The sequence below is a fragment of the Dryobates pubescens genome, chromosome 11 (assembly GCF_014839835.1).
Source record: "Dryobates pubescens isolate bDryPub1 chromosome 11, bDryPub1.pri, whole genome shotgun sequence".
Classification (NCBI taxonomy): Eukaryota; Metazoa; Chordata; class Aves; order Piciformes; family Picidae; genus Dryobates; species Dryobates pubescens.
In genome coordinates this window covers 1791146-1854730 of record NC_071622.1, presented here as the reverse complement: position 1 = coordinate 1854730, position 63585 = coordinate 1791146, and the positions used below count along the sequence as shown (strand labels likewise).

The following is a 63585-nucleotide window of genomic DNA, read 5'->3' as shown; positions in this document are numbered from 1 at the left end:
AGGTGTCCCAGCCCACGGCAGGGGGGTGGAACTGGATGATCTTGAAGGCCCCTTCCAACCCAAACCCTTCTATGGATCATACACAGGTGGAGCTGAGATCACTCCCAGAACTGCACAGCTCTTGGGGAGCTGTGGAGCACACAGGAAAACTTCACTTTTAGCATGGAAAAAAAATGCATGCTGCATCCCTGGAGGTGTGCAAGAAAGGCCTGGGCATGGTCCCTCAGGACATGGTTGGATGGCATTGGTGGTCTTAGGTGGAAGGGTGGACTCTATGATCTTAAAGGTCCCCTCCAACCAAAACCACTCTGTGGCTCTAAGCACCTCTATTTCTGTGAGCACTTCTAGGTTTCAAGGATTCCCAGCTTGGGACACATCACAGCTCACAGATTCATAGAATGGTTTGGGTTGGTCTCTTCTGCCTCATATCAGGTGATAGAGTGAGAAGCCATGGCCTGAAATTGTGCCAGGGGAGCCTAAGGTGGGACGTGAGGAACAGTTTGTTCACTGCAAGAGTGGTCAGGGACTGGCAGAGGCTGCCCAGGGAGCTGCTGGAGTCCACATCCCTGCAGGTGTCCAAGAAACCTGTGGCCATGGCACCTGGGGAGGTGGTTTGATGGCCACGGTGGGGTTGGGTGGGTGGGTGGCCTGCACCACCTTGGAGGTCTTTTCCAACCCAAATAATGTTATGATCCTGTGATTTTTGTCCAAGTTACCCAGGGTTTAGTTGAGATGTATGAGAGGTCAGATCAGGGCACACTCCTTCAGGAAGGGCCATTCCCACCTGGAAGCTGCATGCTTACAGCAAACTCCTCTCTGGCTGGAAGCTCCAGCAGCCACTTTCCACAAATGAAAGGACTGGAGGCACGAGCTTAGTCCATCCATGAGGAGCTGGGAGAAGTGAGGCTGCTTAGCCTAGAGCAAAGAAGGCTCAGGGAAGACCTTCTGGCTCTACACAGCTCCATGAAAGGAGGTTGGAGCCAGGTGGGGGTTGGCCTTTTCTCTCTAGTAACAAGTGATAAGAGCAAACAGCCTCCAATTGCACCAGGGGAGGGTTAGGTTGGAGATTAGAAGAAACTTCTTCCCTGAAAGGCTTCTCAGCCACTGGATTCTCAAGGAGGTGTTTGAATTCCCACCCCTGGAGGTGTTTCAAAGAGGCAGAGATGTGGTGCTGAGGGACATGGTTTAGCAGGAGCCTTGGAAGAGTTAGAGATTGGTTGGACTGGATGATCTTAAAGGTGTTTTCCAACCAAAGCAATTCTGTGATTCTCTTGTCTCCTTCCTCCTGCTCTGGGGTTCTTTTACCTCTTGTTAAGGAGACAACCATGATAAGCCTCACAGCATAGCCCTGAAGAAAAGGACCTGGGGGTGCTGGGGGAGGAGAAGCTCAACAGGAGCCAGCAGGGAGCACTTGCAGCCCAGAGAGCCAAGCAGAGCCTGGGCTGCAGCAGGAGAAGTGTGGCCAGCAGGGCCAGGGAGGGGATTCTGCCCCTCTGCTCCACTCTGCTGAGACCACAGCTGGAGCTCTGGGGTCAGTTCTGGAGCCTCTGTGCCAGGAAGGATCTGGAGGGGCTGGAAGGTGTCCAGAGAAGGGCCAGGAGGAGGAGCAGAGGGCTGGAGCTGCTCTGCTGTGAGCACAGACTGAGGGAGTTGGGGTTGTGCAGGCTGGAGAGGAGAAGGCTCCCAGGAGACCTCATTGTGGCCTTCCAGGATCTGAAGAGAGCTCCAAGAAAGCTGGGGAGGGACTTTTGAGGGTGTCAGGGAGGGATAGGACTGGGGGGGATGGAGCAAAACTAGAAATGGGGAGATGGAGATTGGCTGTGAGGAAGAAGTTGTTCCCCAGGAGGGTGGTGAGAGCCTGGCACAGGCTGCCCAGGGAGGTGGTGGCAGCCTCCTGCCTGGAGGTGTTTGCAGCCAGGCTGGAGGTGGCTGTGAGCAACCTGCTGCGGTGTGAGGTGTCCCTGGCCATGGCAGGGGGCTGGAGCTGGTTGATCCTTGAGGTCCCTTCCAACCCTGACAGTTCTGTGATTCTCTGATTCTCTGATCCCAAGTCAGTCAGCACAGGTAGCTGCTCCCAGGCCATGCTCCTGCAGTGCATCCAGTTTACTCCCAGCAGCAGGCTGTACTAGCAGCAACACGTGAGTGTGGCACTGCTGATGTTTTGCAGGAGAGAGAGGAGCTGCTGCTTTTTATAGCACTTCTCTGCTGAGATGGTTTTATTCATGAAGATGGACAAAGTATGGAAGAGGAGCTGCTGGAAGGAACATTCCCTTTCTTAGCCTGAAAGCATTAGCAGCTATTAATAACTGTTGGCTTGCTGCTTAAGCTGCTTGAGAAGGACCTTTCCTCTCAGCCATTATTTGTTCTTCTGCTGAAGACTAATAATAGACAAAGCCATGAGGTTTTCTGTCCATGTTAATATCTCACATATTTGAAAGACTCAGCTCCTCACTCCAAGAAGGACATTCAGGAGCTGGAGTGGGCCCAAAGGAGGGCAGTGAGGTTGCTGAAGGGTCTGGAGAGGAGCAGCTGAAGAGTGAGGAAGTGTCACTTGTTCAACCAAGGAGCAAGTGATAGGACAAGAGGAAATGGCCTCAGGTTGCACCAAGGGAAGTTTAGGTTGGATATTGGGAAGCAATCCCTCACTCACTGGGTTCTCAGGCATTGGAATGGCTTCCCTAGGCAGGTGGTGGTGTCCCCATCCCTGGAGGTATTTAGCAGTTGTGTAGATGTGGTGCCACAGTTTAGCCTGGAGAAGAGCAGCCCCAGAAGGGGAGCTGAGCAATGCTCAGCAAGAGCTAAAGGACCTGAGGGGGGCAAGAGGATGGAGGGAAGCACACTCTTGTCAGTGGTGCCCAGGGACACAACAAGGGGCGATGGGGACAAGCTGGAACCCAGGAGGTTCCATCTGAACAGGAGGAGAAAGTGGTGTGAGGGTGCTGGGGGCCTGGAGCAGGCTGCCCAGAGAGGTTGTGGAGTCTCCTTGTGTGGAGAGCTTCCAAAGGCAGCTGGGCATTGTGCTGCTGGGCAAGCTGCTGGGGGTGCCCTGCTGGAGCAGGGGGTTGGCCTGGATGATCTCCAGAGGTCCCCCTTTGAACCCCACCACGCTGGGGTCCTGGAATTGTGTGGCTATTGTTTGTCTGCAGTAAAGAAGCAGCTCTGCTGCCTCTCTTGTGTGAGCCCTCTCTTGTGTGAGGTTCCAGCCTTTGTCCTGCACCACTGCTTGCCAACAGCACGAGGCCATGAGAGCGTGGGGGTTTATGGAGCTATTTATGCATCCTGCAAGCTCTTCAGCTTGGAGTCCTGCCTTGACACACTGCTCATCTCTGGTGAGCAGCAGGAGCACTCACTGCTTCTCAAGTTGGTTGTTTTGCTGTTCTTTCCTTTACCCTCCCCCCCACCTTCCCCTCATTCAATCACTCTGTATCCTCATTCTGTGTCCAGTTCTGGGCTCCTCAGGTGAGGAAAGCTGTTGAGATGCTGGAAGGTGTCCAGAGAAGGGCAAGAAAGCTGGGGAGGGGTCTGGAGCACAGCCCTGGGAGGAGAGGCTGAGGGAGCTGGGGTTGCTTAGCCTGCAGAAGAGGAGGCTCAGGGGAGACCTTCTTGCTCTCTACAACTCCCTGAAGAGAGGCTGGAGCCAGGTGGGGGTTGGTCTCTTCTCCCAGGCAGGCAGCACCAGAACAAGAGGACACAGTCTCAAGCTGTGCCAGGGGAGGTGTAGGCTGGAGGTGAGGAAGAAATTCTTCCCAGCAAGAGAGATTGGCCATTGGAATGTGCTGCCCAGGGAGGTGGTGGAGTCCCCATCCCTGGAGGTGTTTAGGAAGAGCCTGGCTGAGGCACTTGGTGCCATGGTTGAGTTGCTTAGGTGGTGTTGGGTGAGAGGCTGGACTCAGAGGTCTTTTCCAACCTGGTCAGTTCTGTGTTCTGTATTCAATGCAAGCTTCAGGCACTGCCAGAACTCGCTGGGTTTTTCCCTTGCAGTGCTCTTCAGGAGTTGGAGGTCGTGGCAGATGCGGAGACAACTTCTCGAGCTGCTATCAATGCCTCCACAACAGCTCTCTGGGAACATGGTGTGAGCACAGTTGTCTGTGTGTTGTCCTGATGGATTCATGAGATCTGTTGGTAGCACAGATGGTTGGGTGAAGGCTGAGACACTTCAGGCAAAGTCACTTGCTGTGTTTCCTCACTACCCTCTGTCTCAGCACCATCAGTCCCTGGGCTTGCCCAGCTAGGCTTGTCTCTAAAGCAGCATGGACTGAGCAGAGCAGTGCTTTCCTCAGATCTCAGCATCTTAAGGTTGCTTTAAAACATGGCTCAAATCTTGCTTTCAAAAATCACTTCCTTGGCTCCTACCCCTGCAGAGCTCTGAAAGGATTTTCAGAAGCAGCATTCCAGAGCAGGTCCAGAGAAAGGCAACCAGCTGGGGAAGGGTCTGGAGAGCAGGGCTGAGGAGAGAACTGGGGGTGTCCAGCCTGGAGAAAGGGAGGCTGAGGGGAGACCTTCTGGCTCTCCACATCTCCCTGAAAGGAGGTTGGAGCAAGGTGGGGGTTGGTCTCTTCTCCCATGGAACAAGAGGTAGGACAAGAGGAAATGGCCTCAAGAGTCACCAGGAGAAGTTTAGGTTGGACATGAGGAACAATTTCTTCCCCTTGAAGGTTGCCAAAGCCTGGCCCAGGCTGCTCAGGGCAGTGGTGGAGTCCTCATCCCTGGAGGGGTTCAAAGCTGTGGAGATGTGGTGCTGAGGGTTAGTGGTGAGCTGGCAGTGCTGGGGCAAGGGCTGGAGTGGGTGATCTGAAAGGTTGCTTCCAACCTTAGTGATTCTCTAACTGTGGTTCATTCCTACAGACTTCATCAATACTCAGACCAGAAGGTGTCAGATCAGAAGAGGCTGAATCATGGAAAGGTTTGAGTTGGAAGGGTCCTAAAAGATCCTCCAGCTTGTTTCTCTGCTGGAGGACAAATCACTGTGGCCTCACTGTGCACTTCCACTTTAGAGCTGTTCCAAGGCTTCCCCTCTGGCATGCAGAAGCTCAACCATGTCTCAGTTAATGACACAAATTATTTCCCTGCAGAGCTTGTCAAGAGAAGAGGCTGTCGAGAGAACCTGGGGAGCCTCCAACCCGGTGAGACACTGGAACAGGCTGCCCAGGGTGGTGGTGGATGTCCTCTCCCTGGAGGTGTTCAAGGCCAGGCTGGATGAAGCCTTGAGCAACCTGGGCTGGTGGAAGGTGTCCCTGCCCATGGCAGGGGGGTGGAATGAGATGGAGAAGAGGAGGCTCAGGGGAGACCTCATTTCTGTCTACAGCTGCCTGAAGGGAGGTTGTAGCCAGGTGGGGGTTGGTCTCTTCTGCCAGGCAAGCAGCACCAGAACAAGAGGACACAGTCTCAAGCTGTGCCATGGGAGGTTCAGGCTGGATGTGCTGCCCAGGGAGGTGGTGGAGTCACCACCCTTGGAGATCTTCAAGGAAAGCCTGGCTGAGGCACTTGGTGCCATGGTCTGGTTGATTGGATAGGGCTGGGTGATAGGTTGGACTGGCTGATCTTGAAGGTCCCTTCCAAGCCAAAGCATTCTGTGATCCTATGAGTGGTTGGAGGCTGCTTCCTCCCTGAGCCTGACCAACAAATTCAGTATCAGGAGAAAACAGTAGGGAGGAGACTCACAAACAGCTCTTCTGCTGCTTGCAGGAGGGAAGTGTGAGCAGCTAGAGTGTCCACCCAGGCCTGCTGTACAAACAAGCAGGCAGAGCATTGCTGGGGTCCAGCTCCTTCTCCCAGGGCAGAGCAGGCTCATGATTAATGCATCAAAGAGCTCTGAAGATGAAGCAAGATCTCTTGATTTGCATGGGCCCTAGGGGCCAGCTCCTCAGGGCCTCTCCTGGAGAGGCAAAGTGCATCTTGATCGTCATCTGGCGTCTTCTAGAGCTTCTGTGGTGTCACTCCAGAACTTCAAAAGCATCCAAGGGCTAAGGAGAATGCTAAAGATCACAAAGACCCAGTAGCAGCCTCCTAGATAAAGGCTATTGCTGTATGGCAAGGCCTGAAGCAACCTGGGCTGGTGGGAAGTGTCCTTGTCCACAGCAGGGGGTTGGAACTGGATGATCTTTAAGGTCTCTCTCAACCCAAACCATTCTAGGACTCTGCTGCCCCAAATTCTTTCCTTTTTGTGCCCTCTGTTGAAGATACATCTGATGATGGGACAGGACAGGAGGAGTGCAGAAAGGAGGGAGGGACTCCAGTGGAGGCTAGAGAGATGCTGAGGGTCCAGGAGCATCTCTGTGGGGAGGAAAGGCTGAGAGCCCTGGGGCTGAGAGCCTGCAGAAGAGCAGCCCCAGAGGGCAGCTGAGCAATGCTCAGCAAGAGCTAAAGGAGCTGTGGGGGGCAAGAGGCTGGGGCCAGGCTCTGCTCAGTGGTGCCCAGGGACAGGACAAGGGGCAATGGGAACCTGAGCTCTGGTTTCTTCTCTGGTGACACTGCTGCTGCATCTTATCCCTGCCAGAAGGGACTGGGGGACCTCTCTGACTCTTCCCTGAGCATCACAGGCACTGGTGCCCTCTCCCCTCGCTGGCCCTCTCTGGATGTCTCATAGAATCACAGAATCATTTGGGTTGGAAGAGGCTTTGAAGACCATGGAGTCCAACCATCAGCCCAGCACTGCCAGGTCACCACTAAGCCATGGCCCTCAGCACCACATCTCCATGGCTTTGAAACCCCTCTGGGGATCAGGCCCCAGCCACTGCCCTGGGCAGCCTGGGCCAGGGACTGACAACCCTCAAGGGGAAGAAATTGTTCCTCATGTCCCACCTAAGCCTTGAATCCAGCTTCATTCTCCCTGTGGGCTGACCCTCCTGGCCTTTGCTGGGAGAGGTGAGCAGTAACATTTCTCTTGGTCTTTCTCCTCTAGCAGAGTGCCTTCAATGAAGCAACCAGGATGCTGACCATTTCTTTGGTTATGGCTCACTAATTCAGGCTTGGCTATGGAACTGCAAGGAAAAGCAGTGCTGGGGTGGCTGGGATGGAGCCAGCAGTTCAGCCAGGGATCATGGTCACAAGATCTTGTCCCTGCATGGAGGAGTGATGAGGAATGGCTGCTCTGTGAATCACATCTCTGTCTCCTCTGCCTCCAGTTCTGCTTCCCCCCATCTCTACGTGGAATTCAATTACTCTTCTGCTCCAGAGAAGACCTTTCCTGGCTGCTGGCTGTGCACATCTGTCTGCTTTATTTACCAGCTAAATAAAGTCACTCTGTAAGTGACTGGAGCCCTGGACTCTGTGCCCACAGTGTAGCTGGGGCCACCTCATTCCCCAAAGGCACATCAACCCTCTCCATCCCATGCCAGTACCTAAGTGGCAGCAAGCTCCAGCCTCTTCTCAGCTGTTCACAGACTGCATCAGGTTGGAAGGGACCCTCAGAGGTCATCTTGGCCAACCCCCCTGCAGGCAGCAGGGACAGCTCCAACCAGATCAGGCTGCCCAGGGGCACATCGAGTCTGATCTTGAATGTCTTCAGAGACCCAACCACCACAGGCACTGGGGCCCCCTGCCCTGGCTGGCCCTTCCTGGAGATCACCAAGTCCAAGCCTTCCCCCAGCACTGCCAGGTCACCATGAAGCTGTGTCCTTCAGCACCACATCTCCACAGCTTTGAACCCCCCCAGGGATGGGGACCCCTCCACCGCCCTGGGCAGCCTGGGCCAGGCCTTGACAACCCTTTTGGGAAAGAAATGCTTCCTCATGTCCATCCTAAACCGCCCCTGGGGTAACCTGAGGCCATTTCCTCTTGTCCTCCTGCTTGTTGCTTGGGAGAAGACACCCACCCTCACCTTGCTAAAAGCTGCACTTCTCCTGGGGAAGACTCCTCAGTTCATTTAGTGGACCCCACCTCACAAGCAGTGGGGAGGGCAGGCCGCTGGTGATGCCTGGCTGGTGCTGAGCTGGAGCTTCTCAGCCACCCCTTGGCATGGTGGCTCCAAGGCAGAAAGGAGCAGCAGCATCAAACACGTGGCAGACATCTGGCTTTGCTTTCTCATGGCCAAAGCGCAGGCTGAGCCCAGACCTCCTGTCCTTCAGGTTGCTGCTCTTGCAGCCTGGCCCTTGGCTGAGCTCCAGGCCTTGTTACACAGGAAATGAGGGGAGCTGAGTGGAGAGAAATGATGGTGGTGGACAGGATGACAGCCTGGCAGTGAATCAATCCCTAGGCACGGGCTGCTGTTGCCTCATGCTGCAAATTATGCTCTCACACTTCTCTCTGTGCTAAAGGCAACGAAATCCTGGCCTCAGGTTGCCCTAGGGGAGGTTTAGGTTGGGCATGAGGAACAATTTCTTCCCCCAAAGGGTGGTCAGTGCCTGGCCCAGGCTGCTCAGGGCAGTGGTGGAGTCCCCATCCCCGGAGGGGTCTCAGAGCCGTGCAGATGTGGTGCTGAGGGTTTAGTGGTGACCTGGCAGAGGTGGGCTCGTGGCTGGCCTGCTCTGAAAGGTCTCTTCCAGCCACCACCACTTCTGTGATTCAATCCCCTGACTGCACAGCTCCTGCATGTCTCTGGGGACAGTTTGGAGCTGTGTGGCTGGGCTGGATGCCCCTGGGCAAAACGGCTCCCCCGGCCCCCAACTCCCAAGACAATGTCCAAAGACAACGAACTCCTCAGCAATTCCCAGCTGAAGGAGAAGAGAATCCACTTTTCCCGGAGCCCCACCGGCAGCCAGGGAAGCGCTGCCCTCTCCCGGGCTACGGCAGCAGCTACACACCGCGTTCCGACCGCGGGCTTCGTTAATCACTGTTAATTAACTGCCTGCTGCCTTGCAGCGCAGCCTGCCTGGGGGAGCAGTCCCCGAGTGCCACGGCAGCACTGGAGCTTGCAAGGCGCTGCACTGGCTGGGGCATCCCCGTGCCAGCCCAGATGCTGGACCAGCTGGGGCATCCCTGTGCCAACCCAGATGTTGGACCAGCTGTGGGGCATCCCTGTGCCAGCCCAGATGTTGGACCAGCTGTGGGGCATCCCTGTGCCAGCCCAGATGTTGGACCAGCTGGGGCATCTCTGTGCCAGCCCAGATGCTGGACCAGCTGGGGCATCCCTGTGCCAGCCCAGATGTTGGACCAGCTGGGGCATCCCTGTGCCAGCCCAGATGCTGGACCAGCTGGGGCATCCCTGTGCCAGCCCAGATGCTGGACCAGCTGGGGCATCCCTGTGCCAGCCCAGATGTTGGACCAGCTGGGGCATCCCTGTGCCAGCCCAGATGCTGGAGCAGCTGGGGCATCCCTGTGCCAGCCCAGATGTTGGACCAGCTGGGGCATCCCTGTGCCAGCCCAGATGCTGGACCAGCTGGGGCATCCCTGTGCCAGCCCAGATGTTGGACCAGCTGTGGGGCATCCCTGTGCCAGCCCAGATGCTGGACCAGCTGGGGCATCCCTGTGCCAGCCCAGATGTTGGACCAGCTGTGGGGCATCCCTGTGCCAGCCCAGATGCTGGACCAGCTGGGGCATCCCCGTGCCAGCCCAGATGTTGGACCAGCTGTGGGGCATCCCTGTGCCAGCCCAGATGTTGGACCAGCTGGGGCATCCCTGTGCCAGCCCAGATGCTGGACCAGCTGGGGCATCCCTGTGCCAGCCCAGATGTTGGACCAGCTGGGGCATCCCTGTGCCAGCCCAGATGTTGGACCAGCTGGGGCATCCCTGTGCCAGCCCAGATGCTGGACCAGCTGGGGCATCCCTGTGCCAGCCCAGATGTTGGACCAGCTGTGGGGCATCCCTGTGCCAGCCCAGATGCTGGACCAGCTGGGGCATCCCTGTGCCAGCCCAGATGTTGGACCAGCTGTGGGGCATCCCTGTGCCAGCCCAGATGCTGGACCAGCTGTGGGGCATCCCTGTGCCAGCCCAGATGCTGGACCAGCTGGGGCATCCCTGTGCCAGCCCAGATGTTGGACCAGCTGGGGCATCCCTGTGCCAGCCCAGATGCTGGACCAGCTGGGGCATCCCTGTGCCAGCCCAGATGTTGGACCAGCTGGGGCATCCCTGTGCCAGCCCAGATGTTGGACCAGCTGGGGCATCCCTGTGCCAGCCCAGATGCTGGACCAGCTGGGGCATCCCTGTGCCAGCCCAGATGTTGGACCAGCTGTGGGGCATCCCTGTGCCAGCCCAGATGCTGGACCAGCTGGGGCATCCCTGTGCCAGCCCAGATGTTGGACCAGCTGTGGGGCATCCCTGTGCCAGCCCAGATGCTGGACCAGCTGTGGGGCATCCCTGTGCCAGCCCAGATGCTGGACCAGCTGGGGCATCCCTGTGCCAGCCCAGATGCTGGACCAGCTGAGGGGCATCCCCGTGCCAGCCCAGATGCTGGACCAGCTGGGGCATCCCTGTGCCAGCCCAGATGTTGGACCAGGTGGGGCATCCCTGTGCCAGCCCAGATGCTGGACCAGCTGGGGCATCCCTGTGCCAGCCCAGATGTTGGACCAGCTGTGGGGCATCCCTGTGCCAGCCCAGATGCTGGACCAGCTGTGGGGCATCCCTGTGCCAGCCCAGATGCTGGACCAGCTGTGGGGCATCCCTGTGCCAGCCCAGATGCTGGACCAGCTGGGGCATCCCTGTGCCAGCCCAGATGCTGGACCAGCTGTGGGGCATCCCTGTGCCAGCCCAGATGCTGGACCAGCTGTGGGGCATCCCTGTGCCAGCCCAGATGCTGGACCAGCTGGGGCATCCCTGTGCCAGCCCAGATGCTGGACCAGCTGAGGGGCATCCCCGTGCCAGCCCAGATGCTGGACCAGCTGGGGCATCCCTGTGCCAGCCCAGATGTTGGACCAGGTGGGGCATCCCTGTGCCAGCCCAGATGTTGGACCAGCTGGGGCATCCCTGTGCCAGCCCAGATGTTGGACCAGCTGTGGGGCATCCCTGTGCCAGCCCAGATGCTGGACCAGCTGTGGGGCATCCCTGTGCCAGCCCAGATGCTGGACCAGCTGTGGGGCATCCCTGTGCCAGCCCAGATGCTGGACCAGCTGTGGGGCATCCCCGTGCCAGCCCAGATGCTGGACCAGCTGGGGCATCCCTGTGCCAGCCCAGATGCTGGACCAGCTGGGGCATCCCTGTGCCAGCCCAGATGCTGGACCAGCTGGGGCATCCCTGTGCCAGCCCAGATGTTGGACCAGCTGGGGCATCCCCGTGCCAGCCCAGATGCTGGACCAGCTGGGGCATCCCCCTGCCAGCCCAGATGCTGGAGCAGCTGGGGCATCCCTGTGCCAGCCCAGATGCTGGAGCAGCTGGACCACCCCTCTGCCCCCCCAAATGCTGACCCGTGTGGACCATCTCTGTGCCACCCCACACGCGGGAGCCAGCTGGTCCCATCCACGTCCCCAGGGACAAGCTGGGCATGCCAGGGGATTTGCAGGATCACAGGGCAGTGCCAGCCCCGGGGAGGAGCAGGCCTGGCACCTGCTGAGTCTTGTCTGGTGCCCAAAGGGGCCCGGCATGCCTCTGCTTGTGGGGCTGGGCTGCTTTGATGCTCCAAACTGCTGCAGAATTCGTTTGTCCTTGGTGGCAGAGGAGGGTGTTAATGAGGGCTTACAGACAGGCTGCTGCTGGGAGCCCTCAGCAGCTCCTTACATCAGATTAACCTTTGTCTTGGTCGTCTTTCACATCAGACTCACACTGCTGTACCCCAGGAGGACACAGGAACGTGGGGAGCTTGATGCTCCTCCTGTATCTCCCCAGTGATGCTGGGTTTGTACATGGGGCTCTCTTCTCCAAAGGGTGGTCAAGGAAAGCAGCTTCTGCTGTTGCCTCTCACCCCTCACATTCTCTGTGGACACCAAGGCTGGGAGAAAGGAGATGGGAGGACAGAGAGGCAGCCAGGCAGGAGAAAACACCAGCCCCACTGTGGGGAGAGATCATAGAATTGTTCTGTTTGGAAATGCCCTCCAGGGTCATGGAGTCCAACCATCATCAGATGGGGAAGCTGCACCCTGAGGATGACACTCAGGGACACAGCTGAACTGAAGCTGATACTGGCTGGTGATGAGCACAGCCAGGTTCTGACTGACACCAGCACAGCCCAGTTGCTGCTCTTTCTGGCACAGCCAGGTTCTGACTGACACCAGCACAGCCCAGTTGCTGCTCTTTCTGGCACAGCCAGCTCTTCATGGGTGACCCGAGCCCATCAGCCAAGGTTTGGAGATGCTATGGCCTCTCTGCTGGGCCTTCCATGGAATCAGGCCAAACAGGCCCAGTGTATGCTCCCCTGTGCCTCTTGCACATGCCACTGTGCCCAGTGCCTGCCCCACAGCGCTCCTTGTGCCCAGTGAGTGCTCCAGTGCACCCAATGTGCCCAGTGAATGCTGCGGTGTGCTCAGCATGACCACTGTGTGCTCCAGGGCACGCTCCAGTGCACCCAGTATGAGTTCTGGTGTGGCCAGTGCACGCTCCAGTGCACCTAGTGTGCCAAGTGCATGCTGCAGTGCACTCAGTGTGTGCTCCAGTGCACCAAAAATGCCCAGTGCATGCTCCAGTATACCCAGTACATGCTCCAGTGCATACAGAGTGTCCCCCAGGTGGTGCCCCGTGCATGCTCCAGCGCTGCTGCTGGCAGTCAGGGACTGCTCTGCCAGGAAGCTGCACTACAAGGCAGTTAATTACCAGCAATTAATTAAGCCCATGATAAGAACTCAATTACAGGAAGGATCTGGACGTGCTGGAGCTTGTCCAGAGATTGGCCACGAGGATGAGCAGAGGGCTGGAGCTGCTCTGCTGTGAGCACAGACTGAGGGAGTTGGGGTTGTGTAGTCTGGAGAAGGCTCCCAGGAGACCTCATTGTGGCCTTGCAGGATCTGCAGGGGGCTCCAAGAAAGCTGGGGAGGGACTTTTGAGGGTGTCAGGGAGGAATAGGACTGGGGGGAATGGAGCAAAACTAGAAATGGGGAGATTGAGATTGGCTGTGAGGAAGAAGTTGTTCCCCAGGAGGGTGGTGAGAGCCTGGCACAGGCTGCCCAGGGAGGTGGTGGAAGCCTCCTGCCTGGAGGTGTTTGCAGCCAGGCTGGAGGTGGCTGTGAGCAACCTGCTGCGGTGTGAGGTGTCCCTGGCCATGGCAGGGGGGTTGGGACTGGCTGAGCCTTGAGGTCCTTTCCAACCCTGACAGTTCTGTGACTCTACGATTTCAACGAGCTGCTTACGCCCCGCCCACAAGCGCCGTGGCCACGCCTACCAGCAGCCGGCTCCACCCCGGACGAGGCCGGGCCAGGCGCTGTGGGCGTGACCTCAGCGGAAGTAGGCGTGGTTGCCGCTCGGTGGGCGTGGCTAAGGCGGCGGCGGGCGGAGCCACTCCTCCCTCTCCGGTCGCCCCTGGAGACGCGCTGAGGGCGGAGGACGGGGAGCGGAGGGTGGTGAGTACCGGGCCGAACCGGGCCTGAGGAAGCCAGCTGGGAGGGGGTTCCTTTAGGCTGGGAGCTACTGCATGGACTTAGTGAGGGGCAGGGGGAAGTGGTTTGGGTTTTCCCGTCCACCCTAGGGTGGGCCGAGGGGTGGGGTTGGGCCCGGAAGGGCCCGCGCCGCTCATAAATTGGGTGCTTTGGGGTGTTTTTTAGCTTCATTCGGTCTTTGCGGGGGGGTCTTTTGGGTTTGGTGTGTTTTTCGGGGCGGGGGGGGGCCCGTTTTCCCTTCGGCTTAGTTAAAGGAGAGAGGGAGCGAGCGGCTCCGAGTTGCTGTGATGGGGTTCAACAAGTTGTGTGCAGCTCCAGAAAGGCCCCGATTCTGCTTCAGGCGCTTACAACCCCCCCAAACCGACCGAATTCTCTCAAAATAACAACGAAACCAAACAAAACAACGGGGGGGAAGGGGGTTTGCTTCAAAATGAGCTGTGCGCCCTTCCCCCCCGCCCCCCTTCAGCTTCCTTGAGGAAGGGATATGGGGAGGGGGGAGCGAGCTGCTGGGAGGGGGTTCAGCAAGTTGTGTGCAGCCCCAGTTCTGCTTCATTACCTAAAGAAGAGATGAAATTATCCCAAAATAACCCAAACAAGCAGGTTCCCCCCTACAAACCTGCTCTGCAGCAGCTTTTTTGGTCTTTTTTTTGTTTTCCCCTCTTCAGCTTTGTGGAGGAAGGGGCTGCGGGGAGTGGGAGGGAGCACCTCGGAGCTGCTTTGGTGGCCCCAGTTCTGCCTTTACACCTAAAAATAATACTAAAATATCACAAAATGACCAAAAAACCCCTTTTTTTTTTCCCCTTAAAAAAAGGAGCTCTGCAGCAACTTTTTCTGTTCTTTTCTTTCCCACTTCAGCTGTGTTGAGGAAGGGGCATGGGGAGGGGGAGTAGGCAGCTCAAAGATGGGGTTCAACAGGCTGTGTGCAGCTCCAGAGAAGCCCCAATTCTGATTAATTATCAAAAAACCCCAAAATTATCTGAGAATAACACAAAAATTAGGGTTTTCCCTTAAAAATGAGTTCTGCAGCCCTTTTTTCCCCCCCTCAGCTGTGTTGAGGAAGGGACATGGGGAGAGGGAGCGAGCAGCTCCACGTTGCTGTGATGGGGTTCAACAGGCTGTGTGCAGCTCCAGAAAATCCCCAGTTCTGCTTAAGTATCAACAAAAACCCCAAATTATCTCAGAATGACACAAAAAATAGGGTTTTCCCTTAAAAATGAGTTCTGCAGCCCTTTTTTCCCCCTCAGCTGTGTTGAGGAAGGGCTGTGGGGAGAGGGAGTGAGCAGCTCCACGTTGCTGTGATGGGGTTCAACAGGCTGTGTGCAGCTCCAGAGAAGCCCCAATTCTGATTAATTATCAAAAAACCCCAAATTATCTGAGAATAACACAAAAAAATAGGGTTTTCCCTTAAAAATGACTTCTGCAGCCCTTTTTTCCCCCTCAGCTGTGTTGAGGAGGGGTTGTGGGGAGGGGGAGCGAGCAGCTCCACGTTGCTGTGATGGGGTTCAACAGGCTGTGTGCAGCTCCAGAGAAGCCCCAGTTCTGCTTAATTGTCTAAAAAAACCCCAAAAGTGGCAAAGTTATCTCAAAATACCACAAAAATTAGGGTTTTTCCCTTTAAAACCAAGAGCTCTGCAGCAGCTCCAACCCTTCCCACCTCCATCCAGGCCTTCCCCATGGCAGTGATGGGTGCCCAGAACTGGAAGCAGCAGCTCCAGAGGGGCAGCCCCAACTTTTCTCTGCATAATTGGGAACTTTCTCAGCTTTCCCCCATTTCCCACCCAGCAGGTGAGGGGTTTGGGCCACTCAGCTTGTGGGAGGAAGTTTCCCATGTGCAGGGAGTTGTGGGATGAGTGTGGGAAGCAGTTTTAATTAGTGGGAAGCGTCATTATTGTGGGAGGATTGGTGGTGATCCTGGGATTACACACCCTGCTGCTGGAAGGAGCCGACTTTGAGTAGCTCTCAAGCTGCCAGACTTGATTCTCAGCTTAAATTCTGTGCTTGTTTTGGGGGGAAAGAAAGGGATTTGGATTATATGGGGTGTTTGCAGCCTGCTGCTGCTGGGCAGGAGGATCGTGCTGGGCTGGTGCTTGGCTCAGCCCATCCCTCTGCTTTCCCTACCTCCCTGGCACTGCAATCCCAGAGCCCCAGCCTGGGGAGGGGGTAGAAGGGGGACCTCTGGAGATCATCCACTCCAACCCCCTGCCAAAGCAGGGCCCCCACAGCAGCTTGCCCAGGGTCACAATGCCCAGCTGGCTTTGGAAGCTCTCCACAGAAAGAGACTCCACAGCCTCTCTGGCAGCCTGCTCCAGGCCTCCAGCACCCTCATGCCTAAGAATTTTCTCCTCCTCTTCAGATGCAACCTCCTGGGCTCCAGTTTGTGCCTGTTGCCACTCATCCTGTCCCTGGGCACCACTGAGAGCAGTCAGGCCCCATCCTCTTGGCCTGCCCAGGTCCTTTAGCTCTTGCTGAGCATTGCTCAGCTCCCCTCTGGGGCTGCTCTTCTGCAGGCTCTCAGCCCCAGGGCTCTCAGCCTTTCCTCCTCACAGAGATGGCTCCAGGCCCCTCAGCATCTTTGTAGCCTCCAGTGGTTCCCTGTCTCCCTTGAAATGGGGAGCCCAGAACTGTGTCCAGGAGTCCAGGTGTGTCCTCCCTAGGGCAGAGTAGAGAGGCAGGAGAACCTTCCCTGAGCTGGTGACTATTCTTCAGGCACCCCAGGAGCCTTTTGGCCACAAGGGCACATTGCTGGCTCATGGTGAGCATACTGTCCCCCAGCACTCCCAGCTCCTTCTCCATGGAGCTGCTTCCCAGCAGGTGCCCCCCCACCTGTCCTGCTGCAGGGGGTGGTTCCTCCCCAGGTGCAGGCCCCCACACTTGTTGAACTTCCTGAGGCTCCTCTCTGCTCAGCTCTGCAGCCTGGCCAGGTGTGTGTGAATGGCAGCACAGCCTGATGGGGTGTCAGCTCTCATGGAAGCAGAAAGTGAGCTCTCCACATCTTGGGAGTGGTGGTGGAGTTGCTGTTTGAGCCATGGAGGCTGCAGATGTTTGATGACTCTTGGGATTTGCTCCACATGAATCACTGCTGGAATCATGCAGCCAGTTGTGGAATTTCTGCAGCAGTCCACAACTAGACCTCATGTTTCTGAGCCTCAGTGTTCATCCTCTGGTCCACACCATGGTCCCTCCTGATACCACCACATAACCCATCCTTCCTACTGGAACCTGCAGAGGAAAGCAGGGGGGAAGGAGAAGAGAAAGTCTTCATGGCATGAGCAAGAGGCTTTTGCTCTGTGTGAAGCTGAGGAGTGGTAGAAAGAGCAGAGGGAGTGACTAAAGTCCTCAGAGTTATGGTAGGATTCTCCATAGGCAGGAGCAGGGAGGTCCATGGTGGGGCTGCTGGGGGAGGTGGGAGCGTGGCTGGGGTCCACATCTCAGGAGGATGGCTTGGATGGGAGCACTCTGAGCTGGGTTAGGAACTGGCTGGAGGCCGAGCCCAGAGAGTGGTGGTGAATGGTGCCACAGCCAGCTGGCAGCCAGGCACCAGTGGTGTGCCCCAGGGATCAGTGCTGGGCCCCATCCTCTTTAACATCTTTATTGATGATCTGGATGAGGGCATCGAGTCCATCATCAGTAAATTTGCTGATGACACCAAGCTGGGGGCAGGAGTTGATCTGCTGGAGGGCAGAGAGGCTCTGCAGAGGGACCTCGACAGGCTGGGCAGGTGGGCAGAGGCCAAGGGCAGGAGATTGAACACATCCAAGTGCCAGGGGCTGCACATTGGCCACAGCAACCCCAGGCAGAGCTACAGGCTGGGGTCAGAGTGGCTGAGAGCAGCCAGGCAGAGAGGGACCTGGGGGTGCTGGTTGATGGTAGGCTGAACATGAGCCTGCAGTGTGCCCAGGTGGCCAAGAGGGCCAATGGCCTGCAGCAGGAACAGTGTGGCCAGCAGGAGCAGGGAGGTCATTGTGCCCTGTGCTCAGCACTGCTTAGGCCACACCTTGAGTCCTGTGTCCAGTTCTGGGCCCCTCAGTTTAGGAAGGAGGTTGACTTGCTGGAGAGTGTCCAGAGAAGGGCAAGGAGGCTGGGGAGGGGTCTGGAGCACAGCCCTGGGAGGAGAGGCTGAGGGAGCTGGGGTTGCTTAGCCTGCAGAAGAGGAGGCTCAGGGCTGACCTTATTACGCTCTTCAACTACCTGAAGGGAGGTTGTAGACAGAAAGATGATGGTCTCTTCTCCTAGACATGCAGCACCAGAACAAGAGGACACAGTCTCAGGCTGTGCCAGGGGAGGTTTAGGTTGGATGTTAGGAAGAAGTTCTATACAGAGAGAGTGATTGCACATTGGAATGGGCTGCCTGGGGAGGTGGTGGAGTCACCATCCCTGGAGGTGTTCAGGAGGAGACTTGATGGGGTGCTTGGTGCCATGGGTTAGTTGTTTGAGTGGTGTTGGATTGGTTGATGGGTTGGACACGATGATCTTGAAGGTCTCTTCCAACCTGGTCTGGTCTATTCTATTCTATTCTATTCTATTCTATTCTATTCCTGTCACTTCAGAGCAGCTCAGCCCCCTCCCCAGCTGGTGTGCAGAGGGAGAGGGTGCTGGGGCAGAGGCCTGTGGTGTGCTGTCCTGCCTGTCCCCACTGTGCGGCCCTGGGGGTGCCTGTGGGCAGCGTGGCTGTGGGCGGCTGGGAGCCGTCCAGGGCCACCCCCAGGAGGTATTTTTAGTTGTGCTCCTCTGGATGTTTGGTGCAGCAGGGCCATGTGTTTGTGTCCAGCTTCCTGCAGTCCTGTCAGCATCTTGGCACATGATGGAGCTCCAGAGTGGGGATGAAACAGAAGCCTGGAGTCAGGCTGGCTCCTGCTGCAGGGCTGGGAGCCCTGGGCTGCCGTGGGCACCCCGTGGGCTGCTGCTACCCCAGGATGGGCCCCATGGGACTCATGAATCACCTTGGGCTCATCTCCTTCTTGGTTAAATGGTCACAGATTCACAGTTTGCATTGGGTCAGAAGGGACCCTCAAAGGTCATCTTGTCCAAGCCCTCTGCAGCCAGCAGGAACATCTCCATCTGGAGGAGGCTGCCCAGGGCCGCAGCCAGTCTGATCTTGAATGTCAGACCACCCTGCAGCAGGAGCCAGGCTTGCTCCTTGCAGAGTGGTGGGGGTTGGAAAGCACCTCTGGAGGTCACCAAGTCCAACCCCCCCCTTGCCAAGGACTCTTCCATTTCCTTACACCATTTCCATTCCCATCCCTTCTCTTGTCCCTGGAGAGGGACAGGTTACTTTGGGCACATTTTGGATCTCTAGGGTTGTGGAATCCAGGAAGGGTCTGGAGGTGCTGGAAGGTGTCCAGAGAAGGGCCACGAGGATGAGCAGAGGGCTGGAGCTGCTCTGCTGTGAGCACAGACTGAGGGAGTTGGGGCTGTGCAGGCTGGAGAGGAGAAGGCTCCCAGGAGACCTCATTGTGGCCTTCCAGGATCTGCAGGGGGCTCCAAGAAAGCTGGGGAGGGACTTTTGAGGGTGTCAGGGAGGGATAGGACTGGGGGGGATGGAGCAAAACTAGAAATGGGGAGATTGAGATTGGATGTGAGGAAGAAGTTGTTGCCCAGGAGGGTGGTGAGAGCCTGGCACAGGCTGCCCAGGGAGGTGGTGGAAGCCTCCTGCCTGGAGGTGTTTGCAGCCAGGCTGGAGGTGGCTGTGAGCAACCTGCTGCGGTGTGAGGTGTCCCTGGCCATGGCAGGGGGGTTGGGACTGGCTGAGCCTTGAGGTCCCTTCCAGCCCTGACAATTCTGTGGTTCTGTGATGTGCTCCTGGCTGTTGTTAGCAGAGCCTGGGCTGAGGTCCAGGGAAGCCTCCTGCTCTGCAGGCTGGTGCTGCAGGTCTGGCTTGTGGAGCTGGAAGGTCCATGGGAAGGGTTGGGAAGCTCTGGAAGCTGACATGTGGGGTCATGGCAGGTCTGTTTCTGGCCCTGGGGAGGAGAGGGCTTGTCATGTAGCAAATCTGTCTCCAGAGTGGTCTTTCCTGTGCTGCCTGTCCCTAATGTCTGCATTCTGTCCTCTGCTGTCAGGTTGTTGAGCTCAGGTCTCCTCAGGGCACCCTGGGCTTGGGAGGTGCTTGGTGTGTCTGAGTGTGCTTGCTAGGTAATGACATGAAATTAGTTGAAGCTGGTGCTGTTACAGGTGACAGCCTTACTTTTGGTGGTCCCTCCCATGAGTAAGTTGGAGGTGATCCCCAAGTCCATCCAGGACATTGAAGCAGGTGAAGGGTCTGGAGAGGAGGACTGGTGAGGAGAAGCTGAGTGGACTGGGGTTGTTCAGCCTGGAGAAGAGGAGGCTGAGGGGAGACCTCCTGGCTCTCTACAAGTCCCTGAAAGGAGGCTGGAGCCTTCCTTCTCCCAAGGAACAAGCAGTCCAGTTGCCCCAGGGGAGGTTTGGGTTGGACACAAGGAACAGTTTGTTCACTGCAAGAGTGCTGAGGCACTGGAGCAGGCTGCCCAGGGAGGTGCTGGAGTCACCACCCTGGAGGTGTTCAAGAAGCCTGTGGCCATGGCACTGTGGGCCATGGCACTGTGGCCTTGGTGGGGTTGGGTTGAAGGTTGGACTCAGTGACTCAGTGGCTTGGACAGTTCAGGGAGAGGGACCATCTCCTTCCCACCCAAACCTCATTTCTCTCCCTGCAGCGCAGGGATGCTCCATCTGGAGCTGGCTGCTGCTGCCCATGGTGAGGGAATATCTTGGCTGGGGATCATGACTTTGGCTGGAGGGTCTGGGACCAGTTTGGCAGCATTCTTTCCTCCTCTCCTTCCCTCTCCCACATGTCCTTCCCTGATTTATTCCTTCCTGAGGATGCCCTGACCTGGCAACACTTCCATGCCAGCTATCTGCACATCTAGATGAGGTTTCTGGAGGAGGGGCATGATGCCAGCCTCAGGCTGTGCTGGTTTTGGGGGGGTGGATGAGCCATTTGCTTCAAGCTTTGATAGGGCAGGACTGCTGAGCCCTTGTGGCTCCAGGGTGGAGAGCAGCCCCCATGAACCATGGGCATGTTTGGATGCAATCAGAGATGGGGTTTGTCTTCAGCAGGAAGCACAATTGGCTGTAGTAAAATTTTGCTGACATTTCCTTCTTATGGAGCATCCCTTGGGAGCTTTCAGTGCTTTTTTATCCCCTCTCAGTTCCTGGGAATTGTGGAATTTAATTGCTCTGACTCCTTCCTGAGGGCTGTGTGTTGCAGCCCAAGCCCTCTGCCAAAGCCTTTCATGGTCATAGAATCCCAGACTCTCAGCAAGGCAGGGGTGGGAAGGGACCTCTGGAGATCATCCACTCCAACCCCCTGCTCAAGCAGGGCACCCCCAGCAGCTTGCCCAGCAGCACAATGCCCAGCTGGGGCTGGAAGCTCTCCACACAAGGAGACTCCACAACCTCTCTGGGCAGCCTGCTCCAGGCCTCCAGCACCCTCACAACAAACAACTTTCTCCTCCACTTCAGATGGAACCTCCTGGGTTCCACTTTGTGCCTGCTGCCCCTTGTCCTGCCATTGTCACCACTGAGCAGAGTCTGGCCCCATCCTGTTGTCTCCCACAGGTCCTTTAGCTCTTGCTGAGCATTGCTCAGCTCCCCTCTGGGGCTGCTCTCCTGCAGGCTCAACAGCCCCAGGGCTCTCAGCCTTTCCTCCTCCCAGTGCTGCTCCAGGCCCCTCAGCATCTTGGTAGCCCCCCCTGGACTCTCTACCAGTCTCAGTTCCCAGTCTCTTGACCTGGGGAGCCCAGCCCAGCACCCACTGCTCCAGATGTGGCCTCCCTAGGGCAGAGTAGAGCAGGAGGAGAACCTCACTTGACCTGCTGGCCTTATCCTTCTTCATGCCTCCCAGGAGGCCATTGGCCTTCCTGGCCACCAGAGCACCTTGCTGGCTCCTGGGGAGCTTCTTGTCCCCCAGGACAAGCAGCTCCTTCTCCATGGAGCTGCTTCCCAGCAGGTGCCCTCTCTGCTGTCCTGCTGCAGGGGGTTCCTCCTCTCCAGGCTCAGGACCCTGTGCTTGCCCTTGTTGAGCTTCCCGAGGTCCCTCTGGCTGTCGCTCTGCCGCCACAGGCCAGCCCCAAAGCCCCCAGCGCCTCCCCTGCGGCCCTTTGCCCAGGCTGCTGGCTGCCGGGGCCTGGCCCCGCGGCTGCCAGGGCCTGAGTGCGCTGGGAGCTGCTGCGGCGCTGCCTCCCCAGCCCTGCCCGGGCTGCTGCCTGCTGCCTGCAGCGCTGCCTCCCCAGCCCTGCCCGGGCTGCTGCCTGCTGCCTGAGCACGCTGGGAGCTGCTGCGGCGCTGCCTCCCCAGCCCTGCCCGGGCTGCTGCCTGCGGCGCTGCCTCCCCAGCCCTGCCCGGGCTGCTGCCTGCCTGCGGCGCTGCCTCCCCAGCCCTGCCCGGGCTGCTGCCTGCGGCGCTGCCTCCCCAGCCCTGCCCGGGCTGCTGGCTGCCTGTGGCGCTGCCTCCCCAGCCCTGCCCGGGCTGCTGCCTGCAGTGCTGCCTCCCCAGCCCTGCCCGGGCTGCTGGCTGCCAGGGCCTGAGCGCGCTGGGAGCTGCTGCGGCGCTGCCTCCCCAGCCCTGCCCGGGCTGCTGCCTGCGGCGCTGCCTCCCCAGCCCTGCCCGGGCTGCTGGCTGCCTGCGGCGCTGCCTCCCCAGCCCTGCCCGGGCTGCTGCCTGCGGCGCTGCCTCCCCAGCCCTGCCCGGGCTGCTGGCTGCCTGTGGCGCTGCCTCCCCAGCCCTGCCCGGGCTGCTGCCTGCGGCGCTGCCTCCCCAGCCCTGCCCGGGCTGCTGCCTGCGGCGCTGCCTCCCCAGCCCTGCCCGGGCTGCTGGCTGCCTGCGGCGCTGCCTCCCCAGCCCTGCCCGGGCTGCTGCCTGCGGCGCTGCCTCCCCAGCCCTGCCCGGGCTGCTGCCTGCTGCCTGCGGCGCTGCCTCCCCAGCCCTGCCCGGGCTGCTGCCTGCGGCGCTGCCTCCCCAGCCCTGCCCAGGCTGCTGCCTGCCTGCGGCGCTGCCTCCCCAGCCCTGCCCGGGCTGCTGGCTGCTGCCTGCGGCGCTGCCTCCCCAGCCCTGCCCGGGCTGCTGCCTGCGGCGCTGCCTCCCCAGCCCTGCCCGGGCTGCTGCCTGCCTGCGGCGCTGCCTCCCCAGCCCTGCCCGGGCTGCTGCCTGCGGCGCTGCCTCCCCAGCCCTGCCCGGGCTGCTGCCTGCGGCGCTGCCTCCCCAGCCCTGCCCGGGCTGCTGCCTGCCTGCGGCGCTGCCTCCCCAGCCCTGCCCGGGCTGCTGCCTGCTGCCTGAGCGCTGCCTCCCCAGCCCTGCCCTGGCTGCTGCCTGCGGCGCTGCCTCCCCAGCCCTGCCCTGGCTGCTGCCTGCAGCGCTGCCTCCCCAGCCCTGCCCGGGCTGCTGGCTGCTGCCTGCGGCGCTGCCTCCCCAGCCCTGCCCGGGCTGCTGGCTCCTGCGGCGCTGCCTCCCCAGCCCTGCCCGGGCTGCTGCCTGCCTGCGGCGCTGCCTACCCAGCCCTGCCCGGGCTGCTGCCTGCGGCGCTGCCTCCCCAGCCCTGCCCGGGCTGCTGCCTGCAGCGCTGCCTCCCCAGCCCTGCCCGGGCTGCTGCCTGCGGCGCTGCCTCCCCAGCCCTGCCCGGGCTGCTGCCTGCAGTGCTGCCTCCCCAGCCCTGCCCGGGCTGCTGCCTGCGGCGCTGCCTCCCCAGCCCTGCCCTGGCTGCTGCCTGCAGCGCTGCCTCCCCAGCCCTGCCCGGGCTGCTGGCTGCTGCCTGCGGCGCTGCCTCCCCAGCCCTGCCCTGGCTGCTGCCTGCAGCGCTGCCTCCCCAGCCCTGCCCGGGCTGCTGCCTGCGGTGCTGCCTCCCCAGCCCTGCCCTGGCTGCTGCCTGCGGCGCTGCCTCCCCAGCCCTGCCCGGGCTGCTGCCTGCAGCGCTGCCTCCCCAGCCCTGCCCGGGCTGCTGCCTGCGGCGCTGCCTCCCCAGCCCTGCCCGGGCTGCTGGCTGCTGCCTGCGGCGCTGCCTCCCCAGCCCTGCCCGGGCTGCTGCCTGCGGTGCTGCCTCCCCAGCCCTGCCCTGGCTGCTGCCTGCGGCGCTGCCTCCCCAGCCCTGCCCGGGCTGCTGCCTGCAGCGCTGCCTCCCCAGCCCTGCCCGGGCTGCTGCCTGCAGCGCTGCCTCCCCAGCCCTGCCTGGGCTGCTGCCTGCTGCCTGCAGCACTCTCTCCCCAGCCCTGCCCGGGCTGCTGCCTGCTGCCTGCGGCGCTCTCTCCCCAGCCCTGCCCGGGCTGCTGGCTGCCTGTGGCGCTCTCTCCCCAGCCCTGCCCGGGCTCCCTGCCAGGGCCCTGCTGCCTGCTTGCCAAGCCAGGCTTGGCTCCCTTCCAGCAAGTGTCAGTGGTGATTCTGGAGCCTGCTGGGCCCTGGTTAATGAGTTATCTGTGCCCTGCCTGCTCTGCCCCCGCGGGGAGGGCATGGAAACCGTGGGCCAGGGTGAGGGTGGCTGTCAGGATGAAGGTGCCAGGCTCCTCTCTGTGCTGCCCAGGGACAGCACAAGGGCTAACAGGCAGAAGCTGGAACCCAGGAGGTTCCATCTGAACAGGAGGAGAAACTTGTTTGGTGTGAGGGTGCTGGAGGCCTGGAGCAGGCTGCCCAGAGAGGTTGTGGAGTCTCCTGGTGTGGAGACTTCCAAAACCCACCTGGATGTGTTTCTGTGTGACCTGCACTGGGTAACCCCGCATGGCATCCTGGCCTGCAGCAGGAGCAGGGAGCTCATCCTGCCCTGTCCTCAGCACTGCTTAGGCCACACCTTGAGTCCTGTGTCCAGTTCTGGGCTCCTTAGTTTAAGAAGGACATTGAGAGACTTGAAGGTGTCCAGAGAAGGGCAAGAAAGCTGGGGAGGGGTCTGGAGCACAGCCCTGGGAGGAGAGGCTGAGGGAGCTGGGGTTGCTTAGCCTGCAGAAGAGGAGGCTCAGGGGAGACCTTCTTGCTCTCTCCAACTCCCCAAAGGGAGGTTGTAGCCAGGTGGGGGTTGGTCTCTTCTGCCAGGCAGGCAGCACCAGAACAAGAGGACACAGTCTCAAGCTGTGCCAGGGGAGGTTCAAGCTGGGTGTTAGGAGGAAATTCTTCCCAGCAAGAGAGATTGGCCACTGGGATGTGCTGCCCAGGGAGGTGGTGGAGTCCCCATCCCTGTTTGTGTTTAGGAGGAGCCTGGCTGAGGCACTTGGTGCCATGGTTGAGTTGCTTAGGTGGTGCTGGGTGAGAGGTTGGACTGGATGAGCTCTGAGGTCTTTTCCAGCCTGGCTGATTCGGTGGCACTGGCTGTCTCTGCAGGGCCCTGAGGATACAAGCCAGGCAGTGGCAGCTTCAGGAAAGGTCAGCACAGCGACTGCTGGGCAATGGTAGCCTCTCAGTTGGCATCCTCAGCCCTGTCAGTGTGGGCTGGCACACTTGGGTGCATGCCTTGTGTGGGTCTTGCCCAACAAGCAGCAGCAGAGCAATCAGAATCAGAAGACAAACTGGGCTGGCTTGGAAGGGACCTTTGAAGGCCACCCAGTCCTACCCCACCCTGCCCCATCAAGCCTGGCCTGGAATGGTTCCAGGCATCTTCCACATCCCTGGGCAGGCAAACCCAGGGCCTCACCACCCTCATTCTCAACATTTTTCTCCTTCCATCCAGTCTCCTTCTCCCTTTTCTACTTTCAGACCAGCACTCTTTGTCCTGCCACAGCAGGCCCTGCTGCAAGATCTCCTCCAGCTTTCTGATGGCCTTTTGCCTTGCCCATGCCCCCAAGGGAGCCAGCCTGGTTTGTGTTGGTGCTGTAGATAGGTGTTTGGAACAGGTAAAGCCTTGTGATGTTCCAGGGCACCTCCTGTTGCTGGTTTGTGTTCTTGGAGGCGCTGGGCTGAGCACAGCAGGGGCCCAGTTCCAGCACCAGTCACGATCAGAGAATCCATCAGGCTGGAAGGGACCCTCAGAGGTCATTTTGGCCACCCCCCTGCACTCAGCAGGGACATCTCCAACCAGATCAGGCTGGTCAGGGCCACACCAAGTTGTGCCAGGCCACTCTTGGAAGATTGCTGCCCCCACTGAATTGTGTCTGTCCTGTGGGTTACAATTAGCATCAGTGAGGCTTGAAGGAGGCTGTTGCTGGCTTGGGACCTGGAGCAGCCTGCTGTAGTGGGAGCTGCCCCTGCCAGTGCCAGGGGGGTTGGCATGAGATGATCTTCAAGGTCCCTTCCAACCCAAACCATTGTGTGACTCTCTGACTTGGCAGTGCTGGGTCAATGGTTGCACTTGATGATCTCAGGGCTTATCAGCTTCTAAAGGGCAAGAGGCTGGGGCCAGACATTGTTCACAGGTGCCCAGGGACAGGACAAGGGGCAGGAGCAACACACTGGAACCCAGGAGGCTCCACCTCAGCAGGAGGAGCAACTTGTTTGGTGTGAGGGTGCTGGAGGCCTGGAGCAGGCTGCCCAGAGAGGTTGTGGAGTCTCCCTGTGTGGAGAGCTCCCAAAGGCAGCTGGGCATTGTGCTGCTGGGCAAGCTGCTGGGGTGCCCTGCTGTAGCAGGGGGTTGGACTGGGTGATCTGCAGAGGTCCCTTCCCAACCCTCCCACCCTGGGTTTCTACCATTCCAGCATTCTGTGGCTTCAGCCTCATGGCCTGGTGCAAAAAGGCTGTGAGAAGCTGAGCTGGGAGGTGAGCAGGGGGAAGTGGCCACCCCAGGCCATGTCCTTAGGAAGGCAAACAGGGCAGGAGGGAGGTTTGGGGTGGATGTCACAGGGAGGCCAACCCCAGAATGGTGTCCTTTTGTGAGAGGGATGGAACCACAGGGGCTAACCCCTCTCAGCTTTGGCTTCCTTGCTCTCCAGCATGCCAACAGTTCTGCTTCTCCTCTTGTTTCAGGATCACTGCACTGATAATATCAAAGCCAGCCAGACCAGGAGCAAGGCTGCCTATGTAGGTGAGTTTCCAGTCCATGCTTGCTCCTTCCTTGCATGCAAAGCAGAAAGCAGCAGGACAAGTCCCAGGCCTCAGTGAGGTCATTTCATTCTGCTCTCATGTGGAGGATTAAAGGACAGAAGCTGGTTTGGTGTGTTGGCTCTTGCCTGGAATGAAGGCTTTTCCTTCTTCATCCTAGCACTCAGCAAGGAGAAGCATGCAAGACCTCACCTCCAACCTGGTCTGGTCTGGTCCTGTTCTGTCCTATCCCATCCTATCCCATCCTATCCCATCCTATCCCATCCTATCCCATCCTATCCCATCCCATCCCATCCCATCCCATCCCATCCCATCCCATCCCATCCCATCCCATCCCATCCCATCCCATCCCATCCCATCCCATCCCATCCTATCCTCCATGGCTCCTTCCTTGGGTGGGGGAGGTGTGTGTGGATTGACCACCTCAGGGTGCAGGTTGTTCTTTGTATGCTTCACAGCTGCCTGGATGAATCCATCTAACCCAGAAGCTTGTGAAGCACTTAGAGAATGGGTTGGGTTGGAAGGGACCTTAAAGATCAGCTCATTGCAGCCCCCTGCCATGGGCAGGGACACCTCCCACCAGCCCAGGTTGCTCGAGGCCTCACCCAGCCTGGCCTGGAACACCTCCAGGCAGGGGGCAGCCACAGCCTCCCTGGGCAGCCTGTGCCAGAGTCTCACCACCCTCACTGGAAAGAATTTCTTCCTAATCTCCAGTCTCAATCTCCCTTCTTCCAGCCTCAATCTATTCCCTCTCATCCCATCAGAACTCCTGTGGACATTGTCTGCCTGCACTGCTGTGCTCACAGTAAGCCTTTGTCAAAGGTCCCTCCCCAGCTCTCCTGTAGCCCCCTCCTGAAGGCTGCTCTGAGGTCTCCCCAGAGCCTTCTGGGGTTGCTTAGCCTGCAGAAGAGGAGGCTCAGGGGAGACCTTCTTGCTCTCTCCAACTCCCTGAAGGGAGGCTGTAGCCAGGTGGGGGTTGGTCTCTTCTCCCAGGCAAGCAGCACCAGAACAAGAGGACACAGTCTCAAGCTGTGCCAGGGGAGGTTTAGGCTGGAGGTGAGGAAGAAATTCTTCCCAGCAAGAGAGATTGGCCACTGGGATGTGCTGCCCAGGGAGGTGGTGGAGTCCCCATCCCTGTTTGTGTTTAGGAAGAGCCTGGCTGAGGCCCTTGGTGCCATGGTTGAGTTGCTCAGATGGTGCTGGGTGAGAGCTTGGACTCAAAGGTCTTTTCCAAGCTGGTTAATTCTGTATTCTCTTCTCCAGGCTTTGCATCTTGTTAGTGGCTTTAAGCTGAGTGCCACAGAGCTCTTCTCAGAGCATCTCCCACCAGTGTCCTCAGCTGGATCTCTCTTTCAGACTGAAGAGCTTGCTGAAGGTGACATAAGCTGGATCCAGTGCCTCCCAGCCTGGTGCTGTGACTGTGGACCACTCCTGCTTTACATGCTGTAAGAGCTTTGTGTGTGTCTGCTGGGGTGGGAGCTGGGGGAGAGCCAGGTCCCTTCACTGGGCCCAGCTCCCCTCAGAGCCAGTGGGGAGGCTGTGGGCAGCCAGGGTGGGTGGTTGTCCTGGGAGGTTTGTGCTGGGGGTGCCATGTTCCACTCTGCACAGTGCTTGAGTATCTCTGAGCCATAGAATCATGGAGTTGTTTGGCTTGGAAGAGACCTCTAAGATCCTCAACCATCAGCCCCACACCACCATGGCCATTAAACCATGGCCCACAGTGCCAGGGCCACACATTTCTTCCACACTTCCAGGGATGGTGCCCCCAGCACCTCCCTGGGCAGCCTGTGCCAGTGCCTGGGCAGGAGAGCTCCCAGGAGGCTCCAGTGTGCCACACAGCCTCAGCTCTCTTCCCATGGAGTGGGGGTAACTGTCACAGGCAAAGGACCACAAAGCATCTCTGGAGTCATGGATAGGCTTGGGTGGGAAGGGACCTTCAAAGGTCATCCTGCCCAAGCCCTGCAGTCAGCAGGGACAGCTGCAGGCTGCTCAGAGCCCCAGCCAGCCTGAGCTGGTAATGGTTCCAGGGATGGAGCTCTGGGCAGCCTGGGCCAGGCTCTCCCCACCCTCACTGTCCAACACCTCTCCCTTCTCTCCAGCCTGAGTCTCCCTCTTTGAGTTCAGGCCATCCCCCCTTGTCCTGTCACAGGCCCTGCTCAGAGGTCTGGCCCCAGCTTTCTTACTGGCCCCTCAATTCCAGGGAGGCCTCCAGCAGCTCTCCCTGCAGCCTTCTCTTCTGCAGGCTGAACCACCCCAACTCCCCCAGCCTGGCCTCCCAGCAGAGGGCTGCCAGCCCTGCCAGCCCTGCTGTGGCCTCCCCTGGCCCTCAGGGCAGGGCTCTGCTGCTCCCCTGCCCTCCAGCTTTGCTTTTCCATCCCATTTCGTATCAGAGCAGAAGGCAAAGGTTCAGCTGTGGGGTTTCTCTGCTGGGCACCTCTCCCTGCTTTCCACTGGGTGTCAGCATGGCCTCATACTGCCATCAGGCTGGCAGGAGCCCTGCCAGCTGCTGGGAGCTCTGCCTTTGGGCTTTCTGCTGGAACAAAACCTGGGCTGGCTGCATAGCCAGAGCAGCTCAGGCAGCTTTGTGAGGCTGGGAAGGAGCTGGGTGAGCTGGGAAGGGGCTGGGTGAGCTGGAAGGGGCTGGGTGAGCTGGGAAGGAGCTGGGAAGGAGCTGGGAAGGAGCTGGGTGAGCTGGGAAGGGGCTGGGTGAGCTGGGAAGGAGCTGGGAAGGAGCTGGGTGAGTGGGAAGGAGCTGGGTGAGCTGGGAAGGGGCTGGGTGAGCTGGAAGGGGCTGGTTTGCTGGAGGAACTTCCCTTCTCTGAGCAGAGCAACTGGTTGGAGCAGGAGGAGAGTTGAAGGAGCTCTCCTAGCAGTGCTCTCTAATTAGGGCTGCAGCTGGGACAGCAGGTCTGTGTTTCTGGAAGATCAGCCTGGCTAACTTCTGTAGTGTTTGCTTTGAAGGTGGGGATGGGATGAGATTTGCTCCAGGAGGGCTGCTACAGCTCTGTGCAGCCAGGACTCAGTGGGAGAGCTGAGAGCTGCTCACCCTCTGCTTCCTCCATGCCAACCCTTCCACACTTCTGGCTTCCCAGTTCTGAAATGCCAGAGTCCCAGTGTGGTGTGGGTGGGAAGGGACCTCTGGAGATCATCCACTGCACCCCCTGCTGAAGCAGGGCCCCCACAGCAGCTTGCCCAGCAGCACAATGCCCAGCTGGGGCTGGAAGCTCTCCACACAAGGAGACTCCACAGCCTCTCTGGGCAGCCTGCTCCAGGCCTCCAGCACCCTCACACCAAACAAGTTTCTCCTGTTCAGGTGGAACCTCCTGGGTTCCAGTTTGTGCCCACTGCCCCTGGTCCTGTCCCTGGGCACCACTGAGCAGAGTCTGGCCCCAGCCTCTTGCCCCTCTCCCTTTAGCTATGCTGTGATGAACCACTCAGTAGAGTTGCTTATTCCTGCAGCCAGCTGTAGCTGGCTCCTCTTGCAGTGTCAGCCCTCTTGGCCTGGACACAGAGTCCTCAGGTTGTGCAAGTCCTGACATCCCAGCTCCTGAGCAGCCAGGGCTGCCCTGCAGGAAAAGCCACAGCCATCAAGTCCCAACCAGCCCCCATGCTCCACAAAGCTGCTGGGAAGCAGCAGGTGCAGAAGCACTCACAGCACCCTGGGAGCCACAGGAGCCTGCCAGTGGGGCACCCCACCCCCCACCCAGCCCCCCTTGGCCTGTCACAGCAGGCCCTGCTCAAAGCTCTGTCCCCAGCTCAGCCTCTTCAAGCACTGCCAGGCCAGCAGCAGCTCTCCCTGCAGCCTTCTCTTCTGCAGGCTGAACCACCCCAACTCCCCCAGCCTGGCCTCCCAGCAGAGGGCTGCCAGCACTGCTGTGGCCTCCCCTGGCCCTGCTCCAACAGGTTCATAGCATCATAGAATTGCCAGGGTGGGAAGGGAGCTCAAGGATCATCCAGTTCCAACCCCCTGCCATGGGTCCCTGTCTGTGCTGAGCACTCCAGGGCAGGCCCCAGCGCTGCAGGTGGGGTCTGAGCAGAGCAGAGGGGCAGAATCCCCTCCCCCACACTGCTGGGCACCAGCCCTGCACGCAGCTGGCTCTGGGCTGGGAGCTCTGTCCAGCTCTTCACCCAGCAAAGCTCCTGGCTCTTCATTCCTGCTGCTCTGGAGGCTGCCAGTAGCTAAGGGGAGCAGCTGGATGTGGGGCTTGGTGGTGGGTTGGTGCCAGGCTGTCTGCAGAGTCCCAGCTGAAGGCAGCAGGGTGATGGTGCCAGGGAGGATGGACTTGGTCAGTGAGGTCACCACAGAGTGTTCTGTGGCCTGTGAGGTGGCAGGGAGCCAGGTGTGGTGTTTGCTGAGCAGAGCCTTTGGTGGGGGTGTGCAAAGCAGGTCCAGCTCAGAGCTCTTCCAGCAGAGCCTGCAGAGCTCGGGGCTGGAGAGGCCTCCCTTGGAGCTCTGCAGCAGTGCTGGGGGAATCACTGAGCCCAGCAGCTCCAGCAGCACCACCTGGGGCTTGGGCCTGGGGGCACACAGGCTGCCCACAGCACTGAGCATCTCCTGGGGATGCCTCTGCTTCCTCCAGCAGCAGCTCCATGCCTGCCACTGGCTTTGGCACCCAACTCAGCACAGGGCAGCACAAGCAGAGCATGGGCTGGATGTGGCTTGTGTGTGTTGGAAGCGACCCTCAAGCTCACCTGATCAGCCCCTCTGAGGCAGCAGAGCCAGCTTACCTGGAGCAGCTTCCTCAGCCACACATCCCACCTGAGCTGGCGTGGCTCAGGGCATGGGGCAGCCTGTTCCAGCCCTGAAGGTGGCTCTCAAGCCCTGGGAGGAGAGGCTGAGGGAGCTGGGGTTGCTGAGCCTGCAGAAGAGGAGGCTCAGGGGAGACCTTCTTGCTCTCTCCAACTCCCTGAAGGGAGGTTGGAGCCAGGTGGAGGTTGGGCTCTTCTCCCAGGCACCCAGCACCAGAACAAGAGGACACAGTCTCAAGCTGTGCCAGGGGAGGTTTAGGCTGCAGGTGAGGAAGAAATTCTTCCCCACTTGAGAGATTGGCCCTTGGGATGTGCTGCCCAGGGAGGTGGTGGAGTCCCCATCCCTGTCTGTGTTTAGGAAGAGCCTGGCTGAGGCACTTGGAGCCATGGTTGAGTTGCTCAGATGGTGCTGGGTGAGAGCTTGGACTGGATGAGCTCTGAGGTTTTTCCAAGCTGGTTCATTTGATGCTCCTGCTGTCTAACCAGGATTTCAGAAGGGACCTCCTTGCTCCCTGGAGTCCTCCTCAGAGAGGAGAGCTGCTAGATCCAATCTTGGACCTGCTCAGTGGCTCATGGCTGGATCCTGCTCAGTGGCTCCCACATCAGGGACTGTTGGAGCAGTGAGCTGAGTGTCCCTCTTGCCTTTGGCACCACTGTGTCCTTCTTTGCCCACTTTCCCTGCTGCCTTTGAGGGTTGCCAGGCCACCTCCTCCCTGCAGCTCCCACACCATCTCCACCTCCCAGGTCCCTGTCCCCCAGGGCCTGCTTTCTGTGGCTTGAAAAGGAGATGCCTCAGAAAGGTGCATTTACAGATGGGTTGTAGCCTTGGATCTGTGCCAGTCTGACACCCTGGAAGTGCAGGGCTGGCAGCCTGTGAAAGCCCTGCATGGTTTGTGCACTTGGGGATCCCAGAGTCACAGCCTGCTGGGGTTAGAAGGAGCCTCTGGAGATCAGCCACTGCACCCCCTGCTAGAGCAGGGCCCCCACAGCAGCTTGCCCAGCAGCACAATGCCCAGCTGGCTCTGGGAGCTCTGCACACAAGGAGACTCCACAACCTCTCTGGGCAGCCTGCTCCAGGCCTCCAGCACCCTCACAACAAACAACTTTCTCCTGCTGTTCAGGTGGAACCTCCTGGGCTCCAGTTTGTGCCCCTTGCCCCTTGTGCTGTCCCTGGGCACCACTGGAAGAGTCTGGCCCCATCCTGTTGTCCCCCACAGCTCCTTCAGCTCTTGCTGAGCATTGCTCAGCTGCCCTCTGGGGCTGCTCTTCTGCAGGCTCAACAGCCCCAGGGCTCTCAGCCTTTCCTCCTCACAGAGCTGCTCCAGGCCCCTCAGCATCCTTGGAGCCTCCCCTGGACTCTCTGCAGCAGTTCCCTCTCTCCCTTGACCTGGGGAGCCCAGAGCTGGCCCCAGGACTCCAGCTGTGGCCTCTCAGGGGCAGAGTAGAGCAGGAGGAGAACCTCCCTTGACCTGCTGGCCACACTCTTCAGCTGGGCTCTCTCCAGTAGTTACTGGTTAGTGAGTTAGTGTTGGGGACTGGTTAGTGAGTGTTAGTGTTGGAGATTGGTGGTTAGTGTTGGTTGGGGTGGGCTGGGGGGTGGGGTGGGCTAGGGGTTGGGGTGGGCTGGGGGCTGGGGTGGGCTGGGGTTGGGGTTGCCATTCAGTGCTCTCTTCACTCTGCTCATTCTCTCTACAATTCTCAGTTACTCCACTTCAAATCCACAGCTTTTGAGTCCTTCACCTTAAGCCCTGTTTCACCCCCCCAGGAGGAGCAGTGCCCAGGTGCCCTGCTGGCCCTTTCCTGGGCTGGGAGCTGGGAGCTGAGCTGACTTTATGTAACAGCAGCACTTTGGAGCTGCTGGGCCAGCCTGGGGGCTGCTTTAATTACATTGCCCTCAGCAGGTGCTGCTTAAGTCCTGGATCTGAAAGAGAGCTGACAAAAAAGCCCTGGATTGGTGTTCAGTTATCCCAGCTGGAGCTGCAGCTGAGTGCCCAGCCTGCTGCCCTGAGCCCCTGCTGCTGGCTGACCTCCTTACCTGCAGAAATAGGGCAGGCCCTTGCAGAAAGGGATTCTCTTTGCTGGGGAATTGGGACAGTTGTACCTTGTTGCTGGTTTGCTCTGTTGTTGGCTGGAAGAAAGAAAACCAAGGTGGCAGAGGTGGGCTGGGGGTTGATGTTTCAGCATCCCAGGAGCCCAGGGATCCTCAACACCAGGGTGGGGAGACTCTGGCACTGGCTGCCCAGGGAGGTGGTGGATGTCCCCTCCCTGGAGGTGTCCCAGGCCAGGCTGGATGAGGCCCTGAGCAGCCTGGGCTGCTGGGAGGGGTCCCTGCCCCTGGCAGGGGGTTGGAGCTGGCTGATCCTGAAGGCCCCTTCCAGCCCAGCCCATTCTGTGAATCTGAAGGGCTGTAGCTGTGCTCCTGCAGGTGGGTGCTGAAGGGCAGGGCTGGGTGGTGGGGTGGCTGCAGCAAACATGTGAGACCCTCAGCAGCCAGCATGAAGCATGGGCATGAAAGTTTGCTGCTAAGACTGACCAGCACACCCCAGCTGATTGCTGCTGTGGAGCAAGAGGAGCATGGCCAGCAGGTCAGAGGGCATTCTGCCCCTCTGCTGAGCCCCCACCTGCAGTGCTGGGGCAGCTCTGGAGTCCTCAGCACAGGAGGGCCATGGCCCTGCTGGAGCAGAGCCAGGGGAGGCCACAGCAGTGCTGGGAGGGCTGGAAGCCCTCTGCTGGGAGGCCAGGCTGGGGGAGCTGGGGTGGTTCAGCCTGCAGAAGGCTCCAGGGAGAGCTGCTGGCCTTAAAGCAGCCAAGAAGAAAGCTGGGGACAGGCTTGAGCAGGGCCTGCTGTGACAGGCCAGGGGGGGATGGCAGAGGGAGGTTCAGACAGGAGAGAAGGGAGGAATGTGGGGCAGTGAGGGGGTGAGAGCCTGGCCCAGGCTGCCCAGAGAGCTGGGAGCTGCCCCATGCCTGGCACCACTGCAGGCCAGGTTGGTTGGGGCCCTGAGCAGCCTGCTGTGGGTGCAGCTGTCCCTGCTGCCTGCAGGGCTTGGACTGGGTGGACCTGGAGAGGTCCTTCCCACCCAGAGTCACAGATTGCATTGGTTGGAAGGGACTCTCAAAGGTCACCTCAGCCAGCAGGGACACCTCCAGCTAGAGCAGGCTCCCCAGGGCTACATCAAGTCTGAATGTCTCCAGGGGTGGGACCTCAAGCACCTCCCTGGGCAGCCTGCTGCAGGGTTTCACCACTCTCCTTGTGCAGAACTTCCTCCTGGTGTCCAACCTGAGTCTCCCCTGCTGCAGATTGAAGCCATTGCTCCTCATCCTGTCTCCAGGCCCTTCTGAGCAGCCCCTCCCCAGCCTGCCAGTAGGTGCCCCTCAGGTACTGAAATGCAGCTCTCAGCTCTCCTTGGAGCCTTCTCTTCTCCAGGATGAGCAGCCCCAATTTCTCAGCTTGTCCTCACAGGAGAGGTTCTCCAGCCCTCTGACCAGCTTGTGGCCTCCTCTGGGCCTGCTCCAGCAGCTCCTTGTCCTTCTTGGGGGTCCCAGAGCTGGACCCAGCCCTGCAGGTGAGGCCTCACCAGAGTGGCAGAACCACAGAGCTGTCAGGGCTGGAAGGGACCTCAAGGCTCAGCCAGCTCCAACCCCCCTGCCATGGCCAGGGACACCTCACACCACAGCAGGTTGCTCACAGCCACCTCCAGCCTGGCTGCAAACACCTCCAGGCAGGAGGTTGCCACCACCTCCCTGGGCAGCCTGTGCCAGGCTCTCACCACCCTCCTGGGGCACAACTTCTTCCTGACATCCCCTCTCCCCTAATCAGCCCTCTCCATCTGCTGGCCAGGCTGCTTTTGATGCAGCCCAGGCTGCCATTGGCCCTCTGGCTGCCAGTGCCCATTGCTGGCTCCCACCCAGCTGCTCATCCCAGCAGCACCCCCAAGTCCTGCTCTCAACCTCCTCATCTCCCAGCCTGCACTGATCTCAAGGCTTGCCCTGACCTGGGTGCAGGGCCTTGCACTTTGCCTTGTTGAACCTCAGGAGCTTCTGCTCAGCCCAGCTCTGCAGCCTGCCCAGCCCCCTCTGGGTGGCACCCATCCCACCCTGCAGTCTTCCCTACCTCACCCCTGAGCTTGGTGTCATCTGCCAGCCTGCTGAGGCTGCCCTCAAAGTCCAGGTATGCCCCAGGGAGAAGTCCTGCAGCTGAAGGTGACCCCAGCAGCTCTGTTAGTAGGTTAGGTTGCCAGGAGCTGAGGTGGAAAGCAGCAGTACTGGCTGATGACCTAGTTGCTTGTAAATCTCTGCTGCAGGAGAGGTTTAGTAACCTTAGAAGGAGGACTCAAGTTAGTGCAGCCTGTGTCTGTTTGCAGAGGAGGGGAGACAAGGATCTCATTGCCAGCTGTTAGGGGGGGGCTTTGTTTGGGCTGGCTTTGAAGCATTTTCATTCATGACCAGAGCCTCACCAGCTGGGAAAGGCCACACTGGAACTCTTCCTAAGCAGGTCACTCATGGAGGATGGGAAAGAAACACCAGAGGAGCTCTAAACCTCTCCAGGAGGCAGAGGTCTTCCCTCCTCTTCCACCTTTCTCAGCTCTCCAGGGGGCAGAGGTTTTCCCTCCTCTTGTAGCTCTCTCAGCTCTCCAGTGGGGAGAAAAGAGATCTTGGGCTGAGGAAGAGATGGGAAGGCTGAGCCAAGTCAGTCTGGGCTTGCCCCAGTGAGAGAATGGTTCATCCTTTCATGCAAGTGGTGGAACAGTGCAAGGGAGGTGGCAGAGACCCCATCCCATCAAATATTCAAGGTCAGGCTTGCTGGGACTCTGGAGAGCCAGGCTGGATGAGGCCTTGAGCCAGCTGGTCTGGTGGAGAGTGTCCCTGCCTGGGGCAGTGGGCTTGGAGCTAGATGATCTTCAGGGTCCCTTCCAACCCCAAGCATTCTGTGAGTCCATGAGAAACAGGAGGAACCAGGAGCCACAGAGCTCTCCCAGCCCCTGGAGGTGCATGAGAGGAATGAAGTGCTCTGGGTTGGTTTCTTCCACACTGGGGTGGCTCCAAAAGGGACTTGTGAGCAGGGCCTGCTGTGACAGGCCAAGGGGGGAGGGTTTGAACCAAAAGAGGGAGGCTCAGACTGGAGAGAAGGGAGAAGTGTTGGACACTGAGGGTGGTGAGAGCCTGGCCCAGGCTGCCCAGAGAGCTGGGAGCTGCCCCATGCCTGCAGCCACTGCAGGCCAGGTTGGGCTCTGAGCAGCCTGCTGTGGGTGCAGCTGTCCCTGCTGCCTGCAGGGCTTGGCCTGGGTGGACCTGGGAAGGTCCTTCCCACCCAAGCCAGCCCGGGGTTCAGTGTGTGTGTGTGTGTCTGCAGCTGGCTTCTCTGGAGCACAGGGGGAGATTCTGGGGCAGTTTGGGGCTTGTGGGGAGCTGGGGCAGGGGATGACTCCCACAGCCCAAGGCTCAGCTTGCTGGCCCAAGTGTGAGGGTGAAGCAAGCATGATTTACAAGCTGCCCTCCTGCCCAGCCAGGGTGAGTCAGCCAGCAGTGTGTGCTGCCAGCCTGACCTCTCTGGCCTCTGTGTCATGGACATCTGCTCTGCTCAGGGTTGCTCAGCTTTGCTGCAGCTCTCCTCCTGGTAGCTGCAGACAGAAACCCTGGGTGGAGATGTTGAGAGGGTGGAGGAGACTCACTTGAGGTGCTCCATGGCCCTGAGCTGCTTGGTGCCTCACCTCACCTCACTTGCTTGGAGTATGCAGGCTGAAGGTTGGACTCAGTGACTGTAGAGGTCTCCTCCAACCAAAAGAGTTCTGTGAGTGCTCTGGGTGGGAAAGGACCTTAAATACCACTTAGTGCCCCCCTGTGCCATGAGCAGGGACACCTTCTAGCAGAGCAGCTTGCTCAGAGCTCCATCCAGCCTGACCAGGAACACCCCCAGGGAGGGAGCATCCCCAGCCTCCCTGGGCAGCTGCTGAGGAGCCTCAGGTCAGTCACCACTGGAGGCTGCATGAGCTGGGAGCTCCCAACTGGGACAGCTTTAGAGCTTCTGAGCTTACAACAGATGGCCTGAAATTGGTCATTTGGAGCACCTGCAGCATTCAAGGTGGCTCTGGGGCTTGTTCTTCTCTTCTGCTCCTGGAAGCAGAGCAGTGAGCCATCCAAAGCCCCCTCAGATCCATGCAGATGGAGAGATCCAGGAGGATGGTTTTAATCAGTAAGGAGTTTATGACAGCTAATTGTCACACCTCTGCTCCCTGGGCAGGACTGGAAGGCTTTACTTGCCCCTGGCAAGTCCTCTGTGAGGAAGAGGGCAACAGAGCTGGGGAGGGGTCTGGAGCACAGCCCTGGGAGGAGAGGCTGAGGGAGCTGGGGTTGCTTAGCCTGCAGAAGAGGAGGCTCAGGGGAGACCTCCTTGCTCTCTACAACTGCCTGAAGGGAGGTTGTAGCCAGGTGGGGGTTGGTCTCTTCTCCCAGGCACCCAGCACCAGAACAAGAGGACACAGTCTCAAGCTGTGCCAGGGGAGGTTTAGGCTGGAGGTGAGGAAGGAATTCATCCCAGCAAGAGAGATTGGCCCTGGGGATGTGCTGCCCAGGGAGGTGGTGGAGTCCCCATCCCTGGAGGTGTTTAGGAAGAGCCTGGCTGAGGCACTTGGTGCCATGGGTGAGTTGATCAGATGGTGTTGGGTGAGAGGTTGGCCTTGATGCTCTCTGAGGTCTTTTCCAAGCTGGTTCATTCTGCATTCTGGAGGTCCATCCTCATCCCAGTCCTGGCTGGTGCCCACCTGTGGCAGCTGTGCTCTGCAAGGCTGCTTCAGCAGGAGTGGTGAGGGTGTAGCTGGGGAAACCAGCAGGTCACTTGGTTTGTGATTCACCACAGGGATGTTAGAAGAGCAGCAGAAGCCAGCCATGAGTGGCAGAGCATGAAATACCAGTTAGCACAGCTCCTGTGCTGCCTCTTCCCCAGCTGCTCTGCCCCTGAGAGGCCACAGCTGGGGCTCTGGGCTCCCCTCTTCAAGACAGACAGGGAACTGCTGGGGAGAGTCCAGGGGAGGCTCCAAAGATGCTGAGGGCCTGCAGCAGCTCTGTGAGGGGGAAAGGCTGAGAGCCCTGGGGCTGAGAGCCTGCAGAAGAGCAGCCCCAGAGGGCAGCTGAGCAATGCTCAGCAAGAGCTATGGGGGACAACAGGCTGGGGCCAGACTCTGCTCAGTGGTGCCAGGGACAGCACAAGGGGCAAGGGGCACAAACTGGAGCCCAGGAGGTTCCACCTGAAGAGGAGGAGAAAGTTGTTTGTTGTGAGGGTGCTGGAGGCCTGGAGCAGGCTGCCCAGAGAGGTTGTGGAGTCTCCTTGTGTGCAGAGCTTCCAGCCCCAGCTGGGCATTGTGCTGCTGGGCAAGCTGCTGTGGCTGCCCTGCTGGAGCAGGGGACAGGACTGGATGGTGTCCAGAGGTCCCTTCCAACCCCTCCCATGCTGGGGTGCTGGGGTTCTCACTGGCAGAGGGCAGGGGCTGAGCACATTTGGTGCTGTGGTCTCTGGGGCACTCCATGACTCCTAGCAGCAAACTCTGAGCATGCCCTGGGGGTTTGGTGCTGCTGGCTGTGCAGGGCCCCTGGCCAGAAGAACACAGCCATGGGTGCTTGCCCTGCTGCCAGGGGAGAGCTGGAGGTTGTGTGGCAGTGTTTGGGGGACACCCCATGGCTGCTGTGGGTGCTCTTGGCTGCTGAGGGCTGCATGGGAGCGGCCCAGGGCTGCTTCCTGCAGAGGGGGAGGAAAACCTGGGAGATGGGAAGCCTGCTGAGCAGCCTTGCACTGGCCAAAGTGGGGACCTGGCAGGAAAACAGCCCTGCTCCCAGAGGAGTGGGTGCTCACTGGAAAAGCAGCTCTGCTCCCCAGGCTGAGGTGTGAGAAACCTGAAGCCTGCAGAGAAATGCTGCTCCCAGCACTCAGAAAGGTCCCAGGTAGCTCCCCCAGCCCCACTCCCTCCTCAGCCAGCAGTGCTTCCAGCACAGCCCCAGGGGCCAGCTTCTCTCATGGATCTGTGGAAAGCAAAGGGCAGGGTTGTGCATGGTCCTGCTGGAGATGCTGTGGCCCCTCAGGCTAGCACAGATGGGGAGATGCTGGAAGGTGCCCAGAGAAGGGCAGCAAGGCTGGGGAGGGGTCTGGAGCACAGCCCTGGGAGGAGAGGCTGAGGGAGCTGGGGTTGCTTAGCCTGCAGAAGAGGAGGCTCAGGGGAGACCTTCTTGCTGCCTACAACTCCCTGAAGGGAGGCTGTAGCCAGGTGGGGGTTGGGCTCTTCTCCCAGGCAAGCAGCACCAGAACAAGAGGACACAGTCTCAAGCTGTGCCAGGGGAGGTTCAGGCTGGAGGTGAGGAGAAAGTTCTTCCCAGCCAGAGAGATTGGCCATTGGGATGTGCTGCCCAGGGAGGTGGTGGAGTCCCCATCCCTGGTTGAGTTTAGGAAGAGCCTGGCTGAGGCACTTGGTGCCATGGTTGAGTTGATCAGATGGTGCTGGGTGAGAGGTTGGACTTCATGATCTCAAAGGTCTCTTCCAACCTGGTCTGGTCTGGTCTGGTCTATTCTATTCTAGTCTGGTCTGGTCTGGTCTGGTCTGGTCTGGTCTGTTCTCTCATGGAATGGTGAGGGTTGGGAGGGACCTCTGGTGATCAGCCACTCCAAGCCCCTGCTAAAGCAGGGCAGCCACAGCAGCTCACCCAGGATCACAATGGCCAGGGGAGGTTGGAATGTGCTGTGGTTGCCCCTGGGTGTAGAAGGTGTTGGAACATGCCAGGTCACCTCCTGGAAACCTAACCTGCTGGCTTTGCACACAGAACTTCCCCACCTGACTGAAAATGTCTGGCAAAACAGCTGGCACCACCAACAACATCACCCAGGCCCGCAGGACCGTCCAGCAGCTCAGGATAGAAGCCTCCATAGAAAGGATAAAGGTGAGAGATGTCCTCCTGCACCCCACCCCTCACTGGCATCTTCTTTTCTCCTCTTCCAGATGTGGAGTGAGGTAGCAGGGGGTGGGGGCCTGTGTGCATCACCATCCCCAGCAATGTGCCCTCAGGGCCAAGAAGGCCAATGGTCTCCTGGAGGGGCATGAGAAAGAGTGGTCAGTGGGTCAAGGAAGGGTCTCCTTCCCCTCTACTCTGCCCCACTGAGGCCACAGCTGGAGCACTGGCTCCAGTTCTGGACTCCCCAGTTCAAGAGAGACAGGGAACTACTGGAGAGAGTCCAGGGGAGGCTCCAAAGATGCTGAGGGGCCTGGAGCAGCTCTGTGAGGAGCTGAGAGCCCTGGGGCTGTTGAGCCTGCAGAAGAGCAGCCCCAGAGGGGAGCTGAGCAATGCTCAGCAAGAGCTAAAGGACATGGGCAGGGCAAGAGGCTGGGGCCAGACTCTGCTCAGTGGTGCCCAGGGACAGGACAAGGGGCACTGGGCACAACTGGAACCCAGGAGGTTGCATCTGAACAGGAGGAGAAAGTTGTTTGTTGTGAGGGTGCTGGAGGCCTGGAGCAGGCTGCCCAGAGAGGTTGTGGAGTCTCCTTGTGTGCAGAGCTTCCAAAGCCAGCTGTGCTCCTGGGCAAGCTGCTGTGGGTGCCCTGCTGGAGCAGGGGTTTGGACTTGGATGACCTTTAGAGGTCTCTTTCAACCCACTCTGTGATCCTGTGAAATAGCATTGTATGGTTCCCTCAGCTGCTCATCCCAAGGCTCATGCTCCTGACCCTTCCCCAGCTTTGTTGCCCGTCTCTGCACCCTCTCCAGCACCTCAATGTCTTTCCTGTAGTGAAGAGCCCCAAAACTGAGTCCAGTATTGAAGATGTGTCCTCATCAGTGCTGAGTACTGGGGTGCAGTCACTGGCCCAGTCCTGCTGGATCCCTAGGGATGAGAAGTTCCTCATTATGAGCCCACTGAATTGTTTTCAGCCCTCTCCTGTTCATTTTCAGCCTCCTGTAGAAGGCAGGTGGTGCTCTTGCCTGAGATCTCAAACTAACCCCCCACTGCAGGTGAAGCCAGAGCAAGCAGCATGTCTTCAGAGCAGACAGGGCTCTCTGAGCACTTCTCCTGTGCTGAGCAGGGCCTCTACCTGTCAGCAGCTCTTAGTGTGGTTGGTGATGGGAGATGGCTGAGAGAATTGGGGCTGTTCAGCCTGGAGATGAGAAGCTTGCAGGGAGACCTTCTGGTGGCCTTTCAGTTCTTGAAAGGGTTGATCAGAAAGCTGGGGACAGGCTTTTGAGCAGGGACTGTTGTGACAGGACAAGGGGAGATGGTCTGAGCTCCAAGAGGGAGATTCAGACTGGAGAGAAGAGAGAAATGTTTGACCCTGAGGGTGGTGAGAGCCTGGCCCAGGCTGCCCAGAGAGCTGGGAGCTGCCCCAGCCCTGGCACCATTGCAGGTCAGGTTGTTGGGGGTTCTGAGCAGCCTGCTGCTCTAGTTGGGGATCACCCTGCTGACTGCAGGGTGGGTAGACTGGATGGACCTTTAGAGGTCCCTTCCCACCCAGCCCAGTTGTCTGGGACTGTACTTTGTGGTGATCGCTTTCCCCCCCTGCAGGTATCAAAAGCATCGGCAGACCTAATGCTCTACTGTGAAGAACACGCCAAGAAAGACCCCTTGCTAATGGGCATCCCTGCTTCTGAGAACCCTTTCAAGGACAAGAAGACCTGCATTTTGTTGTAGGAGAGCAGCAGCTCCTCACAGCCCCACCCTGGGCACAGCAAAAGTCCTTTGTAAGGTACCAGCTGGTCGGTGGGTCGAGCGGCCGCTCTTCTCCCAAGCGTATTCACCGTGTCTTCAGCTTTCCTTCTCTCCTCTCTCTCTCCTCAGTAGGTTTCAGAGTTAATTAACTTCTCTCTTATCCAAGGGAATGGGAGTCTGTGTCAGTGCCCTGTGGTGGAACCAGCAGGACAAGCTTTGGGAGCTTGGTTTCTGCTGGTTCTGGCCTCACTTTTTGCTACACAAACAAGACCAAAGGTGCCTGAGCCTCTCAAAAGGGATGGGAACTTGATTAAGAGGCATTGTTTTTACATGGTTTTATGGCTGTGGGGAGGGGGATTGCCTGTGTCAGTAGCCTGTGCCTACAAGCAGACACATCTAAAAGTGCATTATCAGGCAAAAAATACCTTGCAAAATGATGGTTGCCAACTGTTGGTGGACTCCAGGGAGCTATGCCTGCAGCCTTCCTCTTGCTGGCTTCTCTTGCCAGAGGTCTTTGGGTTTTTTATGCCATCAAGCATCACAGATTTGCAGCTTTCTTTTATTAGGGGGAGGTGGAAAAAGCAGAGTTTTCAGGTCTGATTTTGCTCCTCCAGTTAAAAAAAAAAGCTGTGTGAGGGTGTAGAAACATGTTAAAAGAATCCCCCCTGAAAAAAGACCCCAAATCTGTGTTAGGATGCAAAACCATGGCAAAATAAATCAAAAGGCCTGTGCCAGGATACAGAAATCTTTTAGAGCCCCAAAAAAATCTTGGTTAGAATAAAAAAAAAACATGGCAAAAGAATCCAGAAATCCATGGAAGGGTTCCAAAAAATCCATCAGCAGAGTCAGAAAAGCTGTGTCAGGATATCACAGCATGGCAAAAGAACCCAAAAAAGCCTCTCTAAGGGTAAAAAAATCCATCAGCAGAATCAGAAAAGCTGTGGTAGGATATCCAAGCATGGCAAAAGAACCCAAAAATCCATCCTGGGATAAAAAAATCCTGTCAGAAGTATCAGAAAAGCTGTGCCAGGATATCAAAGCATGGCAAAAGAACCCAAAAAGAACCCCAAAAAAGTCTCTAAAGGTAAAAAAATCCATCAGCAGAATCAGAAAAGCTGTGGTAGGATACAGATCCATGGCAAAAGAACACAAAAATCCAGCTTAGGGTAAAAAAATCCTGTCAGAAGAATGGGAAAATCTGTGCTAGGGTACAAACCATGGCAAAAGAACCCAGAAAAGTCTCTCTGAGGGTAAAAAAATCCATCAGAAAATCTGTGCTAGGATACAAACCATGGCAAAAGAACCCAGAAAAGTCTCTGTAAGGGTAAAAAATCCATCAGAAAATCTGTGCTAGGATACAAACCATGGCAAAAGAACCCAGAAAAGTCTCTCTGAGGGTAAAAAAATCCATCAGAAAATCTGTGCTAGGATACAAACCATGGCAAAAGAACCCAGAAAAGTCTCTCTAAGGGTAAAAAAATCCATCAGAAGAATCAGTAGCTCTGTGTTAGGATATCAATCCATGGCAAAAGAACCCAAAAAGAACCTGAAAAAGTCTCTCTAAGGGTAAGAAATCCATCAGCAGAATGAGAAAAGCTGTGCTAGGTTACAAATCCATGGCAAAAGAATCCATAAATCCAGCTTGGGATAAAAAAGTCCTGTCAGAAGGATCAGAAAATCTGTGCTAGGATATCAAACTCTGGCAAAAGAACCCAGAAAAGTCTCTGTAAGGGTAAAAAATCCATCAGCAGAATCAGAAAAGCTGTGGTAGGATACAGATCCATGGCAAAAGAACACAAAAGTCCAGCTTAGGGTAAAAAAATCCTGTCAGAAGAATGGGAAAATCTGTGCTAGGGTACAAACCATGGCAAAAGAACCCAGAAAAGTCTCTCTGAGGGTAAAAAATCCATCAGAAAATCTGTGCTAGGATACAAACCATGGCAAAAGAACCCAGAAAAGTCTCTCTAAGGGTAAAAAAATCCATCAGAAAATCTGTGCTAGGATACAAACCATGGCAAAAGAACCCAGAAAAGTCTCTCTGAGGGTAAAAAAATCCATCAGAAAATCTGTGCTAGGGTACAAACCATGGCAAAAGAACCCAGAAAAGTCTCTCTAAGGGTGAAAAATCCATCAGAAAATCTGTGCTAGGGTACAAACCATGGCAAAAGAACCCAGAAAAGTCTCTCTAAGGGTAAAAAAATCCATCAGAAAATCTGTGCTAGGATACAAACCATGGCAAAAGAACCCAGAAAAGTCTCTCTAAGGGTAAAAAAATCCATCAGAAGAATCAGTAGATCTGTGTTAGGATATCAATCCATGGCAAAAGAACCCAAAAAGAACCTGAAAAAGTCTCTGTAAGGGTAAGAAATCCATCAGCAGAATGAGAAAAGCTGTGCTAGGTTACAAACCCATGGCAAAAGAATCCATAAATCCAGCTTGGGATAAAAAAGTCCTGTCAGAAGGATCAGAAAATCTGTGCTAGGATATCAAAGCCTGGCAAAATAACCCAGAAAAGTCTCTGTAAGGGTAAAAAATCCATCAGCAGAATCAGAAAAGCTCTGTTAGGATACCAAACAGTGGCAAAAGAACCCAAAAAGTCTCTGTAAGGGTAAAAAATCCATCAGCAGAATCAGAAAAGCTGTGGTAGGATACAGATCCATGGCAAAAGAACCCAAAAAGTCTCTGTAAGGGTAAAAAAAATCCAGCAGAAAATCTGTGCTAGGAGACAAAACTGTGGCAAAAGAACCCAAAACTCCAGCTTGGGATAAAAAATCCTGTCAGGAGGATCAGTAAATCTGTGTTAGGATACCAAACCATGGCAAAAGAACCCCCAAAAGTCTCTGTAAGGGTAAGAAATCCATCAGCAGAATGAGAAAAGCTGTGCTAGGTTACAAACCCATGGCAAAAGAATCCATAAATCCAGCTTGGGATAAAAAAGTCCTGTCAGAAGGATCAGAAAATCTCTGCTAGGATATCAAACCCTGGCAAAAGAACCCCAAAAGAACCCCAAAAAGTCTCTCTAAGGGTGAAAAATCCATCAGAAAATCTGTGCTAGGATATCAAACCCTGGCAAAAGAACCCAAACACGTCTCTGTAAGGGTAAAAACAAATCCCTCAGCTGAATGCCAAAGGATCAAAAAGGAAAGCAAACCTCTGTCAGAAGTGTGAAGGCTGAAGCCTGGTGCCCTGTGCTGGGCTGCAGGCTGGGCCCCATCCCTCCCCCTCGCTGGCCAGGCTTTGTGCAGGGCAGCCCAGCCTTCAGTGCTTGGCTTCTGGGGTTTCTGGAAAGGCTTTGTGAGATGCCCAATGCTCTCCAGCTGGTGGTTCTGCAGCTCTCCCTGGAGGCCTTTTTGCCATCCAGGAAGGGATTTTTTTTTTCTCCTCTCTCCATAGCTAATAAAAAAAAACCCCAAAACAGCCTTTTTTTTCCCCCTTTGTACATATATATATATATATAAATCTCTAAACTTTTAATCCCATATTTATACCAACATTGCCTATTAACAGAAAAGCTTGGAAGGGATTGCCAAGTGAGCTGGCTGCAGAGGTCCTCTCCAGGAGGCAGTAGCTCAGAGGTTGAAGCTCTTCCATCTCTGCCATAATCCCTCCAGAATGTATTAACCCCTTGCAAGTTGCTCTTTTTCTTGCTTTTGACTTCTTCTCCTGGTTGTTGTTGTTTAATCTCCATCAGATATTTCCCAGTTTCTGTATTAAATCATCTACAAAACACTCTTGAGAGACAGCTGGGGAGTTCACCTCGGTGTCCACCAAGCTTCTCCAGCTCAGTGGCCAAGCCTTGGTGGGGAGGGTTGTCCCACTCCTTCTGTGCCTACCTGCAGATTATTTTTTATAATCAAGAGTATTTTTCTAGCAACAAGTTGACAAACAATGATGTCAGATGCACACCGATCCCTCCTCAGCGTCTTTGTGTCCATCATTTCGTGGCGCAGCGTGGTCCAAAGCCTGTGGGGAGCGGAAGGAGGCTCCAGCCCTGCCCCGAAGGTGGGCAGTGGGGATGTGGGGAGGTGTCTGCACGTTGGCCATAGGTTCATAGAACCTACTTTGGTTTCACTTGAAAAAGATCCCAGAATTCCTGCATGGTGTGGGTAGGAAGTGACCTCTGGAGATCATCCAGTCCAACCCCCCCTGCTAAAGCAGGGCAGCCACAGCAGCTTGCCCAGGAGCACAGCTGGCTTTGGAAGCTCTCCAGAGGAGACTCCACAACCTCTCTGGGCAGCCTGCTCCAGGCCTCCAGCACCCTCACACCAAACAAGTTTTTCCTGGTGAGTCAGAACCTCCTGGACTCTAGCTTGTGCCCCTTGCCCCTTCTCCTGTCCCTGGGCACCACTGAGCAGAGTCTGGCCCCAGCCTCTTGCCTTCCACAGGTCCTTTAGTTCTTGCTGAGCATTGAGCAGATCCCTTCTTGGGCTGCTCTCAACAGCCCCAGGACTCTCAGCCTTTCTTCCTCACAGAGCTGCTCCAGGCCCCTCAGCATCTTTGTAACCTCCCCTGGACTCTCTCCAGTAGTTCTCTGTCTCCCTTGAACTGGGGAGCCCAGAACTGGACCCAGTGCCCCAGACATGGCTGCACCTGGGCGGAGCAGAGTGTGAGGAGAATCTCCCTTGCCCTGCTGACCACACTCTTCTTCATGCACCCCTGAGGCCCTCATGGCCAAAAGGGCCAGTAGGCTCATTGCTGGCTGCTGGGGAGCTTCTTGTCCACCAGCACTCCCAGGTCCTTCTGCTTGGAGCTGCTTCCCAGCAGGTCACCCCTCACTGTACTGGTGCAGGGGATTCTTCTTCCCCAGGTGCAGGACCCTTCACTTGCCGTGGTTGAACTTCACGAGGCTCTGTCTGCCCAGCTCTGCAGCCTGCCCAGGTTCACCTCATCCCCTGTGGGGCTGCAGAGATGCACTTTGTGCCTGTCTTCTCCAGGTTTTGTGCCTTTAAAAGAGCCCTGCAGCAGGCACCAGTTGTGATCCAGCTGTACTGAGTGCTGACAGCGATCCAGCTGTGGAACACTGCTGTGATCCAGCTGTGGGCACCACTTTGTGATTTAGCTGTGGGGCGCTGGTTGGTGGTTCAGACATGGAGCCCCAGTTAAGACCCAGCCTTGGGGTGCTGGTGGCAATCCAGCTGTGGTTACAGCTGCAGCTTGACCACCTCCCATCATCCCCACCCATCATGCAGTGTCCATAGTGGTCTTTAATTCTGTATTTCCAATAAAGACCTTCTGGCACCTTCCTCTCCTGCAACCCTCCCAGGTTTGGCACACCAAAAGGTTGAGCTTGGCCTGGCTGCAGCCAGGGCTCTGTCCCAGAGCTTTTTTGTTGTTGTTCCTCAACTTTTTCCATGCCATTTTTGACATCATCATGGCTCAGGGGCAAGATTTTTGCCAGCACCTATTGCATGGACACGCAGAGAACAAAAGGATTGATGGTAGGTGGCCAGGATCACCTCGGTGATCAGTGGCATGGGATGAAAACAATGGCTTAAGGTAGAAGAGTTGACATCCTCAGCTGCTTCTCATGGGGCTTGGTGGCCAGAGTTGACATCCTCAGCTGCTTCTCATGGGGCTTGGTGGCCAGAGTTGACATCCTCAGCTGCTTCTCATGGGGCTTGGTGGCCAGAGTAGTGGCAAGCTATTGTTTGTAAATGTCCTGGCATGGAAGCATGGAATGGTTTGGGGTTGGAAGGGACCTTAAAGCTCATCTAGTTGCAACCTCCCTGCTATGGGCAGGGACACCTTCCACGAGCCCAGGCTGCTCGAGGTCTCATCCAACCTGGCCTTGAACACGTCCAAGGAGAGGACATCCACAACCTTCCTGGGCAACCACCCTTTAGCTCTTGCTGAGCACTGAGGAGATCCCCTCTCAGGCTGTTCTTCTGCAGGCTCAACAGCCCCAGGACTCTGCCTTTTCTCCTCACAGAGCTGCTCCAGGCCCCTCTGCATCTTTGGAGCCTCTCCTGAACTCTCCCCAGCGGTTCTCTCTCAATCTGGGGAGCCCAGAACTGGACCTAGTGCTCCAGCTGTGGCCTCCCCCAGAGTGGCAAGAAAACCTCCTCCAACCTGCTGTCCACACTCTTCATGCACCCCAGGAGACCATTTGCCTTCTTGGCCACGGGGGCACATTGCTGGCTCATGGGCAACTTGTTGTCCACTGTCACTTCCAGCTGCTTCTCTGCAGAGCTGCCCCCAGCAGGTCACCCCTCACCTGTAGTGGTGCTGGGGGTTCTTCCTCTCCAGGTGCAGGACCTTCCACCTGCCCTGGTTGAACTTCATGAGGTACTTCTCCTCCACCCACCTCTGCAGGCTGCCCAGGCGTGGCACACGTGCAATTAGGGCTCCCTGATGTAGGTCACCGGCATCCCCGGGGCAGCGGCGGCGTGGGCGGCTGGGCACCGGGCAGCTGTTTTCCTGCTCTCCTGGGGGCTGGAGGGACACTTCTGCCATCTCTTTTCTGTGTGCCAACGCTAAGAGGAGCCTGGCACGGAACCCTCCTCACCCCAGGGGTGCTGAGGGAACAGATCCAGGAGGGTTTGCAGCAAGCCTTGGCCAGGCACCATCCCGGGAAGGGAAACGCCGGATCAAGTTTTCCTGCTCTGAGGAATCGGCTTTCCCTTCTCTCCGAGACTCAGGCTCTGCAGGAGGCTTGGAGTCTCCAAAAGAACATTTCCCCTCGTGTTCTTCTCCTCCCAGCTCTGCTGTGGAGTGGCAAAACTGGAGCAAAAATCCACTCTGTTCCTCCCCCCCCACCATTTCCTGCAGCACTTCAGCTGCTTTTGCATGTAACAGCTTGGGAGGAGCCAAGCCTAAAGCACCCAGGACCAGCACGGCAGGACCTTGCCCCTGGCCAGCAGAAGGAAGCAGCTGCCGAAGGAGCACTTTAAACCTCGACACTAAAGCAGAACAAAACAAGGAAAAGAAAAAAAAATGCAGAACCCAAAGAGCAAAGGTTGGAGTTTAAAACTTTTATTTCCAAAATAAAAACAAAGCCAACAAAACCTCAAACCACCCTTCCCCCCCTCCCCCCCCCCAAAAAAATGCTATCTAATTGCAAACCATTCTTTAACGTAGCTGCTTGGGACAGCCAACTGTTCAAGACAGCTGGTTGGAAACCAACTGCTTCAGGGCAGCTTCTGAGTATAAATAATTCTGTTTTGCTCCCCCCCCCATCATAAAATAACTTATTAGAGTATCTCAGCATAAAAACTTGAGAATCAACATCCCAAAAATACAATAAAATCACCTTAAAAATCTTTCTGATTAACCTTTTGTGTTGCTTTTTTTGTTGCCTTTTTGTGGCTTTTTTCTTGCCTTTTTTGTCCTTTTTTTGTTGCCTTTTTTGTTTTGTCCTTTTTTTGTTGCCTTTTTTGGGTTTTTTGTCCTTTTTTTGTTGCCTTTTTGTCTTTTTTTTTGTTGCCTTTTTGTCTTTTTTTTTGTTGCCTTTTTGTCCTTTTTTTGTTGCCTTTTTGTCCTTTTTGTTGTTTTTTTTTGTCTTTTTTTGTTGTTGTTGCTTTATATTTTTTTGCTTTTTAAGGTCTTCAAACCAGGAACTTTTAAGTTGCACTTAAAAAAGAAAAAACACCAAAACAAGAAGGATTCCAACCTCCCCTCCCTGTGCTGGGGAGTTTGTAACCCTCCCAGCGTGGGGCAGGGCTCCTTCCTCTGGCAGCACTGCTCTTCCTCCTCCTCCTCCTCCTTCCACATCCATGCTCATTCTCCATCTCCTCCAGGTTGCTTCTCTCCAGTCTCACACAACACACAGCTCAACCTCAGCCTCCCCCCTTTTCAACATCACCTTTAGCTTCAGATTTTGGTTGGTTGTGGGCTTGGGGTTTGTTTTTGTTGGGTTGCTTGGGGTTTGGGTTTTCTTTTTTTGCTTTTCTCCCCCCATTCCCACGCTGGGGAGAAGTGTGGAGGAGGGGGGGGAAACCAGGGAGTTAATTCCTGAGCAACTTGCTATAAAAGTATTGCCAAAGAAAAACTTTTTGGAGTGGAGCTGGGGGAGCGTGGAGGTCACCGCTCGGGGAGGTTAATCACCGGCACCCACTGGTCCATGTAGCGACTCTCCCGGCAGAAGCACATCAGCTGACTCAGTGCTGGATCCTTCCACTGGGATGAGTGGGGGTTCTGGAAAGAGAAAGAGGAGAGGGGCATTTAACAGAGGAGCACAAACAACAGCCCTCCCTCCCTCCCTCCCCATGCAGGCAACACCACCACCACAATCCCAGCAGCGCAGCAGAAAAGCAGCGCGGGAGAGGCAGGGGAGGGAGGAGGGAACCTGCTGCTGCCAGGGCAAGGAGAGCAGCCCCGGGGGCAGTGCTGCCTGGGGATGCAGGGCTGAGGGGAGGGGGAAAGGAAGGGGAAATAGAAAGAAAAGATGAAAAAAAAAAAAACAAACAAAAGGATGGGGAAGAAACCAAAAATAAATAAAGACAAAAAAAAAATAAAAAAGATGACCCAGAAAAAGTTAAGGGGGGAAAAAAAGGTTAAAAAAAGACCAAAAAAAAAAAAAGGTTAAAACAAAAGGACCCTAAAAGGGGTTTAAAAAAAAAACGGGGGGGGAGGGAGGGTTAAAAGGGTTTTTTAAAAAGGGTTAAAAAAAAACAAAACAAAAGGACCAAAAAAAAAAAAGGGGTTAAAAGGACAAAAAAGGGTTAAAAAAAAAAAAAGCACCAAAAAAGGGTACAAAAAAAGACAAAGGGGAAAAAAGGACAAAAAAGCGTTAAAAAAAGTTTAAAAAACAACAAAAAAAGTTAAGCAAAAAAGAGACTCAAAACAAAGGTCAAAAAAAACAGACCCAAAAGGGTAAAAAAATTAAATACCATGAAAGAGTTTAAAAAACACCAAAAAAGGGTTTAAAAAAAGAGAGAGACCAAAAAAGGGTTAAAAAAAGAGAGAGACCAAAAAAGGGTTAAAAAAAAAAGAGAGACCAAAAAAGGGTTAAAAAAAAAAGAGAGACCAAAAAAGGGTTAAAAAAAAAAAGGAGAGAGACCAAAAAATGGTTAAAAACCCAAAACTGGGTTAAAAAAAAAAGGACCAAAAAGGGGGGAAAAGAGAGACTAAAAAAGGACCAAAAAGAAGAGCAAAAAAAGGTTAAACAAAAAATAAAGACAAGAAAAGGTTAAAAAACAAATAAAAAGACCAAAAAAGGCCAAGACAGAAAAACAAAGGAAAAAAAGCAGAACCGAAAAACTCGAAGAGAAAGAGGCGGGGAGGGGGTGGTTGGCAAAAGGAGAGGCGGGAGGTTTAGGTGGGCTTGCAGGTTGTGTGGGGCCCTCCCCCAGCAGAACCCCCTCAGAAATCAGCAGCTGTTTCCCTGGCTCCTGGCAGCTCCTGGGGGATCCTCACCGGGAAGGGACTAAAGGGAGAAGGAAGGAAAAGCACCAAACCCCAACCAAACCCCGGGAAATAGAGAAGCCGTTTCCCCGTGTCCCTGCAGATCCCGTGGGTCTCTCCCAGGTCCTGTCAGGCTCTTGGCCAGGTCCAAAACCAAACTCCCTCAAAACCCACTCAAAACTTCCTAACCCGAAAGGAAGCGAAGCTGTCTTGGGCCCCCTCGGTGTGCGGAGGGAAAAACACCAAAAGAAGCAAAAGAGAGGGGCGGGGGGGCGGCCCTGGAGGGGCTGTGGGACCCTGACAGGTTCTGTGGGAGCCCTTATGGTGCAGAATAAAACTAAACAGACAAAAAAGGGGTTTGGAGGAGCCTTGGGAGGGTCCCGTGGGACCTTCATCATGTCAAAAAAACACCTCCAAAAGGGTAAAAAAAAATAAGGGGGAGGAAAAAAAGCAGGTTTGGAGCCTCTGAGGTCCCGCGGGACCCTCGGTGGTGCAAAAGAGCTCCACCAAAATAAGGCAAAGAGCTTCCTTTGCTGGAGCCTCCTCAGGCGTTCCGGGGGACCCTGGTGGGTTCTGCCGAACCTTCACCGTGGCCAAAATACTCCAAAAGCACCGAAAAAAAAAGCCAAGAGGCGACTAAGCCTCTGGGTCGGTGCCGCGGGAGCCTCGCCGGGCAGGATCGGCCCGCAAAACAAAACGAGGCAAAGGGTTTCCTGGGCGGTGGGATGCTCCGGGAGGCTTTGGTGGGACCCTGGTAGGTGTGGGGGGAGCTTCACCGAGCTGGAGGCTGTGACGGGACGCGGGTCAGCGCCCCGAGCGAGGGCCGTGGCCGCCGCCGTCACCGTGCCCCAGGCGCGGCCAGTTCCGGTTGCTCCCAGTGCCAGACTGGAATGGCGCTGGATTCCGGGCTTTGCATGGAGGAAGGCTCCGTGCTCCACACCTTCATCAGCGCTTACTGGAAAGACTGGTTCTGCCTAGCAGCCCCAGCACCTGCTGCCCCACCGCAGCACCCCACAGCCGTCCAGGGGACGCCCGGCAGACAGGGGCAGCCACCCCCGCTCCCTCCCCGTGCCCACCGGGGAGATGCAACCGGTGGTTCGAGGCCTGCAAACGGGGCAGTCCCCCATCTGCCGCACCCCCGACGGCGGGGCTGGCGAAGAGCCCCAGGCGCCAGGGCTCCGGGTGGCGGTGGGCTGCTCACCGTGACCAAGACGCAGTGGAGGTCGGTGGGCGGCTCGGTGCCGGTGGCCGGCAGCAGGAGCTGGGCCAGCCGCGCCGGGTTGCTGACGCGGAGGATGTTGATGTCGTTTTCACAACAAAAAGCCTGGATTAAGGTGAAGTGGATCTGCAGAGCCGCGTCCCCCGCCTCCTCCTCGTCCGCCGCCAGCAAGCACAGCACCACGTTATCCGGGTCCCTGAGGGACACGACAGCCGCGGTTACCGGCGGGGACACCGAGGGGAAGACGGGCAGTGAGGGGATGGGGGTCACTCACACGTTGAGCAGCTTGGCAGCCTCGTAGACACCGAGGGTGAGGCTCCGCTGGCTCAGCGCTTTGCTCAGCACCTCCTCCAGCGCGTCCCCCGCCTGCTCCATCCTGCCGCCGGGACAAGTATAGACAAAGCCGCTGCCACCACCGTCAAACCGGGCACCGACACTTCCTCCGACAGCACCCCGTATACCGCACCCGTTACCCGTACCTTACCTCCCGGCGGTGCGCTGATCCCCGGGCAGCTCCTCCAGAGTCATAGTGCAGCCGCGGGCCGGTGCTGCTCCCGGTGCCAGTCCCGGTGCCCGCTGCCGGTGCCCAAAACTCGCCGCGATCGCTCCCCGACGCCGCCGCCTCTGCGGGACAAAGGCGCCCCCACGCGCGTTATCCCAGCCGCTCCCAGCCAACCAGCGCTGTCTTTATTTACATATTGCTTCCCATTGGTTGATGCAAATAAGGCCTCTCCCCACTGCCTGGGAGATCGGCCGAGCTTGACCCCGCGGCAAGAGGCCCCGGGAACGGCCTGTTGATTGGCTGGGAGTGTGGGAAGGGCGTGGTTTGCGGAAAGGGGCGGGGCTGGGGAGAGGCGGGACGGGCAGGTCCTAGTGCCACCTTCTCGGAAACGGGCACTGCGGGCTCCGTGCCTGGGTACATGCCAGGGGCAGGAGCGGCGCTAGGGACAGGGAATGCGGCTGCCAGGAGCAGCTGCAGCCTCTCCAGCGTATCTCGGGAAGCTGCGCTGAACCACACAGACTCTCAGCATGGTGGGGATTGGAAAGGACCTCTGGAAATCATCCAGTCCACTCCCCCCGGCTAACGCAGGGCACCCCCAGCAGCTTGCCCAGCAGCACAGTGCCCAGCTGGCCTTGGAAGCTCTCCACACAAGGAAACTCCACAACCTTTCTGGGCAGCCTGCTCCAGGCCTCCAGCACCCTCACAACAAACAAGTTTCTTCTGTTCAAGATGGAACATCCTGGGTTCCAGTTTGTGCCTGTTGCCCCTCGTCCTGTCCCTGGGCACCACTGAGAAGAGTCTGGCCCCTCCTCTTGCCCTCCACAGGTCCTTTAGCCCTGAGGAAAGCCAACAGTGTCTTGATGCAGAGCTGTCAGCAGGAATGTGACATGGTGACACACTGTGACACTATCAAAGGTGCTCACGGTGCAGAGGGGCTGGAGCAGATGCAGAGAAGGGCAACACAGGTGGTGAAGGGTCTGAAGAACAGGAGGCTGGGGGGAGACCTTCTGGTTCTCTACAATGCCCTGAAAGGAGGCTGGAGACAGGTGGGGATTGGTCTCTTCTCCCTAGTAACAAGAGACAGGACATGAGGGAAGTGTCTCAAGTTGCCCCAGAGGAGGTTTAGGTTGGACATGAGGAACAATTTCTTCAGCCTGAGGATTGCCAAGGCCTGGCCCAGGCTGCCCAGGGCAGTGGTGGAGTCCCCATCCCTGGAGGGGTTTCAAAGCTGTGTGGATGTGGTGCTGAGGGCCCTGGTTTAGCGGTGACCTGGCAGAGCTGGGTTCATGGCTGGAGTTGTTGATCTTAAAGGTCTCTTCCAATCCAAATGATTTGATGATGTTATGTTGGCCAGAGACCACTCTGCAGCTGGCTCTGCAGCTCAAGCTTGCTCTGCTGATGCTGACTTAGCTAAACCATGGATGTCTGAGCCTGGTGGAGGAGACCTGCTCCCCCAGCCCCTCCTGGGCCAGCTGCCTGCCGGAGGGAGGGGTTGAGCAGCACCTCACCCTCACCGGGCCCTCCGCAGGGTTTCCAAGTGAACTTGGTGTTTCTCCAGGAACTTAATTCTGCTGCCATATGGCCTGCCTCAGCCCAGGAGACCTCCGGGGAGGATTCCTTCTGATGGGAGCCATGTCAAAGATCACGCTTGCTCAGCTGTCACACCTAAAAGCCTCCATCCTCCCTCAGCAAAGCGCCAAAACCCAGGCGGGTTCGCGAGCTGGCACGGCCCCACCGCGGCTCCGGGGCTGCAGACAGGACCCTTGGTGGTCCCTGGCAGGGAGCTTCTGGCAGGGTGTGCTGGGAAGGTTTGCTTGTGTTGGCATTTTCCTTCTGCTGCTCACCAGCCGCTTCCCCGAGGCGATGTGTGCTGGAGCGTGCTGGTGAGGACAGCCGAGGGACGAGGGGCAGCGCAGGGTCACACAGCCACAGAGCCATCCTGGGCTGGAAGACAGCACTGGGACAGCGCTGAGAGATCACTGAGTCCAAACATCAGCCTGGCACTGCGAAGTCTGCCCCTGAACCACAGCTCTGGAGAATCCCAGACTAGTTTTGGTTGGAAAAGACCTTCCAGCTCACGGAGTCCAAGCATTCTGTAACTCTACCGAGTCTGGTGCTCAGCCGTGTCCCTCAGCACCACATCTCTTTTACATACCTGCAGGGGTGGTCACTTCATTAGTCAGCAGGAAAACAAGCTCTGGGAATAGAATAGAATAGAATAGAATAGAATAGAATAGAATAGAATAGAATAGAATAGAATAGAGCAGGTTGGAACTTGTTTTCCGGAGTGGAACACCGGCATCAGCTCCAGTAGCCCCACGGTTCCCCACAGCAAGGGAAGCTTCCCAAAGCTTGCCGGAGTTCCTCAGCTCGGCTCCCGCTGCCCATTGTCCTGCTGCTGCAGCCCTGATAAGATCTGACAGGACTTAACGAGCCCCACGGTGCTGGGAGGGGAGGGGGTGGGGGTGGAAAAAAGGCTTCTTTTGCAGCAGGTAGAGGGGTGGCAGATGGCAGGAGCAGGTGGGACCATTGTGTGGTGACCCTCCCAATTAAGCGCGGTTAATTTGCTGTCTCTGTTAGCAACTAAAGTCTGCGGCTCCGCTGGAGCGCTCAGATGGTATCTCGCAGCCGGTCTGGCCGCACGGCCCCATCTGTGGCCAGATCTGGCTTGGAGGCAACTGCAAAGCAGCTGAAGGCTCCTTTCTGTCTCTGCTGCAGCAGCTCTTCAGCAGCAGCATTACCTTGGCAATGTGACAGGAGGTGATGGTCACCCTCTGCGCTGCCCCGGTGAGGCTTCAGCAGGAGCACCGGGTCCGGTTCTGGGCTCCCCGGGTCAAGAGAGACAGGGAACTGCTGGAGAGAGTCCAGGGGAGGCTCCAAAGATGCTGAGGGGCCTGGAGCAGCTCTGTGACCTGGGGCTGTTGAGCCTGCAGAAGAGCAGCCCCAGAGGGGAGCTGAGCAATGCTCAGCAACAGCTAAAGGACCTGTGGGGGGCAAGAGGATGGGGCCAGACTCTGCTCAGTGTTGCCCAAGGGGCAGTGGGCACAAACTGGAACCCAGGAAGTTCCATCTAAAGGTGAAGAGAAACTTCTTTGTTGTGAGGGTGCTGGAGCCCTGGAGCAGGCTGCCCAGAGAGGTTGTGGAGTTTCCCTGTCTGGAGAACTTCCAAAGCCAGCTGGGCATTGTGCTCCTGGGCAAGCTGCTGTGGCTGCCCCGCTTTAGCAGGGGGGTTGGAGTGGATGATCTCCAGAGGTCCCTTCCAACCACACCATGCTGGGGTTCTATGAAAACTTCATTCTCCCCACAGGTTTCCTGGCTGGGCTCAGTTTCCCATCCTGCTCTTGGCCCAGAGAAGCAGCAGGGATGCTCAGGAAGCCCATGGATCTGTCCCAGAGAGGGTGGCCGTGCTTGGGATGCACTGTGGCTGCCATCCCAGGAATCCTGGGATGGAGTTGGACCCACAGTCATCCTTCTGCCAGCTCCCAACTGGCAGCTGCTGCTAAGCCTTCCTTTCATCACCTGCCAAAAAAGCCAACGGGGTGTTTTGTCCCCCCCTCCTCTGCCCTTTAATCCTTACTTTCATCATTCACCAGGCTGATGCCTCCAACCCCCTCCATGATCAGCACCACAGAGATGAGGAGCCCAGGAGCCACCTCAGGCTTGAGATGAGGGGGCTTGGTCCTTCCCCTCAATGCTGGCAGAGCCCCAAACATTCTCTGGGGCAGTAAGGTTTAGGTCCTCGGTGGTTCAGGGTGGCTTGGGTTAACAAAGATGGATTTAGGAGATCCCACTCAAGTCCTGCCCACAGCTTGGTGGGAGCTGCCACCACCAGAGGACATTCTCAGCCAGCTGGAGACATGCTCCCTGCACGTAAGAGCACAGAGTTGTTTGACTGAAGTGTTTGGGAAGGAGAACAAACATCAAACGTGTCAGAGAGAGGTGACTAAGCCCTGTCCCTGCCAAAGGGGCTGGCAGCTGGCCGAGCCCCGTCCTGGAGGGGTGCCCACCGGGTGGTCTCGGCCACCAGTGATGCACCAGCATGGTGCTGGGGGCCTTTCATCTCCCATTTCACTCAAATCCATGTTGTCTCTGTGCTCATGTGCCTCCATTTTCATTCTCAGAGATGTCCCTGTCCACTCCCTCAGCCCCTGCCTTGCTGTTGTCCCATGTGCCACCCTTCAACAGCTCCATTAACCCTCCTGGCCACCCCAAGGTCTCGTGTGGGCTTGATGATCTTAGAATCGTAGACTTGCCAGGGTTGGAAGGGACCTCAAGGCTCAGCCAGTTCCAACCCCCCTGCCATGGCCAGGGACACCTCACACCACAGCAGGTTGCTCACAGCCACCTCCAGCCTGGCTGCAAACACCTCCAGGCAGGAGGCTGCCACCACCTCCCTGGGCAGCCTGTGCCAGGCTCTCACCACCCTCCTGGGGAACAACTTCTTCCTCACAGCCAATCTCAGTCTCCCCATTTCTAGTTTTGCTCCATCCCCCCCAGTCCTATCCCTCCCTGACACCCTCAGAAGTCCCTCCCCAGCTTTCTTGGAGCCCCCTGCAGATCCTGGAAGGCCACAATGAGGTCTCCTCAGAGCCCCCTCTGGAAGGTCTCTTCCAACCCAGATGATTCCATGACCCTGTGCCAGCTTCATCGGCCGTCTCAGCCAGCCCGTTGCTACGTGGAGGTGCTGGTCTGTGCCTGTGCTCAGCAGCCTTGCAGGCGCAGGCTGCCTGCAGCAGGAGATCCCCGCGGCGCTGCCGGCCCTGCCCCGCGTTCCGGGTGAGCGTTCCCGCCCGGATACCGATGGCAGTGATCCCGGAGCAAACGCCAGCTTGCACATTCCTGGGGTGGCCTCTGCTCCAACAGCCACCGCATTTTCCCAGTGGCACCCAGTCCCACGGCGCTGAGCCGACCCCAGCGCCCCGGCTGGCCCCACATCAGCCGGCTCAGCAGCCACGTTCACCTTCCTGGCTTGGGATGTCCCTGCCTGTGGATCCCTGCAGGAGCACAGCTCCAGCCTTCGATGCTCGGCAGACCTTGGCTTTGCCACCCTGAAACACATAGCAGGAGCCCAGGGTTGCTCTTCTTCTCCGGAGAGCTTCCAAACCCAGCTGGGCATTGCGATGCTGGGTGAGCTGCTGTGGGTGCCCCTGCTACAGCAGGGGGGTTGGGCTGGATGATCTCCAGAGGTCCCTTCCCACCCCACCACGCTGGGGTTCTGTGTGGTTCAGGGCAGCAGAACCCGGTGCTGCTCCCTGAAAGGTGCTGGAGAGGCTGCTGCTGCTCCTGCCAGAGGTGCTCCCTCTGCCCAGTACTGGTGCCACCCCTACAGCCCTTCTCTCTGGGGGAGCAATTTTTTTCCCCCAGCCTGCTTCCCACCTTCAGAGATGCCCCCAGAAGCCATGTCAGTGCTGCAGCTGTGGCTGGGTGCCACATCAGCCTGGGCTGTGGTGCCAGATCAGCCTGGGCTGTGGTGCCAGCAGGCCGTCACACGCAGCAGCCTTGGCCACTTGCGTGATCTCTCCCGCCTGGCTTGGAGCCCAAGGCTGGGCAACGCCGGGCAAAGTCCGGGAGCTGGGACACCCCCTGGCAGTGCCACTCCTCAGATAAAGCTGCAGCCAAAGGCCAGGCCAAACTTTGTCCCCTTTAACAACCACAGGGAGTCATAAAAGAGCACAGGGGTGGCTTCTGCACGAGCAAACAGTCTCCTGCCTCTACATGGGACTCACAGGTTGGATGAGGCAGCTGAGTCTAGCTGAGTGGTGTCCCTGCCCGTGGTGGGGAGGTCGGAGGAGATGAGCTCTGAGGTCCCTTCCAACCTGAGCCATTCTATGATCTATGAGCTATTCACCCTTGTAGGTGGCTTCTGGTGTGGTGACTACAAGACAGGTGATGTGGGGACAGGATGGGAGTTTGGGTTAATTTCATTCCATCTGATGTGCAGGGCCGGATGGGAAGAACCTTGAGAAGTAAGATGGAAGGGATCTTGCAGTGAAGCCCTGAGCCTGATGAAGCCCCTGAGGACCATGAGATGTGTTTGGGAGCAGGTATCAAAACATAAATCCCACTTGTGTCTTTCTCCACATTGACCAACAGGGTCATCAGGCACTGGGACAGGCTGCCCAGGGACGTGGTGCTGGAGTCACCATCCCTGGAGGGCTTCAAAAGACCTTTAGATGAGCAGCTTAGGGACACGGTGGCCAAGAATGCCTGCTCCTGCCTGCAAGCTCTGCCTGCTCCTGTCTCCTCCTACCTGCAAACCCTGCCTATTCCTGTCTGCAAAACCTCTCTGCTCCTGCCTACAATCCCTGCCTGCTCCTATCTGCCAGCCCTGCCTGTTCCTGCCTTCTGCCTGCCAGCCCTGCCTGTTCCTCTTCCTACCTGCCAGCCCTACCTGTTCCTGCCTTTTCCTACCTGCCAGCCCTGCCTGTTCCTGCCTTTTCCTATCTGCCAGCCCTGCCTGTTCCTGCCTTTTCCTACCTGCCAGCCCTGCCTGTTCCTGCCTTCTGCCTCCCAGCCCTGCCTGTTCCTGCCTTTTCCTATCTGCCAGCCCTGCCTGTTCCTACCTTTTCCTATCTGCCAGCCCTGCCTGTTCCTGCCTTTTCCTATCTGCCAGCCCTACCTGTTCCTGCCTTTTCCTACCTGCCAGCCCTGCCTGTTCCTGCCTTTTCCTACCTGCCAGCCCTACCTGTTCCTGCCTGTTCCTACCTGCCAGCCCTGCCTGTTCCTGCCTTTTCCTACCTGCCAGCCCTACCTGTTCCTGCCTGTTCCTACCTGCCAGCCCTGCCTGTTCCTGCCTTTTCCTACCTGCCAGCCCTACCTGTTCCTGCCTGTTCCTACCTGCCAGCCCTGCCTGTTCCTGCCTTTTCCTACCTGCCAGCCCTACCTGTTCCTGCCTGTTCCTACCTGCCAGCCCTGCCTGTTCCTGCCTTTTCCTACCTGCCAGCCCTGCCTGTTCCTGCCTTCTCCTACCTGCCAGCCCTACCTTCTCCTACTGCTCCAGCCTATAACCCCTGCTCGCAGCCCCTGCCCCGCTCTGCCAGGGGCCCAGACCCGGGGGCGTGGCCATGCGCGGGTGGGCGGAGCCGGGTCTGGGGGCGGGGCGGGGATCCGGTCGTCTCTGCAGCGCCCCCTGGCGGCTCGGTCGGGCAGCGCGTTGCACCACTCTGCCGCCGCCAGAAGGCCTCCCTGGAGCCTTCTCTTCAGGCTGAACAACCCCAACTGTCTCCCGGGCTCCCAGCAGAGGGCTTCCAGCACTCCCAGCACTGCTGTGGCCTCCTCTGGCCTCGCTCCAACAGGTCCCTGCCTCTCCCGAGTCAGGAGGAAAGGACTTGGGCTGCAAAACCGGAGGAGGAGAAGGGGTGAGGAACCTTTGGGCAGCACGCAGGGTGGAGCAGCTGGCTGCAGCTGAATGCAGATGGGAACATTCTCTCCTGATGGCATCTCCCCATCAGACCTTTCCCTGGGCACTGGGAGCGGCTGCAGCCCCAGGCAAGACCTGACCCATCCCGGGGTCTCTCTGCCCCTCAGCCCAGAAGCTCTTTCGAAGGAATGAGAAGGTATGAAGCAAGTAGAAGAATGCCCTGACCAGTGCTCCAGGGCATCTTCAATGAGCTGCTTCCTGGGTGGACACATGGAACAGCCATGTCCTGTGGGGCAGGAGCAGGGCTGGGGGCTACCAACTCGCCCGGCCACAGCCATGTCACGGGGGAACATGTGGTGCCATTGTGATCCTGGTTTCCCTGCCTGCAAGGGGGGACAAGGAACTGAGTCATAGAGTCACAGACAGGTTTTGCATGGGAAGGGACCCTTCAAAGTCATCCAGTGCAACCCCCCCTGCAGTCAGCAGGGACAGCTGCAACTGGAGCAGGTCAACCTGACCTGCTGGGATGAGACATCTCCTACCTCTCTGGGCAACCAAAGCCGGGGTCTCACCACCCTCAGCGTTAAACATCTCTCCCTTCTCTCCAGCCTGAATCTCCCTCTTTGAGTTCAAAACACCACTCCTTGTCCTGTCACAACAGCCCTGCTCAGAAGTCTGTCCCCAGCTTTATTTTCAGCTCAACCTCCACTGTGAAGAGGAACCACTGTGAGCAAGACCTGTGCCAGGAACAGGACCTCCACCATGAACAGGACCTCAACCACTAGCCTGGGGACCTTGCTTCCTGCAGCTCCTTATCTGAGCCAGCAGCCCAGCAGCTCCCTGCCCTTTTGTCTCTTTATCTAAAGCAGCAGCCGTGGGGACCCTTTGGGATGTTAACTCTGGGACAGTTGTGGAGCAAGGCAACAGTGAACAACAAACCAGGCCAGGGCAAAGCCACTGCCTGGGGAGATGCTGGAGGTCTTGCTACCAGGACAAGCACCTTTCGTCTGCCTAAAGTGCTGGGGCATGCCCACAAGTTGCTGGTGGATGAGAGGACATCAGGAGAGCCAGGCAGGATGGGAGGCCAGGAAAATGTTTCACCACCAGGAAAGGAGCTGAAGGTACTCAAGGTCCCCCAGAAACACCTCTTGGCTGATTTCACATCCTCCTTAGGCATTTGTGAGGCCTTCATGATTGTGTGATGGAGAGCCAGACCTTCCATGCTCTGCTTGTGTGCAGCCTCCTGCATGCTTCTCTGCCAGCTTCACCGACCTCCTTGGATGATGTTCAGCCTCCTTCAGGCCCCACCCTGCCCCACCCATGATGGGCTTCCCACCTCCATCCTGCTGTCCATAGGTGAGCCACAAGCTCACACTGGGAACAGCACAGCTCAGATGGGCTGAAGGAACATCTCCCTGGCACCCCAAGAATGCACAGCCAGCCTGCCCAGGACATGCTGCAGCTGACAGACCCTTTGCAGGGCAGGGGACTGGGACAAGCTGGAGAAGTGGGAAAAACCTCCAGACCTGAGCATGCAAAACAGCCCCGGGGCTGAGGAGACCTGCAGAGGTTAGGTAGCCAGCACCACTGGTTGGCAGAGGGCTGGGGTAGCTTCTCTGCCTGTCATCACCCTAATGAGCAGTTGTCTTGCCCAGCCCCAGCAGGGACAATTCCATGACCTGCTTTTGGTGCCTTTGATCTTGCTCTGCTTGCATTCCCTCCCCCAGGTGAGGCATGGTCGAGTGTGCGTGGCCCAAGACCTCCCAGGACATGCGTGCTGGCTGAAGCTGATGTCAGCTGGGGGTGGGTGCCAGCACCCAGCAGCTCACAGACTGTGCCCTCCTCACCTTCTGGGAATACAAACCTCACATGGGACTGGTGGAGATGAACCTCGAGAAGTTCAACCAGGGAAAGTGTAGGGTCCTGCCCCCAGGCAGGAAAAAGGCCCTGCACCAGAACAGGTGAGGTGGTGCTCTGCTGGAAAGCAGCTCCACAGAGAAGGACCTGGAAGTGCTGGGGGAGACAAAAAGTTCACCATGAGACAGAGGTGTGCCCTCACGGCCAAGGCCAATGGCCTCCTGGGTGCCAGTGGCCAGCACATACAGGGAGGTTCTCCCACCCCTCCATTCTGCCCTAGTGAGGCCATAGCTGGAGTCCTGGGTCCAGTTCTGGGCTCCCCAGTTCAGGAAAGACAGGGAATTGCTGCAGGGGAGGCTCCATAATGCTGAGGGGCCTGGAGCAGCTCTGTGAGGAGGAAAGGCTGAGAGCCCTGGGGCTGTTGAGCCTGCAGAAGAACAGCCTGAGAGAGGATCTGAGCAATGCTCAGCAAGAGCTAAAGGACCTGTGGAGGGCAAGAGGCTGGGGCCAGACTCTTCTCAGTGGTGCTCAGGAACAGGACAAGGGGCAATGGGCACAAACTGGAAACCAGGAGGTTCCATCTGAAGAGAAACTTGTTTGTTGTGAGGGTGCTGGAGGCCTGCAGCAGGCTGCCCAGAGAGGCTGCTGAGTCTGCTTCTCTGGAGAGCTTCCAAAGCCACCTGGCCACTATGATCCTGGGCAAGCTGCTGTGGCTGCCCCTGCTTTAACAGGGAGGTTGGCTTAGATGATCTCCAGAGGTCCCTTCAGCCTCCCCCATGCTGGCATTTAGGGATCCTGTGCTGCAGGGCAGATCACCCCAGTGCCCCACTGCAGTGCCATGAGTCTGAGGGGTCTGTCAGCGGAGTGAGAAACGTGGCTGAGCAGCTCCTGCTCCTGCTCCATGCTCTCCTGCAGCTGCCAGGTGGGAAGCTGTGTCTTCTTTCTAGCCTTGCCCCGACCTAAACCTCGGCTGGTTCCCTGCCCTGCATTGTTCTCCGGGAAGCACAAAGCCCCTTTTGATCTGTGTGATGACTGCAAGCTGAGCTCGGCGGAGCTCTGGCTGAAGGGACGCTGAGGATGCAGAGGGCTGACTCAGAGAGGTCTCACCTGCTCTGACTTCACAGCCTGTCCCACCGTGGCCCTGCCAAGCTGCCCACTCAGCAGCCTGGCCTAGCTGCCCTCCACACCCTGCAGCCCGTTCTGCTCTGAGGCTGCTGCTCAAACAGGACAAGCTGGTTTTCAGCACAGAGCTGGGATTGGTGCTGGCAGGCCTCGGAGGAAGCGCTGCTGGCAGCAGCTTCACCCCCCCGGCTGCTTCTCCAGCGGGATCAGGACCACATAAAGCTCTCCTGGACAGCCTTGAAGGCAGTGCTGCTGAAAGCAGCTTCATCTTCAGGGATACTTCTTCAGCAGGCCTGGGACCAGCTGAAGCTCTCCTGCACAGCCTTGGAGGAAGCACTGCTGAGATCAGCTCCATCTCAACCAGGAGGATTCTGCAGCAGGCCTGGGACCAGCTGAAGCTCTCCT

At 57.5% G+C, this 63585-nt stretch overlaps 2 protein-coding genes across 2 annotated transcripts; one reads left to right on the top strand and one right to left on the bottom strand.

Moving 5' to 3' along the window:
* The first annotated feature begins 27624 nt into the window (after nt 1–27624).
* On the top strand, nt 27625–42438 carry GNG12 (G protein subunit gamma 12). The gene is made up of 3 exons (XM_009909102.2): nt 27625–27799; nt 39909–40025; nt 41635–42438. The coding sequence occupies exons 2-3, from the start codon at nt 39930–39932 to the stop codon at nt 41758–41760; spliced, it is 222 nt and encodes a 73-aa protein (XP_009907404.1). The 5' UTR covers nt 27625–27799; nt 39909–39929; the 3' UTR covers nt 41761–42438.
* Nucleotides 42439–49673: 7235 nt separating this feature from the next.
* GADD45A (growth arrest and DNA damage inducible alpha) lies at nt 49674–52971 on the bottom strand. The gene is made up of 4 exons (XM_054165005.1): nt 52824–52971; nt 52614–52715; nt 52322–52535; nt 49674–49911 (listed from the first exon to the last, which is right to left on the bottom strand). Exons 1-4 carry the CDS (start codon nt 52865–52867, stop codon nt 49798–49800), a joined length of 474 nt encoding a protein of 157 aa, XP_054020980.1. The 5' UTR covers nt 52868–52971; the 3' UTR covers nt 49674–49797.
* Nucleotides 52972–63585: the final 10614 nt, after the last annotated feature.

What these genes read in the sequence shown, in the direction of transcription:
- GNG12 (XM_009909102.2), top strand. Translation starts at nt 39,930, where the DNA reads ATGTCTGGCAAAACAGCTGGCACCACCAACAACATCACCCAGGCCCGC. An exon ending in CCTCCATAGAAAGGATAAAG is followed by an intron (nt 40,026 to 41,634) that starts GTGAGAGATGTC and finishes CCCCCCCTGCAG; the next exon opens with GTATCAAAAGCATCGGCAGA.
- GADD45A (XM_054165005.1), bottom strand. Translation starts at nt 52,867, where the DNA reads ATGACTCTGGAGGAGCTGCCCGGGGATCAGCGCACCGCCGGGAG. An exon ending in GATCAGCGCACCGCCGGGAG is followed by an intron (nt 52,716 to 52,823) that starts GTAAGGTACGGG and finishes TCCCGGCGGCAG; the next exon opens with GATGGAGCAGGCGGGGGACG. An exon ending in GCTGCCAAGCTGCTCAACGT is followed by an intron (nt 52,536 to 52,613) that starts GTGAGTGACCCC and finishes CGTGTCCCTCAG; the next exon opens with GGACCCGGATAACGTGGTGC.